The 71,995-nt window shown below is 38.6% G+C and overlaps 7 long non-coding RNA genes across 7 annotated transcripts; all 7 read left to right on the top strand.

Moving 5' to 3' along the window:
- The first annotated feature begins 37,955 nt into the window (after window positions 1-37,955).
- LOC132157749 (uncharacterized) lies at window positions 37,956-38,681 on the top strand. Its single transcript, XR_009437610.1, has 3 exons — window positions 37,956-38,160; window positions 38,261-38,342; window positions 38,541-38,681. It is a non-coding gene; the product is annotated as an uncharacterized LOC132157749 (long non-coding RNA).
- A 7,507-nt stretch (window positions 38,682-46,188) lies between these two features.
- LOC132157748 (uncharacterized) lies at window positions 46,189-46,786 on the top strand. The gene is made up of 3 exons (XR_009437609.1): window positions 46,189-46,218; window positions 46,379-46,497; window positions 46,600-46,786. It is a non-coding gene; the product is annotated as an uncharacterized LOC132157748 (long non-coding RNA).
- Window positions 46,787-46,963: 177 nt separating this feature from the next.
- On the top strand, window positions 46,964-47,573 carry LOC132157747 (uncharacterized). The gene is made up of 3 exons (XR_009437608.1): window positions 46,964-47,054; window positions 47,155-47,236; window positions 47,433-47,573. It is a non-coding gene; the product is annotated as an uncharacterized LOC132157747 (long non-coding RNA).
- A 7,254-nt stretch (window positions 47,574-54,827) lies between these two features.
- On the top strand, window positions 54,828-55,482 carry LOC132157746 (uncharacterized). The gene is made up of 3 exons (XR_009437607.1): window positions 54,828-54,914; window positions 55,075-55,193; window positions 55,296-55,482. It is a non-coding gene; the product is annotated as an uncharacterized LOC132157746 (long non-coding RNA).
- Window positions 55,483-55,659: 177 nt separating this feature from the next.
- LOC132157745 (uncharacterized) lies at window positions 55,660-56,269 on the top strand. Its single transcript, XR_009437606.1, has 3 exons — window positions 55,660-55,750; window positions 55,851-55,932; window positions 56,129-56,269. It is a non-coding gene; the product is annotated as an uncharacterized LOC132157745 (long non-coding RNA).
- Window positions 56,270-63,506: 7,237 nt separating this feature from the next.
- On the top strand, window positions 63,507-64,161 carry LOC132157744 (uncharacterized). The gene is made up of 3 exons (XR_009437605.1): window positions 63,507-63,593; window positions 63,754-63,872; window positions 63,975-64,161. It is a non-coding gene; the product is annotated as an uncharacterized LOC132157744 (long non-coding RNA).
- Window positions 64,162-64,338: 177 nt separating this feature from the next.
- On the top strand, window positions 64,339-64,950 carry LOC132157742 (uncharacterized). The gene is made up of 3 exons (XR_009437604.1): window positions 64,339-64,429; window positions 64,530-64,611; window positions 64,810-64,950. It is a non-coding gene; the product is annotated as an uncharacterized LOC132157742 (long non-coding RNA).
- Window positions 64,951-71,995: the final 7,045 nt, after the last annotated feature.

The following is a 71,995-nucleotide window of genomic DNA, read 5'->3' as shown; positions in this document are numbered from 1 at the left end:
AACAATAAACTTACTACATACAGTGTCTTGTTTCACTTATTTCCATTCAAAACATGTATTAGACATCATATACAATACAACCTTAGACAAAGTCAATCAGGTAAATATATTCTCAATATAATATAATATAATATTCAATATTAATATATTTATATATACATACAATTTCATACTTTGCAAAAAGAAAAAAAACATTTCAATCTAACATTACAATGACATGTGATCGTATAGTGGTTATTTTATAACAATTACATACCTGCAGTTTATTAAAAGACAGGACAGGGATTAACGGCACACAAAATCACTCTCTGTTCTTTGTTCTGTGAGAGTTGCGAGAAGAGAGAGAAAAGTGAACCTCTGTCCCCATTAATACTATAACTGCAGCTGATTGACGACTCAAAGATGATACATAGCTACAAATACACAACTGAAAACAAAATGATAATATACTTTATACAAGTTTAACTGCATGACATTAAGAACATAATCCCCTTTTATTATTCTATTTAAGAACCAAAATTATCAGAAAAATACCGCCAATAAAAATGGCGCGGGCGGTAACTTGAATCAACTCATTAACAGCTCATTAACACAAAACTCACAATATACTGAAAAATAATGCCAAACGAACAGATTATTTGACTCAATCCAGCATCTAAACATGTCATCCACTGATATCAACCACAATTTTAACTCAATCTGATATATTTTAACTCCATGTCACAGAGCACATTTGCAACGTACCTGTCTCGCTCAAGTCCAAAGCTGTTCTGACGAGAGCGGGACGCGATTGGGCAATTCAATTAAAGGAAATGACATCACACAACATAAAATACTATACATTATTTTTAAACCAAAATACACAGTTTCTGTATAGTCCTACAAGTTTGTTAATAATGACATGTACGGTGAAACATGAAAATAAAAATAAAAAATAATTTCTTGGAAAATGTTCAGTTTGCTGGAATGGTCAAACTCAAAACACTACACTCTCCCCTCCTAAATTTCAGCAAACTTTATGACTGTAGGCGAGGCATTTTCCTCCAACAGGGGGGTACCATGACTCAAGTCATTCAAACGAATAGCAAAGACACTCTGCCTGGTAGAAATATGCCCTTATACATATTACCATTCACCCCCATATTGAGTACTTCTCATATCCTATTAAAGATCATTGGGGTCTAAATTTTAGTCAGCTCTTGAAATTCAACTTGAAACATCAGTTTAACCCTCTATAAATTTGATAGAATTTGGAGTAAATCTGCCAGAGAATCTTTTTGCCCTGATTCAGTCAACATCATGCTCATGCACTCAAGCAGGCGTCTTACAGGTCTCACTAGCCTTCCTGCCCTGGTTCTCAGTGTTCCTTCATTCGGTTTCAAGGAAGTGTCTGCTACAGTCCCTGTTCTTTGGGTCTTTTTCTGTGAATGTACACTATTGCAACTTGAGCCTTGATGTTTAGAGCTTCCGACTGATCTGCTCATTGAACTGGCATCATTTGACATTACAATTGATTCAGCTTGAACACTCTCGTTGCTCACATTTTCCCGGGTCCTTTTCCCATTACTGATGCACAATTGATCTGGTTCCAAATCATGTATACTATTGTCATCATCAGACCGCTCGCTGTCAGAGTTCATTCCTCTTGCTTCATATTCATCACTAGAACTCCCAATCTGTTTGCACTTGTTTCTGGTAGAAAGACTATTCTCTCTTGTTTGACTCACACAGTCTGAATGTTCCAACTCTGTGACAGGTTCCTTGGTCTTCTCCTTTAAGATACACTCCCCAGTACTCTGAGATGCTTTGGGGTCTACACCCTGTAAAATCCACACAGCAGTTCTACTATTCTTTGATTCTCTTTCTGTACTGAGCAAAGTTCTTTGGCTTCGGCCTTCTGTTTGATTCTCTTCTGACAGTACAGATAGGACTGTCGATTCAGTGTCCAGCTCTTCCAATGGAAGGAAATTTACTGGGAGGAGAAAGTTACGATGGACCACTTTGCTGTTCTTTGTTGTGGGATTTTCAACTCTGTAGATGGGCAATGATGGATCTTTCCATGTCACTACATGAACTGCTGAGTTCCATACATCTGCCAACTTCCCCTTTCCTCTTTCCTTTTTATTTGCCAAGAGGACACGATCCCCAACCTCCAGAGGGGCACCCTTAGATCTTTTATTATACCCTTCTGTCTGTCTCCTCTGTGCATCCGTAGCATTGCCCTTCGCAATATTCATGGCTTCTTTGAGATCTTTCTGGAGAGATTTTACATACTCATCATAAGTTTGAACATCCTTGTTTCTGAGAGCACTCCCAAACATAACGTCTACAGGTAACCTTGGAATTCTTCCAAACATTAAATAGAACGGTGCAAACCCTGTTGTTTCATGGGTTGTACAATTATAGGAGAACGTTAGTGTCTGAATCATTTGTGGCCATCTCTCTTTCGCTCGAGGAGGCAAAGAGCGGATCATGCTGCCGAGGGTGCGATTAAATCTTTCAGTCTGCCCATTGCCCATAGGATGGTACGGTGTGGTATGGGACTTATCAACACCAGACACTAGCAATAGCTCCGCAATCAATTTGCTCTCGAAATTTGCACCTTTGTCAGAGTGTATTCTCTGTGGAAAGCCATACACACAGAAAAAGTTGTTCCACAATTTTTGAGCCACCACTTTGGCTGTTTGGTTTGGACAAGGAAACGCATGGGCTAGTTTTGTGAAATGGTCTGTTATGACTAAGACATCAACACTCTCTCCATGCGTTCCCTCTGCAGACCAGAAATCTATACACACAAGCTCAAGTGGTGCACTTGTTCTGATAGACTCAAGTGGAGCTCTGGCCTCAGGTTCCTGAGTCTTCCCAACCACACATCTTTTACAGTGTGAGACATACTTTTTGACATCTGTGTCCATACCAGACCAGAAAAACCTCTGGCGTACAAGGTGAAGGGTTCTGCTTTGGCCTTGATGGCCTGCATCATCATGAGTCCCTCTGAGAGCAACACTTCTTAATGAGTGTGGAAGAACAAGCTGGTGCCTGACTTTACCAACCCGATCTTTGGACCTGCGATAGAGCACTCCATCCTTTACTTCAAGTTTTGCCCAGTGCTTCAGAAGTCGCATTACTGGAGCAGTTTCTTTGTCCCTCTCTCTACGTGATGGTCTCCTTTTCCTGTCAACAAAGAACACAACACGGGATACGGTGGGATCTGCTTTCTGCATCATGCATATCTTCTCTATAGAGAAAACTGGAAGAGTGCTGACACCTCCATGGACAAAATGGCTGTTCTGGGCAAGATGGACACTATGAACTGGACTGCCGGCTTCCCAGTTTAGACAGGACTCAAAAACAGCTTTTACCCCTTCACTACTAACCCTATTCAGTTTTTCAACTCGGGAATCAATGCTGCTTTCTCCCATTCGATGGTGCACATTAACTGACAACCGGAAAGTATCTTGGACTGTCTCAGAGGTCACATGTTCAGCTTTAGTTTCTAGAGCATCACAGACCTCTAATGTTCTGGCAAAAGGTCTGCGGCTCAACAGGTCAGCAGGAACATTCTTGGTACCAGGTATGTATCTCAAGTCAAAATCAAAAGGGGCAAGTTTAGATACCCACCTTTGCTCACAGGCATCTAACTTTGGCTTTGAAAGTATATACGTCAGGGGATTGTTATCAGTTAGCACTGTGAATTTTGTCCCCTTCAGCCAATGGGCGAATTTATCACAAACTGCCCACTTTAGTGCGCAGAATTCTAACCTATGAGCGGGATAATGGGACTGGGCTTTTGACAGGGTCTTGCTTGCAAAAGCGACTGGTCTAGGTTTTGTTTCACCTTCTTGAATCTGACTCAAGACTGCACCAAAACCATCCATAGACGCATCTGTGGACAGCAAGAAAGGTTTTTTGAAGTCTGGATGGGCAAGGACAACAGTGTGAGAAAGCGCATGTTTTATCTTATCTACAGCTGTGTCACACTCTGCAGTCCAGTCTTCAGGACTTAGACGCCTAAAGTTTGGAATGTAACGGGTCTTTTGTCCATCTTTCCTCCTGACTTTCTGTCCAGCCGTCAGTTTAAACAATGGTCTCGCTAAAGTAGAGAGGCCTTCAATGAAATGGGAATAATAATTTGCCATCCCAAGAAAAGACTTAATTTTGGTTGGCGATGGAGTCTTTCCATCTGCTTCCATCAGATCTGTGGATTTTATGTTACTGATTGCAGACACTTTAGTTGGATCAGTTGCTATGCCACTCTCAGTTACAATATGTCCCAGAAACTTGACAGTTTTTCTTAAGAAATAGCACTTCTTTTGTGCCAGTTTTAGGTTATGCTCTCTAAGCCGAGAAAACACCATCTCAAGGCGATCTAGTGCTTCCTTCTCAGTTTTTCCAAAGACAAGCAAGTCGTCTAGGTAGCAGAGAAGTGACAGATAGTTCTGGTCTCCAAAAATCGATGTCATCATTCGTGAGAATGTTGCTGGGCTGTTACATAAACCCTGGGCCATACGGTTATATTCATAGAGCCCTACTGGGGTCGTGCATGCCGTATATTTACGGTCATCCTCATGAATGGGAATGTTATAGAAGCCCGATGTTAGATCCATGGTGCTAAAATAACAATTTCCTCCTAATGATGCAAGGGCGTCAGCCTGATGGGGTAAAGGATATGCATCCTTCTCTGTTCTTTGGTTGAGCCACCTAAAGTCTGTGCAAATCCTTAGCTCTCCAGAGGGTTTCCAGACTAAGACTAAAGGTGAGGCCCATTCACTGTTTGACTTTCGAATAATACCACGCTCCTCCATTTCATTCAATGTTTGTCTTAATTTATGGTAATGGTTGGGTGGAACCCTTCTGTAAGGCAAGCGGAAAGGCTTTTCATCCTTGAGTCTTATCCGATGAACGGTATTCTTTACTTCACCACAATCTAACTTGTCACGAGAAAAGGTGCTTTCATACCGTCCTATGAGGTCAGCTAGTTCTCTTTTCCAATACTCACTGACTTCACAAGACTCAATGTCAATTTCTGTCAGCCCCAAATCTCTGAGCTTCACCTTATAGTCAGTCTGCAGCTTACTTTTCTCATTCAGCTCATTAACTTGGACAATATTCTGCTGAGTCCCTTTGTGCTGGTATTCTGTGATTTCTTTCGTGAAATCCAACTCCTCTAGTGCAAGACATGGGTGTACATGTGCTATTTTTGTATTGCGTCGCAAGACAATGGGGCGGTCGATCATGTTAATCACTCTCATAGGAATCCATTTATCGCCCCAGAGTGGGCAAACACTGCGAGCTACCATGACATTTCTTGGTGCAGAACGGGAAGTGGAGGGTTCAAGCATTACAGTACTTCCAACAGACAAGGGAACTTCCTCCTTTAACCTTCCCCAAACCAAATGCTCATGTTGTGGCTCTAGTGTAACACACTGTCTCAATACTACTGTGCCAACTCTCTGTGGTATCTTATCTCCATGCCAGCGTTCAACATTAGAAAGCACATTCAGCAGGGGTTCCTGACTATTACTTTGAACTGGTTGAGATAGGCTTTTCCAGTACCACTCTTTTTTCATCATCTGACGAGTCACATGCCTGATGAAATTTGATCCAACTATCATGTCATCCTTTTGACCTGGAACAACTAGGAAGTTGATTGTCATTTTGCATTCAAGCATATCCACACTCAGTTCATATGTACACTTCGGTTTTGTTTCATTCCCTCCACAGCCAGTAAGTACTTTTTTTGTGGGTTTACTTGAATCTGTGCAGATCAAGTTACAGTCTTTAAGTGTGCGCTCAGCTGATTCACTCAATGTACAAGTAACAGATCCACTATCCACGAGAGCTAATAGTTGCACTTTCCCCTCAACCAATACTGGAGAATAGAATAGATCGTCTTCATCATTAATTCTCTGGTAGGCAGCTTTTGGAGTATCACAGGGAGAGTTTTGCTGAACTGCAATTACTTGACTTGCACTATTTTGACTTAAGTAATCACTGGTAGTTACATGAACAATCAATGGGTCTTCTGGGGACTTCACTTCTGTGAGACCCACACTGCTCCCCTCACAGTGCAGGTTTTCTAGCTTAAATGGCCCTCGGGTCCAGTGGCACTGGCTGTGACGGGTTTCGCTCTTTTTTTGTCAGGGCATTCAAAACCTCTGTGCCCAGTCTTGAAACACCTAAAACACAACCCTTCCTTGAAACAGTGAGTTTTTGTTGTATGATCTTGAGCTCTACATATTTTACAGGGGACTGCAGAGTCTACAGAAACAACCTTTCCCTGTTCAGTTTTCTGTTCTTGCCCCTTCTGCTGAACAAGGAACTCCTCTAGAAGTGAAACTACACGTCCAAGGAGAGCTGAGTCCAAACCGCTTGCTTGATTACTGGCAGCGGACTGCTGTTGTGTCATGCACCAGGCATTAGGGGAAGCTTCATCAACCCTTCTCTCTCGATCTACTCTTACAGACTGCTTGTCTCTGTGGTGGCTGTCAATTAATGCTTGGATTTCACGTGCATTCCAACTTTCCAGTGGTTTACTTCGAAGCGCTGTGTACAGACTGGGCTCTGGGCAATGCCTTACAAACATCATTGTCACTTCGTGACTGGGGTCTTCAACTCTTTTTCCTTGTCTTTTTAGGCATTCATCAGCTAGGTCAACAGCCTTATTTAGCCTGATCCAGTACTCTAATCCACTCTCTGACTGCTTTGGCAAGGTCTCATAGAAGTCTCTCATAGGTGTTGTGGAGGAGATTGCATCTCCAAAATGTTGCCTTAGAATTGAAAATATGACATGTGGGTCTCTAGCCACATCAATTAGAGGATTGTTGCGAATACATGTCCTCACAATGTCTTTGGCGTGGCCCATTAGTTTGTCAAGAATTTCTTGGCCCTGTTCGGATGCACTGAATCCCTTCTTATTCAAGTAACCTTGCATCAGTTCTTGCCATTCACCAATGGTGCATCGATCGGTTTTATCACCTCTAAAGGTGGGCGGTTCTTTAACGTCTTGATGCCTAACAATTAGGTTAAAATTTGACAGATCAGGGCTCTGGGGTGAGGGCCGTTGGGCATCCACATCATCTCTCTGAGCATTTTGCCCTGCAGATCTAAGATTTGCTGCAATCTGGTTCCCTATTTCGCTACCCAGCTGCTTCATTAAATCTGCCATTGTTTGCCACTGATTCACCTGTTCACCCCCTGGGGGGTTGTATAGTCTTTCTCTATGAGGCACCGTTGTGTCACTACTCAAACCTTGCATATTTGTACTATTGGTTGGTGGGTGAACTGGAGAAGCTGCCACATTTTGTTCTAGCATACTGTTTAATTGGGCCCCCCTCCCAATTCCAGTAGAAAGCTTCTGTGAACTTAAAACACCACTCCTTATACAAAAAGGTGTCACATTCGCAGAATCAACATCTGTTACTGACATATGTTCTTGCATTTTGTTATGTGTAAAACCGTAACTGTCCATGTTTAAGTCACACTGCGTATCTACCCCGAAGTTCTATTGGCTGGTGATGTCGATGAAGATTACTTTCCCCGGAGATCTGCGACAGCTGATCCCTTGAGATCCGGGTCACGGCACCAATTTTGTAGCGGACTTCGTCTCACACCACAAAGAACCACACGACACCACTGGCTTCGTTGGACCACGTCTGCAGTTTATCAAAAGACAGGACAGGGATTAACGGCACACAAAATCACTCTCTGTTCTTTGTTCTGTCTCGCTCAAGTCCAAAGCTGTTCTGACCATTTCTAACAATAAACTTACTACATACAGTGTCTTGTTTCACTTATTTCCATTCAAAACATGTATTAGACATCATATACAATACAACCTTAGACAAAGTCAATCAGGTAAATATATTCTCAATATAATATAATATAATATTCAATATTAATATATTTATATATACATACAATTTCATACTTTGCAAAAAGAAAAAAAATATTTCAATCTAACATTACAATGACATGTGATCGTATAGTGGTTATTTTATAACAATTACATACCTGCAGTTTATTAAAAGACAGGACAGGGATTAACGGCACACAAAATCACTCTCTGTTCTTTGTTCTGTGAGAGTTGCGAGAAGAGAGAGAAAAGTGAACCTCTGTCCCCATTAATACTATAACTGCAGCTGATTGACGACTCAAAGATGATACATAGCTACAAATACACAACTGAAAACATAAAATGATAATATACTTTATACAAGTTTAACTGCATGACATTAAGAACATAATCCCCTTTTATTATTCTATTTAAGAACCAAAATTATCAGAAAAATACCGCCAATAAAAATGGCGCGGGCGGTAACTTGAATCAACTCATTAACAGCTCATTAACACAAAACTCACAATATACTGAAAAATAATGCCAAACGAACAGATTATTTGACTCAATCCAGCATCTAAACATGTCATCCACTGATATCAACCACAATTTTAACTCAATCTGATATATTTTAACTCCATGTCACAGAGCACATTTGCAACGTACCTGTCTCGCTCAAGTCCAAAGCTGTTCTGACGAGAGCGGGACGCGATTGGGCAATTCAATTAAAGGAAATGACATCACACAACATAAAATACTATACATTATTTTTAAACCAAAATACACAGTTTCTGTATAGTCCTACAAGTTTGTTAATAATGACATGTACGGTGAAACATGAAAATAAAAATAAAAAATAATTTCTTGGAAAATGTTCAGTTTGCTGGAATGGTCAAACTCAAAACACTACATATATATGATATTTTGCAATCAATTACATTACAGTTGTTGTTTTTTTTACACAGCAGAAGTTCTATACTGTGTGTGTGTGTGTGTGTGTGTGTGTGTGTGTGTACGTGTGTGTGTGTGTGTGTGTGTGTGTGTGATTTCTACCTTATGGCATTTAAAGCCCTGCTGTCTAGGTCCAAAATCTTTTGGGGAATTTCTGTTAATAAAATGAATAACATTTTGATTTGTAGTTAACTGATTTCTATACAGCTCAAACATTTTAACAAAGTAATTCAGAAGCTGAGAAGACAAAAGCAGCTTTGTCAGGTGGTGTTGGCTGATGGCCCGTGATAGGGATAAGTGACTCAAGTGTATAATTCATTATGTTATCTGACAGATAGATTATGCTCACAAATACACCCATGGTGGGTCAAACTCAAAGAACCTGTCTGCACAGATGTTTTTGATTCAGATCATCCAGCCTGCCAGGAAACCGTCCTGTTTACATGTTACCAGTAGCAACAGAAGAATAAAAAATACTTTGCTGATGATTTTATGTGGTGTGCACCACACATGCATGTTTTAGATATCATGTGTGAAAGATATGTCACAGACCTTTAGTACTGAAACAAGTTTTCTTTTCTGACATGTCACAAGAAGCCCTTCTGACTAAGATTCTATGTTTTATGATGCATGGAAAATATTCTGTAAAACACCCCCCCCCCCCTCTCTCCATTTTGCTTTGTCATCTTCATGCACTCCACTTCCCTCTTCACAACAAATGGGCCTTACTTGTGTATTTGGGTAATTGTATTGTTTCTGAGAAGTGTTTATCACACACAGTGATAAATCTCAAGACTTCAGATCGCTGTGCTATGTGTGTGTGTGTGTGTGTGTGTGTGTGTGATGACTATTTATTTTAACCTTAGAGCTCAGTGCACCAATCTAGCTTCTTTAGTCAAATATTATGTTATGAAAGACCATTTAGGAAAAATAACTTTTATTAAATATTATTTTTTGCTTATTTTCATTAGATTGATCTCGTCAGATTGTTTAGGTTAAGCAGAGTCAATTAATTTGATGGCACGTGTCTGGATGTAGGTTGATCTCTCCTTTTCTCTTGCATTTGTTTTTTTGCTCGTGGCTCATTATCGCTCGGTTGTTTCTACTCAATTCTTAATTAATTTATTCTGTTACACTCACAGAAGCCTTTATGTTTTGTGTAGTTTCTTAATCGTGTCTAGTTAACCAGTAAAATATAGGCTTAGAACTTAAAGAACTTCCACTTTTTACAGTAGCTAGCATCATCACTGCTGAAGAGAAGGCTCAGTGATTTACTTACTGTAGAGTTAATGATAGTTGTCATGAGCCCTTATTGTTTAAAGCAGGTGTCATAACAAATGTCGGTAGAAAGGGAAGCTTTTAAAATGAGCGGTTCATTCATAAATTCAAACTACGTTGCCTTCACACTGTAGAGAAAACAATGAGCACAGATCTGAAAAGGGGTGGGGCTACATGAGATCTATTAAGAAATACAACAGTGAAAAATATTCTAGGTGTCATTTTTGTTGGTAAGTACTAAGAACTATTGCAAAAAAAAAGCAAACATTTACTCTTTTTTTGTAAGCCCAATATTTCGCTATTTTCGCTATTTTCACACAAAATGTTTCAAGTCATCTCACCGTCGGTTAGGCATTATACTTTGATTCGATTAGCCATCTCAGTCATTTTGACATTGACAAATGTAGTTAACATATTGACAAGCCTACAATTTAACCTTTAAGTTTTTTTGTCTAGTTGTTGTTTTGCTCATGCTCCTCTCCTCTGCCTAGTTAGTGCTGTGTTTACTCTGCTGTCCCGCTAGAACTCACCAGTCTATGGATTGGCCACTCAGTGCTGTTCTTGCTGGGACTGTTGGCTGTATTGGACTGTCTAGCTGTGTTTAATCTCCACTCACATCTGACCTTTGGTCCTAATCTGCCTTGTCTCGGCTGTTTGCTCCCTGGTTTGACCCTCTCATCTGTCTGACTCTCCTCTTTTCTCTAATTTGGATAATTTGCTGAATGGACTGTCTCTTCAGCCCTTCTTCAAGTTGGCCTAGAACCAAGATGGCTCATCCTAATCTTTTGTAATTCTTTCTTTATTAACATTTAACAAGTAGTGATTTGCATTGTAGGTCTATTATTTTTGGAAGACACAGAAGGAATCTGAGGTTGCATGCACCTCTACAATGCTCTGGAGTAATAACATGAAGCTTTGTAAGTGCCATTGTATACAGCATCAATGTATCAGTTTGTGACAGATTCACTTATTGGTCAAACTTTAAAAACAATTCTCTTATATTGTAAGTAATTTTGCTTATAGCTCGTGCTAATTTCTTCAGTCCTTCATTTAAACAAAAATTGCTAATTTTACTTGTACTTATTTTACATATATTAATGACATATGTTTTTTAATGTTTTTATTAAGTACGTAAAATTTTATTTTTGTCACTTTTCCGTGAATTGTATTAGTGAACATTAAGAAAATAAATCTTTTGTATATTTACTCAGTTCATTTATGTTCATTTATGCTGTGCACTATAACTGGAGAACACCATTCTCACACATCTTTTCCCTCATGCAATTTTTTATAGCTCCTTTCCAACAACATCCGTGTCTGATGTGTGTTAGGAAAGCAGGAAGAGTTAGTCTTACATTTGACCTTTTCTGCAACTTTACAACAATAAAAGCCAAAGATCATCCTGGCATAAACTGTACAATATAGTATTTCCTCTTTTATAGATGCCATTTAAAAACCTTATTCAGTTCCTTCCACATCAGTCAAAACATAGAGATACCAAGAAGCTCAAAGATTCTCTGGAAATGATTTATTGTCCTACAAAAATCAAATGTGTGAAGACTGAGATTATAATGTTTTCAGTCTTTTCTATCTGCAGACATTAGGCCTCATTTATGAAATAAATGAAATAAATCAAATCTAACATCTGGTCTCAGCTCAAGTAAGCAACTTGCTCGCAGCATAGTACGGTGGAGAATTGATTATTTATTTATTTTTCATACAGGCCTTTAGCTTTAGGGTAGGCTATATTCGTGAATCGCATCGTAAACAAGAACATGAGGATTCAGTCGTTGCATCATGCACATGCAGCACTTCTGTGAAAGAAGAAAAACAGAAATTAAGTCTATAAAAGGAATAAAATAAATAGGATCACAACATATGATAGGCTATAATATAATTAACAGATTAACAAAAGGAAAAAACACTGTGAAACAAACAAGTGGGGCTACGCTCGTTTGTGTGATACTCTTAATGCACAAGGGCCTCACACACACAATCAACATAGTTCTACCATTGTCTGACATTTCAGCCATTCATCATCAAACTAAAATGCAGTCGACCAATCAAAAGTTAGCTACACTGTTTATTTTAAAAGGTCCAATGTTAAATCAGCATGCTGTGCCCAAACAAACATTTTTTTTTTACATGTGAAGGATTTTACACAGATATTAGAGCATGAGTGAAGTATAAAGCTATGTTTAGGCAACATAATGAATAATAATTATGCAAACAAATGTAAAAAAATATGGCAAAATGGAAACATTTGGATTCTTGTGGAATAAGACCGGCTCAATGCTGTTTCAGTTTTGCTTGAGATTTGTATGCTATTTTTAATGAATGCCACTATAGCATTACTTGTGTTTTCTTTTATAATTTATTTTATAATATAATTTTTTAACTACTTATTTCTCATTCTTGTTCTGTTCTGAATACCATTCAGTTAAAATATTTGTTGTAGAGTGAGGGGAACTAAATAACCTGTTAATATTTACATATAAACATATAAATTACATAAATTAAATTTCAGGAGTCATGATATTACTGCGCCGAGGTTGAACTGCAAAGTTCTCTTCTGCCATACATTATAGTTATCATTTTTTATCCGCTTAGAAAATTGGCATGTTTTATTTTGTGCCACCATACTTACTCGTGTAACTCAATGTAACCGTCTTTAAATAAGGAAAACATGGAAGTGTTTGGTTGCTTCTAACTTCATCTCTGTATGGTTCCTAAGGAATAAATGGTGCTAAGCTAAACGCTAACATAGTGGGGTGTGCTACAGCGATTAAGTGCATGCACTGAGATGGGAGGGGTATGTATGAACTCGTCTAAGTTGAGGGAAGAACACAGTGAAATATGGAAAAACAGTGGCGTTTTCCTTTAAATGATGGTTGTTTTCTGCCGACACATTTATCAACGTGCTATCAGTACGATGAGATTTACGGCATACAAATGTTTCATGAATCACATGTGAACTTTGTCGTAAATTGATTTGTGCCAATCTGCACTCGTTTTTACATTAGATTGATAAATGAGGCCCACTATGTGCAAAAAATTGTTTCTCTATCATGTCATTGAAGGGGAAAAAAGGTTTTGCTTATTAGTTAACCAGTTACTTGTTTTGATACATTTCTGAAATGGATAAAGTATTATCAGATTTCATTTGACCAACAATATAGTACCTTGATACCACAAACCAGAATATTATGTAATGACATTTTACATTTTCCACACAGGTTATTAATGGACCTAATGGATATACCCTGACTAAATCTGAGCACAAAATAATGGCAGTGCAGCTCAGTGTTCATTATACAGACACAATGCAAGATCTTCACAGACATTGTAGAGGTTGTGGTTTACTGTTGTCAAATAATGTTTACATCTTCTACATAAAAGACTATGCATTTAGTTACTTTTGAATTGAGCTGCTTAGATATGTATGATATATCCAGTCACTGATGTGACACAGAGTAGACTAATAATCATCCATTCAAATGTTCAATAAAATGCACATTGTATTACCATGCTGGTGTCCATGTTCAGAGAAGTGCAATCCACAGACGTCTTCATCCGAAAAGTATAGTAATCCACAGTTCAGAAAATCAAAAATAAAGATGTTTTTCTTCCCTTTATGAGCATGTTAGTTTGCAGCTCTGTGATGTGTTGTTATGCTACATATACGTATTATATATATATATATCCTAAATGTCTTTGCCCTGTTGTCCTAAGGTGTGATACACAGAGCTTTCTTCAGCATTACAGAGAACAACAAAAGAAGTATGTTTTATAACAGCAGGTTTCTGCTTTGGTTATCTATCTGCATGCGTTAGCATTTGTTGAGTGAGTAAGTGGGTGCCATGCTAAAAAAAGGTTTTCCTTTTCCTATGAACAATGAACAATGTGCTTCTTGTTTTTATGAAATCATTGAGTTTGGTTGAAAGTAGAGTTTACGATGTATTTGCTCCAGCTCCAACGTGCCGCCTTTCATAAAAAACAGTGCGTACGCAAATATGGCAAAGTGGTTTCCCCAATCAGTACAATCAAAATTGGCTGTAAAACACCAACACTGAAACATGTAGTGTTGTTTAGACATGTGTACTTGGTGTTAAAGGATAACAAAGAGGAATTGTACTTAATTTTTAATTTTAAGCATGATGAATTCAACTACCGTATTTTCCGGACTATAAGTCGCACTTTTTTTCATAGTTTGGCTGGTCCTGCGACTTATAGTCAGGTGCGACTTATTTATCAAAATTATTTTGACATGAACCAAGAGAAATGAACTAAGAGACATGAACCAAGAAAAAACATTACCGTCTACAGTCGCAAGAGGGCGCTCAATGCTGCTCAGTGCTCCTGTAGTCTACCACTGAAAACATAGAGCGCCCTCTCGCGGCTGTAGACGGTAATGTTTTCTCTTGGTTCTTGGTTCTAAATAAATGCGACTTTTAGTCCAGTGCGACTTATATGTGTTTTTTTTCCTCATCATGACGTATTTTTGGACTGATGTGACTTATACTTAGGTGCGACTTAAAGTCCGAAAAATACGGTATGCAATTTCTGCCACAACTGATAACATGAAATGTCTTAGCTGTGATGAAACAGGACATCTTGTGAGGGCTTGTCCGAAAAAGCAAGAAAAATCCAGGAACAAATTTTCATCTGTCTTAGTTGAAAAAGTAGGTGAGGATGAGGGGTTAGTGCAAACTGTTAGGAATGAGGTGCCTACCACAGCTAATTCATTTGAGGAAAATATTGCTCAAAAATCTGTAGATCTAAACCTAACAGATTTATCAGGTGTCAAAAAAGTGGGGGGGGGGGGTGAGAAGCTGAGAGTTTAAACAAAAAAGATTGCGTCAAAGCAACTGAACAACATAAATTAGTGTCAATAATACAAAATGACAGTTCATCATTGAACTCAGTGATGTCATCATCTCAGTTCAAAATAGTATCTGTGAAATCATTTGCAATCAATTCAACGATATCACTGTAAATTAAGTGACCCCAACTAAGCAAGCCAGAGGCGACAGTCTTTCAGGGCTGTAGAGGTCCTGTCTAGGTGCTGATCCACCATCTGGTCTGGATATGTACTGGATCCGGTTGACTGCAGTGAGCTTCTGATCTGGATACAGATCTGGTGGCTACGGTGACCTCGGAATAAGAGAGGCACAGACTAAAAATAGCGTAGATGCCATTCATCTAATGATGTAGCAAGTACATCGGTTGTTATGGGAAGTGTTTCCGGTTCCGGTTAACCTAATTAATGCAGCCTAAAAATCCTTTAATGGATTTGGATATTAGAAGTATATTAGTGTGTTATGTGTAAGCCAGGGTAAAGAGATGGGTCTTTAATCTAGATTTAAACTGCAAGAGTTTGTCTGCAAGAGGTTGTTCCAGAGTTTAGGCGCCAAATAGGAAAAGGAACTGCTGCCTGCAATTGATTTTGATATTCTAGGAATCATCAAATTGCCTGAGTTTTGAGAACGCAGCGGACATGGAGGATTATTCAGGGCTTTGTAAGTAATAAGCAAGATTTTAAAATCCATACAATGTTTAATTGGGAGCCAGTGCAGTGTAGACAGAACAAGGCTAATATGGTCATACTACCTGGTTCTAGTAAGAACTCTTGCTGCTGCATTTTGGACTAACTGTAGTTTGTTTACTAAGCATGCAGAACAACCACCCAGTAAAACATTACAATAATATAACCTTGAGGTCATAAATGCATGGATTAACATTTCTGCATTTGACATTGAGAGCATAGGCCGTAATTTAGTTATATTTTTTAGATGGAAAAATGCAGTTTTACAAATGCTAGAAACGTGGCTTGTGTATCCTTTTCTTCTCTTTGATGACATAATTTTATATGGCTTCTCTCAAATTGAATGGAGCATGAGAAGGGAATCAAAGGTTTGAACATGGCTGGGGAGTAACGAAATACATGTAATGGCGTTACGTATTTAAAATACAAAATATGAGTAACTGTATTTCGTTATAATTACATTTTAAATAAGGGGTAATCAGATTACAGTTACATCTGAAAAGTATTTTAGATTACCAGTGATTACTTTTATTTTGATATCATTTATTCATTTCATATTTAAGTAAACAGTTTGGGGATTTCAACCAATACAACTGATTCTCCGTTGAAACAAAAAACGTACTCGGTTACTAAACGTAACCTCGGTTCTCTCTAGAAGAGCGAACGAGTACTGCGTCTTAGCTAAGACGCTACGGGAAAAGTCTCTTTTCACGAAATACTGAAGCAAAAAATTATCCTTAATTTTGTATTTTTGTAAAGCGCATTTGCAGCAGTACACAGCCATAGGCGAGACGGCTCGTTCGCTCATTGGCTTGTTCTGCGGCAACTGCACAGCCTATCGAGCGCGGGCTGATGCAACATCAGACCAATAAGGGCGCTTTGCGCCCTTCTTGCCACTTCCCGCCGAAACGGGTGTGGCCCAACCTATAAAAGGAGCTCGAAAGGCTGACTCACCTGATTTATTTCATCGCCGAAGCGAACCAGAGTGAATCGTGCGCACGGCAGAGAACGCAGTACTCGTTCGCTCTTCTAGAGAGAACCGAGGTTACGTTTAGTAACCGAGTACGTTCTCTTACGAGAGCTCTCTCGTACTGCGTCTTAGCTAAGACGCTACGGGAACCCAGTGTAAAACGCCGTGCGCGCAGGGATCACACACCAATAAACCTGAAGCAACGCCCAGGATTTACAGTGCACAGTCACCTGAGGGACTCACAGAGAGTCCAGGACAGAAAAGGGAAAAAGCCCTCCGTCCCATATCTAGCAGCATCCGTAGATGCGGCAATATGACGTCACACAGCCGAGGCAAGGCCTGACCAATGTGGCAATGCGGGTCTTACGCAATACTGCCCATATAACAGTCGGCAGCGCATAGCGCTCGTGAACTCAGAATTCCCCTCAGGGCCCTGATTCGCCTATACCGACAGCAGCCTTGCTTGCAAGGCGGGAACCTCCAGGTTATAGAACCTGATAAATGTAGACGGCGAGGCCCAACCTGCCGCCATACATATATCCTGCAAGGAGATCCCAGTAGACCACGCCCACGACGAGGCGATGCCTCTTGTGGAGTGTGCTCTGACGCCCAACGGGCACTGAAGGCCCCTGGAAGCGTAAGCTAACGCTATGGCGTCAACTATCCATCTGGATAGAGTCTGTCTCGAAACAGCCATTCCCTTGGAACGCCCACCGAACGAGACAAATAGCTGCTCCGTCTGCCGAAAGGCAGCAGAGCGAGACACATAAGCTCTTATAACCCTGACAGGGCAAAGAAGACTCGAGTCTCCATCCTCCCCTGACACCGGCAGGGCAGACAGGGCAATAACCTGAGCCCGAAACGGTGTGTTGAGGGATTTCGGCACATAACTGTGCCTAGGTTTGAGTATGACTCTTGAGTCATTGGGCCCAAACTCCAAGCACGACTGGCTCACCGAGAGCGCGTGCAAATCACCCACACACTTCACAGAAGCGAGAGCCAACAAGAATACTGTCTTGAACGACAGATGCTGAAGGCTAATCGATTGGATAGGCTTGAAAGGGGGACCTTTCAAGGCCTCCAAAACCGCCGCGAGGTCCCACATAGGGACTGACAGAGGTCTGGGAGGATTCAGCCTCCTAGCTCCTCTGAGGAACCGGATGACTAAATCATTCCTTCCTATTGACTGACCGGACGCCGTTTCAGAAAACGCCGCGATGGCAGCCACATAAACTTTGAGCGTGGATGGGGCTCTGCCCTTATCCAACAGCTCCTGAAGGAAGGAGAGGACCTCCGTCACCTCACAACTAAGGGGTGAATAACCTCGAGCTGTGCACCAGCTGGAGAACACCGACCACTTCGAGGCATACAGACGTCGTGTCGACGGAGCTCTAGCCTGAGTGATGGTATTTAGCACTCTCACTGCGAGATCAGCGGGTAACCATTGAGTGCCCATACATAGAGGGACCACAACTCCGGTTGAGGGTGCCAAATCGAGCCCCTGGCCTGCGAGAGGAGGTCTCTCCTCAATGGTACCGGCCACGGGGCGACATCTGCTAACTGCATCAAATCTGGGAACCATGGTTGGTTCTTCCAAAGAGGTGCTACAAGCAGTATTGAACATCTCGTTTCTCTCACCCGTTCTATCACCTGCGGAAGGAGGGAGACGGGAGGGAACGCATAAAGCGGGCAGCACGGCCATCTCCGTGACAGCGCGCTTTCGTTCTTGGAAAAGAACGCGGGGCAGTGAGCGTCTTCGTGGGACGCAAAGAGGTCCACCTCCGCCATGCCAAATCTCTGCCACAACAGCCGGACTGTTTGCGGGTGTAGAGACCATTCGCCCGTAGGAACATTGCCTCTGGACAGCCTGTCTGGACCCAGATTCTGCAGTCCAGGCACATGCACTGCTCTCAGCGAGCACACGTTGCGCTGAGCCCAAATCAGGAGGCGTTCCGTCAGCCTGCACAGGTTTCGGGACCCGAGACCGACCTGGCGATTTATGTAGGACACCACGGACATGTTGTCCGAACGGACTATGACGTGGTGATCCTTGATATGGGGACAAAAGCGCGTCAGCGCATTCTCCACTGCCAGCATTTCCAGGCAGTTGATATGATGGAGCTTTTCCCATTCTGACCATAGGCCAAAGGACGGTCTGCCTTCGAGCAGCGCTCCCCATCCCGAAGTGGAGGCGTCCGTCGACACCATTTTCACACTCGGGGAAGTCCCCAGGCTTACACCTGATCGGTACCAGCCGTTCGCTGTCCAAGGTGCTAGAGCCGCAACACAGCTCTGATCGACCTTGAAATGCAGCCGGCCAGACGCCCACGCTCTGCGCGGCACCCGAGCCTTCAGCCAGAACTGCAGGGGGCGCATGCGGAGCAGGCCCAGCCGCAGAACCGGAGATGCTGAGGCCATGAAACCCAGCATCTTTTGACAGTGTTTGAGCGACACAGTCGCGCCACAGCGGAAAGAACTCGCTGCACGCTGAATGCCCATCGCGCGCTGTGGTGACAGCCGCGCCGTCATGGAACACGAGTTCAGAACTATACCCAGAAACAGGATCGTCTGACTGGGGTTCAGCGAACTCTTCACCCAATTGACACTGAGGCCGAGCTTCTCGAGGTGATCGAGTAAAACGGCTCTGTGGTCCATGAGCTCCGCTCATGATCGGGCCAGAACCAGCCAGTCGTCCAAATAATTCAGCACTCGTGTGCCTCTGAGTCTAAGAGGAGCGAGCGCTGCAGCCATGCACCTCGTAAACGTACGAGGAGCTACGGACAAGCCGAATGGCAGGACTGCAAACTGGTATGCCTGGCCCTCGAAGGCGAATCTCAAATATCGCCTGTGGTTTGACGCTATCTGTATTTGAAAATACGCGTCCTTCAGATCTATTGACATGAACCAGTCCCCTCTGCGAATCTGCGCGAGGAGCTTCCTGGTCGTGAGCATTTTGAAACTGCGTTTCATCAATGCCTGTTCAGCTGTCTTAGATCCAGTATGGGCCGGAGACCCCCGTCTCTCTTGGGCACCAGAAAGTATCTGCTGTACAGCCCCCCCTCGCTTTGAGACACAGGCTCTACAGCCCCTTTGCTCAACAGTTTTGATATTTCGGCCCGAAGTATGTGTGCTCCTTCTGTTTTGACCGTAGTTTCGACGCGCGCTGAAAAGCACGGTGGGCGTCGAGAAAACTGTAGCGTGTAGCCTCTCTTTATAATGCCTAGCACCCAATCCGAAACCCCTGGAAGCACTGACCATGCATTTGCATGAATGGCTAAGGGCTGGATGCGAAACGCGCTCTGTTGACTGGGCAACGGCGGCGCTCGAGTGTGCTGCGCATCTGAGGCGGGGAGCGCGTTGATCACAGCGGGCAGATCGCTCTTCCTCGACCCCGTTCCGGCGCTTAACCGACTGGAGGGAGGCTGAGCGGGTCCCGTGGGACTCGATATATCTGCGAGTAACCGTGGGCTGCATGTGTGCACTTTTACCACTTTAAACTCGCTGTCTGCCTGTGCAGAATGTACGTGCACGGGCCTCGTTTTTACAGAAGCCCCGCGCCGTATGTGACATAGTGTATGTGGGCACTGGGAAGTGGGCACGTTTACTATGCGGCGCGCTCGATCGATCTGTGTCGATCTTATGTGCGCTAGCCCTGTGTGCAGGGCTGTGCTTATATGTGGAGATGGGCACTGGGTAGTGGGCATCGTCACTGCATTTATAGCACCATCGGCCGTGGCCGGACGAGCACGCACGGGTTTCGTTTTTACAGAAACCACATGACGCGTGTGACATAGTAATAGTGGGCACTGAGGGGTGGGCACGTTTACTATGCAGTGTGCGCGACCGACTTGAGTCGACATTATGGGCGCAGGCCCTGTGTGCAGGGCTGTGCTTACATGTGGAGATGGGCACTGAGGAGTGGGCATCGTCACTACATTTATAGCACCATCGGCCGTGGCCGGACGAACGTGCACGGGTTTCGTTTTTACAGAAACCACATGACGCGTGTGACATAGTGATTGTGGGCACTGAGGAGTGGGCACGTCTACTATGTATTGCGCGTGATCGACTTGAGTCGCTTTTATAGGCGCGAGCCCTGTGTGAAGGGCTGTGCTTATATGCGGAGATGGGCACTGAGCAGTGGGCATCGTCACTACATTTATAGCACCATCGGCCGTGGCCGGGACACCAGAAATTACACCTTTTTCGGGAAATATCTGGGTAGCCGTGATAACGGTTTTCGTGTGCAGGCAAGCGGGCAACCGTACAGGCTTGCGCATTGCAAACAACGCTGAAACAGTCACAATCTCTGGAAACTGAAACAGCGGCGCGCTTAGGTGAGAGCCCGGCCGCAGCGGAACTCGTACACCGGCGCTTCGATGAAGCAGCCATCGTGTGTAGTGCCGACGCAGCGTCATGCAGCATGCGTAGATGGCTTTCCCCGGATGGCTTCGGGGCTCCCGGCCTCACCGTAATCCTCTGCCGCGGTCCCCGCGGCTCGGGGCGACGGCCAGTAGAGCGAGAACGGGGGTCTCGAGCTGCGTTGCTGAAGCTGTTGTGATAACGGCTTTTGTGTGCAGGCAAGCGGGCAACTGTGCAGGCTTGCGCATTGCAGAAAACGCTGAGACAGTCACAATTCCTGGAACTGAAACAGCGGCGCGCTTGGGTGAGAGCTCGGCCACAGCGGAACTCGTACACCTGCGCTTCGATGAAGCAGCCATCGTTAGTAGCGCCGACGCAGCGTCACACAGGAGGCTTTAGATGGCAACACCGCTTTTGCCGCCGTCCAGCAGAGGGTGGACAAAGGTGCGTCGCTATCGCCTGTTCCACCGGCGGAAGTGAGTGGTAGTTCCTGTTTTTAGCATCATCAGTGTGGAGAATGCTAGTGAGACAGACGAACGAGTTCGTGCTGAATATGGAGCGTTCCAAGCCTTCGCCACCTCTTCGTGAAGCTCAGGAAGAAATGAGGCGGGCTTTGAGAAGTACGCTCATCCGAAAGGGAAATACCATCCAGCCGGGAACGAGAGGGGGGGGCGCTGGTGCAAACCACTCGCGGCCGAGACTCATCGCGGCCAACACGATCATTCGCCCCGGCTCCTTCTCGATGTCAGCTCGTCTGCTGGGCTTCTGAGCAGAAGGCGCGAGATCCTCGGAGCTCGCCCAGCCCTCACTGCCCGAAGCTAGCAGAGAGCGCGTGTCCTCTTCCCCCGACGCGGCCCTGAGATCGACTTCCTCGGACGACGCGCCGGCAAACAGCGGGCGCTGCCCACCGGGAAGCGATGCAGGGGGGGCCGGTGAAGCAGGGCGAACCGGCGAGCTCGGTTGAGCTGAAGACGGTTCCGGAATCCGCTGGAAGCGATGCTTTTACGGCGCCTCAGCGCAGCGGAGAATGCAGGCTCAGAGAAAAAGGCCAGGCGAGTCCTCAGAGTCACCATGGCAACAGCTCGCAGTGGGGGCATCCGCCGTCAGCGAGCGAGCGCTGCATGATCTTCACCCAGGCAGGAGACACAGATGACGTACCGGTCTCCCTCGCTGAGTGGGGCTCTGACGAGCCGCAGGAAGGCATCTTAAAAAAGACGCGAGCTCTTTTACGAGTGTGTGTCGCAGGGCGAACACACACACACACATAAAGAACAGCTTGTATATAACAGGATTGAAAGGATATAGGCGCCGGATAGCGCAGCAGGAACGGCAATGGAAGGCGGCGATGCCAGCAGCTTCAGAATGGCTCGTCCTGCTGATGTGCTTTCTCAGACGGCGCTTGCTTCCTCCGTGATCCAGCGATGCGTGAGCTTCGCTGAAGAGATGAAAAATCAGGTGAGTCAGCCTTTCGAGCTCCTTTTATAGGTTGGGCCACACCCGTTTCGGCGGGAAGTGGCAAGAAGGGCGCAAAGCGCCCTTATTGGTCTGATGTTGCATCAGCCCGCGCTCGATAGGCTGTGCAGTTGCCGCAGAACAAGCCAATGAGCGAACGAGCCGTCTCGCCTATGGCTGTGTACTGCTGCAAATGCGCTTTACAAAAATACAAAATTAAGGATAATTTTTTGCTTCAGTATTTCGTGAAAAGAGACTTTTCCCGTAGCGTCTTAGCTAAGACGCAGTACGAGAGAGCTCTCGTAAGAGAACTGCATGCAGCGATACATGCTCATCATCATGACACAAACATTCTCCTAGAATTCTCTCTTTGCATTGAGTCAACAGATCCATACGAATCATGCATGAAATAAAAGTCAGATAGCTTTATGTGCTTTACAGATGATCTTTAAGTCTTTATTCCTTGGAAATGCTCAATAATCATCTTCGACTCGGTAATGCAAGTTCATGATTCGATTCGTGAACAGATGAATCTTTTGAGTCAATCTTTTAAACGAATCATTTCTTTTGTTTAACAAAACCAGTGTGGGAACCAATGGTCACAAACTGGATAGATCTGAGGTACAGGGCTCGCAAAATCGCCAGCCCGACGTCCCGGTGCTATTGTGTTTTCCAAACAGGCTCCAAAGTGTATCAACACCTGCCTGACGGGCTATTGTGAATATTGATGTAACATCTGCGTTGTTCACTCGCTGAAGGGGTGAAACGGATCGTAGTTGATCGTTTGCACTCGTTTCTAACTCTTGCTGATTCAAGCATTTTAAACCATTCGCGCACACTCAATCAAAGCACATGGCGAGAGCAGCGTTTCAGACAATGCGCTTACACAGAACTGATTCGTCTTTAGCGTATCCTTGCTTCTGAATGAACACTTACACACAAAATAATCTCAAAATGATTGTCTCTCCAAGTATTCTCGTAAACACGTAAGTGAACGTATACAGTGGATAACAAAATCTTCTGTGCATTATTATACTGGGTCCGTGCACTCAGTCTTAAAGGGGCAGCAGCCTTTAAATACCTTCTGTTCCAGTAGTGGCACGTACTGTCAGAGAGTGACATTTGCGTCTCATTCTGACAAAGGTAATATCGGACCATTCTGTTTATACTTCGAAATTTTTAATTATACAATCTAAATAACAAGTATTTAGCATTCCTTTTTGGGTAGTAATTCAAATGGTTTCCTCAGATTGAAAATAAAGCACAATTTCTTGTTTTAGATATTTCTTTTAGTTTAATTATTTCTTTATTTGATTTAGGATTTTCTTTAAAATTTCAAGTTAGTTTTTATTATTTAACATTTAAATTTCACAAAGAAATATGCAGCATTTTGTCTGAGAAATAATAAAAGGACACATTTTAATTTATAATTTGTCTTTAATCTCATTTTGTAAAAAAAAATAATAAATTGTAAGAAAACTGTATGGTGTATTCTGTATTGCAATTTTATCGCATTGTAAGTTTATTGAATCATTATATCCCGATATGCTACTAGTTTTTGCTGATCATGCTGATTTGTCCACCGTAAAGTTCAGCCAATGTCTTTTTTTATTTCGGTCTAGTTAAATTAATTTTGGGCGACCAATACCTGACGAATGCCTGCTCGAAGGGCTACCAGGGATTTTGAAATTTTGTGACCCCTAAGGTGTGTTTCCCAAAAGCATTGTTAATAAAGACATTGCTTGCTATCGTGGGAAACGAGCCATGTCAATTTTGACCAATTTGACCAAGTTATTTGACCAAGTTCGGTCCATTCATTAAAAAAATCTATTGTATAACTTGAACAACTGTGCCAGTTGTTTTGACTACTTTTTATTATGTGTTTGATGTGTCTGGATTTGTTTTGAAGCTTGGGATGCAGCATGAAACATCAAGGAATCCCATTCATTGTATTCAAATTGAATTCATATTGATTGGAAGATTTAAATGAAATAAAAATGTCTGTTGTTCATAGAAATTCTATGGAAAATTGATGTGTTAAAAATAAAATGCAAAGAAAACACATTTTATGACTGGTAGATGTCGGAAAGCATAAAAACAAGAAATCAAGTTGTTCCTTTGTGTTACAAAGCTTAACCCTCTACTGCATAGCATTGCTCTCAGGCTACGGAAAGTGTTTTTAAGTTTAATTTCCAGTACATGTTTCTTTAAATAATTGCAACCAATCAAAATGGTCAAATGATTGCTATAGAATGGTCCAATAAGGTGTGGGAGTCACTATCAAGCATAATTTGAAGGTGAGACTTCCTTTTCTGACATGTGGTCACAGGAGCACATGGTGTGAGAAGAAGGTAAGATTATTTGCTTCAGTAATCTTATTTACAATGACATGGACTGTAAATAAAAAATATATGTATGTGCATGAAGGTGTAGAGAAGCCGTTTGTCAAGTTTTATTAACTTTTTTTTAATTTAGCATGTTTAGAAATTCAGTTTTTCTTCTTGTTGCCTCAGGGCAACGTTATGCGATAAGGGGTACTTTTTATGGAGGTCTTTGCTGACAATGTGTTTGGATGTTATCACACATCATTACATGTTATTTGTGCACAATATGGTAAAATAATAATAATAATAATTAAATTGTACTTTTACAGGCTAGTGTTCAGTGCAATAGCAATGCTACTGGTAGATATGTGTCTTTCTTGAAGGCCAAAATCAGTGTTTTTGCTTTTTCTGCACTGATGTTTACAGGAAAATGGACGCAGAGTGAGAAAGTGAACTGTTCAAACAGGTTCTACAGTGTTTGAAAAAAGAAAACTACCTCTGTTTGATGGATTGACAAATAAGTTTTAGTCAGATTAAATACTTTTTACTTGCTAAGACATATTTGAAGTGTTTTTAAAAGGAAAATTACCACTGTTTGATGTGTGTAAATGGACCAAATGCTACAATTAAATATTTGAAATCCATTATTAATTGAAAAGAGTGCCAGTTCCCTCTTGATTTTCCTAATAAACGTTGAGACAATATTACATTTTTCTCTGTGATTTACTACCTATACTGCATAGCGTTGCCCTGAGGCAACAAAATAAAATCTGCTAAGGGGGTGGGTTTTTTAATTTTTTTAGTTTTTTTGTTAATCTGTTATCTTAAATCTTCAAGAAAATAAGATTAAAAAAAAAATTTTTATGCAAAAACATAATTCATGCATTAGAGGGTTAAGTATTTCAAAGTATTCTAAAGTATTTAGATTAAGTTAGAGTAATCTAACGAAATGCGTTACTGATTACGTCACGTTACTGATTACTTTTTAAAGGTTTACTTTTTAAAGGTTGTATTTTGTAATCTGTAGTGAAATAAATTTTAAAAGTAACCTTCCCAGCCCTGGGTTTGAATTATATGAATATAATTATATGAATTATATGAATTTATCAAGATGAAAAAAAAAAGATATTATTTTTGCACAAGAATCTCATAGTGATGTTTCCAATAAAGCAAATTGGGCAAGAAAATTTGTTTGGTTGCCCATTCGTAGTCACAAATTATTTCTAAGTGGTGGTGGTGCTATTCTATTCTCTATTCTAAATGTAAAAGGAATTTTTTTAAAGATAAGGGCTCATTTTGAAAATCATGTTAAGCCCCCTAAGACTCCTAGAAAAAGATTAATTCAGTCAATAAAAAAGCATGATTAGTAGACATTTGGAGAAATTTTCACCAGACACAGAGGGTTGGTTCATTCATATAATAATCTTGTCTTTTCTTTAACAAGATTAGACAGATTTTATAGTTCCAGTCTTCAATTTAATTATTTCAGAGATTGCAACTTTTTTTATTTTTAGACATTTTAATAGCTAATTTGATTTGCATTGTATTAACAGTCTTTTAGAGATATTTTTTAATATTATCTGGAATGATTTTAGAACTAAGAAGTCAGACTTCCAATCCTTACATATTGTAAAATACTTTTTTTTTTACTCTTTAAATGTTTTGATGAAGTGTTCTCTATTTACGTTTTTATTTGTGGTTTTAAGTATTGAAGAAAATGTTCTGATGAAAGCCAGTTGTTTAATTTTTAAGTCAAGTAAAGTAGAATTGAAATTAATTCTGATTACAATGGTTTTTCAATGTTGGTGAATCAAGAATTTTAATTGACTTCTGTTATTATAAAGCAAGAAAAAAAAGTAATGTTCTTTGAACAAAGAGGATGTATAAAAATGTACTTTGTTGTACTCTCTTTCTAGAGATCCTTCCCCTTCTCTCCTTCTCTCTCTCTCTCGCTCTCTCTCTCTCTCTCTCTCTCTCTCTCACACACACACACAGACACAAACACAAGATCAACATAAAGAAACATTTTCAGTGGAAGAAATGTGTTGTAATTTTACATTCATTTTGTATAGTGCCAGAATAACCTTTTGTTTACCAACTCAAAGTAAATAGTTGATCATCCTCCATTCCAAAATAAATTCTACCTCATGATCAACACCTCAGTGAATACTTTGACATTTATCTAGTTAATGACAAATTATACCTGTGACAATTTATACCTATGATATTTTAACAATTAACAGGACAATTAAAGGTTATGGCATACAATAGACAAGGTAATATAAGAGTGCTTTATTGGGTGTGTCTGAATGAACACTTATGAGTGAGTACTGTAACATGAAACCAATTCACACTCACATGATTCATATAGCTGAGCAGCTGCAGGAATTTGAATATTTAATGTTAATGTTTCGTATCTGTGGCTGAATATCAGTGACAGGATCTTACACATGAATTGCTATTTTTATAAAAGGTATGCACGTGATGTCACGTCAGCTGGAGTGACTGCGGTTATGTATTTTACTTGTGTTTCCGCAGCTTCCCTATTAAATTCAGTCATGCAGCAGGCTCTTTTGCCCCTCAGTCCGATAGATACTTCTCACAAAACGTATCTATGATGAAAATTTCTAGCCTGCTACAGCATTCAGACAAAGTCTGAGCATTTAAACATACACATATAATATTACTGAATAAACCCTGCTCATTGTTTTAATGATCATCACTGTGGCCTCATCTGTCAGCCACTCAGGCTGATTGAAGATTTTAGTTAACACAATTGTGGGTACAAGACAAAACCGTATTTTGTTCTCTCATTAGTTCTCTCATTAGTCTAGACACCACAGCTTACCACCACACGTTGTGCTGTAAATTGCATTTCTTCCATTAGCTGTGAGGAACCAGATTATTCCCATAGTAAAAATGTAAAAATTTTTGCCTGGGTGGAGTGGTTTGCGAGAGACAAAGATGGGCCTCAGATTCATTTGCAAAACTATTTAACATAGTAAATGTGACTGTCAAGCTTTGAAAAGCACAAAAACAGTCTCACACTCATCTAGTTCCTTGTAAAAAGGAAACCTAAACTGAGCTGGGGACATCTACAAATGGAAGAAATAACACCATGTCTACAAACCACAATATTATGAAAACATTATACTGTAAGAATGACATGATCAAGAAAATCATGCAGTTCTTAATACCTCTGAAATCACTTTTTATTGTAACTAGCCAAAAAGTCACATTTCCCAACCATCTGGCAAATGTGGGAGTGTGGGAGTGTGGTGCTGGTGAATATAATGTACTGCTGGGTCACATAGCAAAGGGTGAGTATATTCTTGAAAATGTGAAAACAAATAATATTAAGAAAAGGCTTGTGGTCAGTTGACATTTGCCAAAAAAGTTGGAAGATAAGTTTCAGCTTCGCTTGCAGTCCTCTCTCAGCTTCATTAGCTTACAATATAGAGTACAATAGAGTATAATACACACATAATCATAATTGTAATTTTAAAACATATAAAATCTTTTGTTGCACCTGTGACTAGTTCAAGTGTGTCATTAATACTTATACAAATGATCAAGCTGTAATCTGTGATTGGATACTTTCTCACTTCCTAAACACACAATAGGAGAATGAAATAAATGGTATTTATGGAGACCTAGACACTTTCCCACTATAGCGTCAGCAGCCAACATGAGTCACACATATTCAAGGTCAGGAGTTAAAAAATGTGACCCAGGTCCACAAAACCATTCATAAGAAACAAGATTTTAATTCGAAATCTGAATAAATAAGGTTTCCATTGATGTATGGTATATTAGGATAGGACATATTTGGTCGAGATACAACTATTTAAAAATCTGGAATCTAAGGGTGCATTAAAATCAAAATACTGAGAAATGTGCTTTTAAAGTTGTCCAAATGAAGTTCTTAGCAATGCATATTACGAATCAAAAATCTATATTTTTGACCCAAACAAATGTTTTTTTTATTTTTTGCTATAGCTAAAAATATACCCCAGCAACGTACAGTAAGACTGGTTTTTAAGGTCCAGGGTTTAGTTTATATCCTAGTTTATATCCTTCTACAGCCCCTATAATGCTCACCCCTTTAATCTCTCAAAGTTTACATAACTTACCAGGGCTAAAAAAACCACAAGCATTTTGTCATCGTACAGCAAATTAACTCTTAATTGTTGTGGTGAAATGCTTACAAACATCCACTGATCCATTCTCCAAACCACATCTAGTGTGATGGAAGTATTTTATGTAATTGCCACAGAGGGAGTCAAAGGGTATGTTCAACATAGAATGTTCAGAGAACTGCAGACTAAGGATTTTGCAGATCAAAGACTGTATAATCTAAATGTACCCAAAAAAGTGCTAAAAACAGTAGAACTAACAGGCATAACAAAGTGCAAAGTTGATTCTGTGCTTACTTGATCTAATATTTGATGGTTTTTTTTATGTTGTTGATTTAAGTAGCAAACGAGAATTGCTAAAACTGCATATATTTTGAGACAAAGGTCTTCTTTATGATTTTCAACAGCTTTTAAATAAAGAAAGAATGTGTAAAAGTATGGTATTGGGGTAAAAAGCACCCCTGCTGCTGGGGCTAAAGGCGCACAGTAATTAACATGATGATTGATAGATTACTGACTTTCCATTTCTTGACATGACAGATTCAGATGGTAAATATACGGTGGCCGAGACAGCTCAACACGCTGCAACTTAAGAAAACACATGCAAATTGAAAAAACATCAGCAAATGAAGAAAACATCTTCATCAGTTTGACAACACATGCAAGTGTTGCAAATCATCACAACACATGCATACAATGAAACGCGCTGCAAATCATCACAACACATGCATACAATGAAACGCGATGCAAATCATCACAACACATGTATATAAAGAAACGCTGCAAATCCTCACAACACATGCAATTAACAAACGCGCTGCAAATAGCACTGACCACAATGGAATGTTTCAAGGAGACCTCAAAAAGTGTCGGACCCGACTTGGATTTGTTTATCGTGCAGTGGCTACTGGTCAGTGGAGTTGTTGGTGAACTGAAAGGTGAGTTTTTTTTTTTTTTTTTTTAAATGTTGTTTTTTAAACACCATGATTCCTTTATCTTTTGGATATTATTAGACTAAATAAGCTGAATAATTACATGATTAAATGTTAAACGTTACTTAAGATGGCTAACTTTAATATTCTCAACTAAATATAATTTCAAGGTTAATGATAATAAATTTGCAATGCTTCATTAATTGTTTCTTAATGTGTATGTGCTGTGAGGATTTGCAGCGTTTCTTAATTTATATGTGTTGTGAAGTATTTGCATCATATATCATATATTATGTTATATGACGAAAATGTGTTATATTATATGTTATGTCCATATTAGAGATAATCACCATGTTTACAATGAAACCATCATATTTAAAAACATGATCTTAATCATATAATAAAATATAATTTGTTGTTACTATATATTCAATTATTATTGGATCTCCTTAAATTTTATATTAAAAGGGTTAAATATAATTATTTTGTGTATTTGGTGTAACAGAAACTGTTGACGTGCTTTAAGTTAAAAAAATATTTTTTTTCAAATACTGTACATTATTGTAGGTCCTCTATGCTCTGGCTCTCTCAAACATGGTTTTCTACAAAGTCCCTCCTTCCGACAAGCACAGTCTGCTCTGGCAAACTGACCCAGTGCATTCTGATTGGCCTAACACCGCAAACACTTGTAGTAAATGTAACATTACTTTCCATAATCGCGAGCTCTTCAGCTTTCAAAATAAGTGTAAAGGCAGTTAATAATGTCCTTAGTTCTCTTACGAGAGTTCTCTCGTACTGCATCTTAGCTAAGACGCTACGGGAAAAGTCTCTTTTCACGAAATACTGAAGCAAAAAATTATCCTTAATTTTGAATTTTTGTAAAGCGCATTTGCAGCAGTACACAGCCATAGGCGAGATGGCTCGCTCGCTCATTGGCTGCTCTGCGGCAAGTGCACAGCCTATCGAGCGCAGGCTGATGCAACATCAGACCAATAAGGGCGCTTCGCACCCTTCATGCCACTTCCCGCCGAAACGGGTGTGGCCCAACCCTATAAAAGGAGCTAGAAAAGGCTGACTCACCTGATTTTTTATCTCTTCAGCGAAGCTCACGCATCACTGGATCACGAAGGAAGCAAGCGCCGTCTGATAGGCATCTCAGCGGGACGAGCCACTTCTGCTGGCCTTCGCCGCCTTCCACCGCCGTTCCTGCTGCGCTCTCCGGCGCCTATATCCTTTTTATATATCCTTTTGTGTGTTCGCTCTGCGATTTTCAAATACCGATAGCGTCAAATCACAGCCGATATTTGAGATTCGCCTTCGAGGGCCAGGCATACCAGTTTACAGTCCTGCCGTTCGGCTTGTCCGTAGCTCCTCTTTCGTTTACGAGGTGCATGGACGCAGCGCTCTCTCCTCTCAGACTCATAGGCATGCGAGTGCTGAACTATTTGGACGACTGGCTGATTCTGGCTCAATCACGAGCGGAGAAACTCGGTCTCAGTGTCAACTGGACGAAGAGTTCGCTGAACCCCAGTCAGACGATACAGTTTTTGGGTTTAGCTCTGGACTTACGTTCCATGACGGCGTGGCTGTCACCACAGCGCGCGTTGGGCGTTCAGCGCACAGCGAGTTCTCTCCGCTGCGGCAAGACCATTTCGCTCAGAGAATGTCAGAAGATGCTGGGTCTCATGGCCTCAGCATCTCCAGTTCTGCAGTTGGGCCTGCTCCGCATGCGCCCCCTGCAGTTCTGGCTGAAAGTGTGGGTATCTGATCGACTGCGTCTCAAGGTCGCTCAAGGCTGCGTTACAGCCCTGAAACCCTGGACAGCAAACGACTGGTACCAATCAGGTGTAAGCCTGGGGACTTCCTCGAAAGTGTAGATGGTGTCGACGGACGCCTCCACTTCGGGATGGGGAGCGCTGCTCGAGGGCAGACCCTCCTTTGGCCTGTGGTCAGAACGGGAAAAGCTCCAACATATCAACTGTCTGGAAATGCTGGCAGTGGAGAACGCGCTGACGCGCTTTTGTCCCCGAATCAAGGGCCGCCATGTCTTAGTCCTTTCGAACAACATGTCTGTGGTGTCCTACATAAATCGCCAGGGCGGTCTCGGGTCCCAAAACCTGTACAGGCTGATGGAACGCCTCCTGGTTTGGGCTCAGCGCAACTTGCGCACGCTGAGGGCAGTTCATGTGCCTGGGCTACAGAATCTGGGTCCAGACAGGCTGTCTAGAAACAACATTCCCACGGGCGAATGGTCTCTACACCCGCAAACAGTCCGGCTGTTGTGGGAGAGATTTGGCAGGGCGGAGGTGGACCTCTTCGCGTCCCACAAAAACGCTCATTGCCCCACGTTCTTTTCCAAGAACGAAAGCGCGCTGTCACGGAGATGGCCGTACTGCCCGCTTTATGCTTTCCCTCCCGTCTCCCTCCTTCCGCAGGTGATAGAACGGGTGAGAGAAATGAGATGTTCAATACTGCTTGTAGCACCTTTTTGGAAGAACCAACCATGGTTCCCAGATTTGATGCAGTTAGCAGACATCGCCCCGTGGCCAGTGCCGTTGAGGAGGGACCTCCTCTCGCAGACCAGGGGCTCAATTTGGCACCCTCAACCAGAGTTGTGGTCCCTCCATGTGTGGGCGCTCAACGGTTACCCGCTGATCTCTCAGTGGGAGTGCTAAATACCATCACTCAGACTAGAGCTCCGTCGACACGACGGCTGTATGCCTCGAAGTGGTCGGTGTTCTCCAGCTGGTGCACAGCTCGGGGATGTTCACCCCTTAGATGTGAGGTCACGGAGGTTCTCTCCTTCCTACAGGAGCTGTTGGATAAGGGCAGAGCCCCATCCACGCTTAAGGTTTATGTGGCGGCCATCGCAGCGTTTTCTGAAACAGCGCTCGGTCAGTCAATAGGAAGGAACGATTTGGTCATCCGCTTCCTTAGAGGAGCTAGGAGGCTGAATCCTCCCAGACCCCCGTCAGTCCCTGTATGGGACCTCGCGGCGGTTTTGGAGGCCATGAAGGGTCCCCCTTTTGAGCCTATCCAATCGATTAGCCTCCAGCATCTGTTGTTCAAGACAGTATTCTTGTTGGCTCTCGCTTCAGTGAAGCTTCCAGGGGCCTTCAGTGCCCACTGGGCATCAGAGCACACTCCACAAGGGGCGTCGCCTCGTCGTGGGCATGGTCTACTGGGATCTCCTTGCAGGATATATGTATGGCGGCAGGTTGGGCCTCGCCGTCTACATTTATCAGGTTCTATAACCTGGAGGTTCCCGCCTTGCAAGCAAGGCTGCTGTCGGTATAGTCGAATCAGGGCCCTGATGGGAATTCTGAGTTTGTGAGTGTTATGCGCTGCCGACTGTTATATGGGCAGTATTGCGTAAGACCCGCATTGCCACATTGGTCAGGCCTTGCCTCGACTGTGTGATGTTGTATTGCCGCATCTACGGTGCTGCTAGATATGGGATGGAGGGCTCCCCCCCTCTCCTGTCCTGGACTCTCTGTGAGTCCCTCAGGTGACTGTGCACTGTAAATCCTGGGCGTTGCTTCAGGTTTATTGGTGTGTGATCCCTGCGTGCACGGCGTTTTACATGGGGTTCCCGTAGCGTCTTAGCTAAGACGCAGTACGAGAGAACTCTCGTAAGAGAACGTACTCGGTTACTAACGTAACCTCGGTTCTCTCTAGAAGAGGGAACGAGTACTCTGCCGTGCGTACGATTCACTCTGGTTCGCTTCGGCGATGAAATAAATCAGTTGAGTCAGCCTTTTCGAGCTCCTTTTATAGGGTTGGGCCACACCCGTTTCGGCGGGAAGTGGCATGAAGGGCGCTCGATAGGCTGTGCACTTGCCGCAGAGCAACCAATGAGCGAGCGAGCCGTCTCGCCTATGGCGGTGTACTGCTGCAAATGCGCTTTACAAAAATTCAAAATTAAGGAATTTTTGCTTCAGTATTTCGTGAAAAGAGACTTTTCCCGTAGCGTCTTAGCTAAGACGCAGTACTCGTTCCCTCTTCTAGAGAGAACCGAGGTTACGTTAGTAACCGAGTACGTTTTACCATCAGTTCAAGCTCGAAAGGGAAACAGAGTTGCGTGACAGACACAGTGATGAAGATCGTATGTGTTTGTAGTACACAAGCCACAGATGTTTAAGACAGCTGACTCCACTGTTTGACCATCTCTCTCTCTCTTTCTCTCTCTCTTTCTCTCTCTCTCTCTCTCTCTCTCTCTCTCTCACACACACACACACACACAATGCGCAAAACTCTGCATTTGAATACTGAATAGCAAATACATAAACTAATGACAAAACGTACTTAAGAGTAACTGATTCAGAAGCGCCAGATTGTGTAGCAAAGTCAGAATTACCTCCTCTCCTAGGTTCACGAAACGGACGTCCATAAAATGCATTGCTGTTCTGTTGTAAGTAATCTTAAAGATTACTAAATGCATCTACTTTTGGAAGACCAAATAAAGTTATTTTGCTTTCGCCTAGAAGCACGCAGCATCTCCCTGACACGGCTGCTTTAACACTAACTGAAAACACATCTTCTGTCTTTGCGTGAACATTTGGGTGGCATTATGCAAATATTCCCACATACTGACGTAGACGTGGGAGCGTGTTTGAACGAGTCGTTTAAGGGGGGTGTGGCAGAGTATTAACATTGATAAATAATATCTCTTTGGATTTGAGACTTTAGTCTTTGCAACTTCTTCAGATCTTCTTCATGCACCAAGAGCTTCTAACACTCCAAAGAGAAAAGAAAAACTGAAATCGGATTATATGACCTCTTTAACATATTTTAATTAAATTCTTTTATCTTTCAAAATAAACAGAAAATAATACAAACTTTTCTAAAGTGATTGTTTTAAACAAGTATTCACTAAGACATTACTTGAAAAACATTATTTTAGCTGTAGTACTTGTATCAATACCGTGGGCCTTTTACCACATGTTGGTAGGCCCCCCTTGTTACCTCATACATTTGTGCGATTTTAAACAAAATAAACCACTTGAATGAATTATTTTCACACAAAATCTGTTTCGCCATTAATGTTACGTATATATTTGTTCTGCAATTATAAATTTTATGTGCAGGTGGGCCTTTAGCCCCATTGTACCCTGCTGCGCAGCTGAGGAATAGAAGTACTAAAGATTCTATGCTCAAAAGACCACTGCAAAGATCGTGATGGTGTTAGAAAACTTAAGAGCCGTCCTCGAGCTGAGGCTGTATATATAGTCTATTAATTCCACAACAATATAAATATTATACAGTTATGTCCACCTGACAGTTTTGACCACAAACAACATAAGTGTGACTCCCAGATGAGAATTAGTGGAGTTTATAAAATGTGACGTCATATAATTGATCAACTCTGTCAAGACAGAATAAAGCTCATAATTCGCTCAGTACACATGCAAAATTAAGCAAATTGAATTCATAAATTATGAAACAAAAACAATAATAATATTGCCTTAAATTTATTAGGCATAAATTATGTATTTATCTTTTAATGTGTTCAAGGCAATTTTATTGATATGAAATATAGCATTGGCTAGCTGAGATGCCAATGCATGTCATTCGAATTATATTACAAACCCGATTCCAAAAAAGTTGTGAATTGTGAATAAAAACAGAATGCAATGATATGGAACTTTCAGATTTCAATATTTTATTCGGAATACAACATAGATGTCATATCAAATGTTTAAACTGAGAAAATTTATAATTTTAAGGGAAAAATACACTGATTTTAAATTTCATGGAATCAACACATCTCAAAAAAGTTGGGACAAAGCCATGTTTACCACTGTGTGGCATCCCCTCTTCTTTTTATCAGTCTGCAAACGTCTGGGGACTGAGGAGACAAGTTTCTCAAGTTTAAGAATATGAATGTTGTCCCATTATTGTATTATACAGGCTTCTAGTTGCTCTACTGTCTCAGGTCTTATGGGTGAAAGATCTGAACTGCAGGCTGGCCATTTCAGTACCCGAATCCTTCTTCTACACAGCCATGATATTGTAATTGATGCAGTACAGGTGCTGGTCATATATTTAGAATATCATCAGAAAGTTGATTTATTTCACTAATTCCATTCAAAAAGTGAAACTTGTATATTATATTCATTCATTACACACAGACTGATATATTTCAAATGTTTATTTATTTTATTTTATTTTGATGATTATAACTGACAACTAAGGAAAATTCCAAATTCAGTATATCAGAAAATTAGAGTAGTACTTAATTAAGACCAATACAAAGAAAGGATTTTTTGAAATCTTGGCCAACTGAAAAGTATGAACATGAAAAGTATGAGCATGTACAGCACTCAATACTTAGCTGGGGCTCCTTTTGCCTGAATTACTTCAGCAATGTGGTGTGGCATGGAGTTGATCAGTCTGTGGCACTGCTCAGGTGTTATGAGAGCCCAGGTTGCTCTGATAGTGGCCTTCAGATCTTCTGCATTGTCTGGGTCTGTACAAGGTGTCAATGGTCATCTTTTGGACAACTGTCAAGTCAGCAGTCTTCCCCATGATTGTGTAGCCTAAAGAACTAGACTGAGAGACCATTTAAAGGCTTTTGCAGGTGTTTTGAGTTAATTAGCTGATTAGAATGTTGCACCAGGTGTCTTCAATATTGAACCTTTTCACAATATTTTATTTTCTGAAATACTGAATTTGGGATTTTCCTTAGTTTTCAGTTATAATCATCAAAATTAAAAGAAATAAACATTTGAAATATATCAGTCTGTGTGTAATGAATGAATATAACATACAAGTTTCACTTTTTGAATAGAATTAGTGAAATAAATCAACTTTTTGATGATATTCTAATTATATGACCAGCACCTGAATGTGACATCACCGAACGTTCTAAATCCCATACGTGGGACCATACTCCCAGGGGCACGGAAACAAGAATCACATATGTGGGACCGTACCACTAAAAAAGGTTAATAAGTATCAAATAATAAGTACTAGTATCTAATAAATAAATACAAGTATTTAATCAATAAGTAGTATCTAATTAATAAATACTAGTACCTAATAAATAAGCACTAGTATCTAATGAATAAGTACTAGTATCTAATGAATAAGTACTAGTATCTAATAATTAAGTACTAGGATCTAATGAATAAGTAACTATACAAAAGACACTAGTAGCTAAAGAATAAGCACTGGTATCTAAAAAATAACCACTAGTAGTTAATGAATAAGTAGTACTTAATGGAAAAGATAGGCCTACTTAAAAAAATAAGTACTAGTAACGTCAAATTAGATACTAGTGCAGTTCATAGATTAAATGTTACTATGGCTTGCCATATACTAGTACGGTTTATAGATTAAATGTTACAACGGCTTTCCATACACGCCCAACATTAGAAAGCTTTGCTCGCTTCGCTTGCATCAGTGTGAGTTCTGCGGTGGTAGGAGCAGCACACGTTAGTGACAGCAGCGATGCATCCGAAGGACAGGTTTACGCCAATACTGTTAGCATGTTGTTTTACTCTTGCGAGTTGTTCGTCTGTGACATGTAAAGGTAAATGTTTTTCCGACTGTAACAAACATGTATTTGTTCATAAAATCTACGCATGGTGAATTCCTTACATTAATTTTTATTTAGTTTGAAACTCGCTAATTAATCTTAAAGGATTATAAAAATGTCGTGTAATTAAACGGGGTTATGTATTACTCAACAGGATGCCCTGAATACCAAGAAATACAGTGTGAGAGCGTGCGCTCGTCCCATCATGGATACACATACACGTTGCCACCGGGAATCTTATCCTATGTATACTGCGAACAAGGATGGTACTATCAGGTGGGAATGTTTGATGTTCTGGAGTTAGTTGTTATAGGCTCTAATTATCATCTTAAACAGTCAAATGTTTAGTAACTCATCGGTTTGCTGTTGTTTGTATAGAATGGGACGTTTATTGTCGACTCAACTCCGAATGCCGATGGAAACAGGTTACCGGTTGTAGTGGCTGTTACGCCTCACAATCTGACAGTCCGTGTCTGCGAGAACCTCCAGTGGGAACTTGACTGTGCCAAGGTAGTAGCAATGAGTGTCTGTTTCATTTACACACAATAGATAAGACTGTCTGTGTGGCTCTAAAAGCAGTGCTACTGCCGTACTATTAGGACAGACCTAAAATATAATTTTTCTTCTCTTACAGTGTCGCTGTTTTATCAATTATAAAAGTAAGCATTATAAAGCCTTACACCACACGTGCTCTATAAACTAGTACTTTTCTGTGTGTTAAGTTGGCCTGTTCTTTTTCTTTTATTTGTCTAAAGTTACAGATTTGAAACATTCAGCAGCACGTGACCCCCTGCCAAGAAATAATACAACATGGAATGAAAAAGATGGCAACAGTAAGGGTAATAGTTTTAAACCTTTAAAAGTCTGATATTTCACCTTAAAATTGAAATCTTCTATAATCTTCTTTTATCTTTGTACATGTGTATGCAACAGATTTACCTGCCTGGGGGATTGCTTTAATCGTAATCCTGGTTGCTGGAGCTGTTTCTGCCTTTATTTTTTTCATTGGAAAAAGGTGAGTGCCTTTTAGAAAGTTGGGTTTCATATGTAAAGATGATGCTGTCCTTCTATCCTATTAGAAAAAATAAAGAACATTACATTTCATTCATGTTACTGATGCAATTACATTATTTGTATGTGTGTGTGTGTCTGGGTCATGTAAAAAATGATGACTAAAATACTTATTTTATTTATTTATTTATTTTTACCACAGGGCAAAATGCTTTGGTAAACCAATACCTGTACTTTAGTGGCGATGATTTGTGCCTTCAAGCAAATCACCTCAGGTTGCTCCAGAGGGACTGTGCCTGGAAAACAGTACATGTTATACTGTATAAGCCACTTTGGTAAAAAACTTTAAATTACCAAAATAATCACTATTGTACTTACTTTATTTCCACAAACATTGTTGTTTTAGTAGTTTTTAACATCTAGCTTTTATGGATTGTATTGTAGCTTTGTGTGTGCTTTTTAATTCAGTGTTAACTTAAATCTGTCTGGTGCTTACATGACATACAGGACTATAGAGGACACGGACAATGAAATTAAGAAAAATTGATAATCTAAAACAAATATTAATGAAAATGATGAATTAGATCTTTTTATATATTGTTGTATTATAAATATCATACATAAATTTATACATAAAAAAGTTATTTTTATATATATATATATATATATATATATATATATATATATATATATATATGTATATATATACACACACACTAACATGTACCCCCGACATGCACAGATTTTCCTTAAATGTAAATGAATGATGATACTAAATTTAATAGAGATCTCTCTGAGTAGTATAAGTTAAGTCTTCCAGAAGGGGGCATGTATGTATTTTTAATATTCTTGTATTACCATATTTTTTTACTTTTTATAAAACTCATTAACTATATATATAAATCTAGAATGGCACACAGATCTATAATTAATTTGGATAATGTTTAGACTGTCAACACCACTGCACTGCCTAAAGCCACGTTCACACTGACATATTTTAAATTGCTGGAGATTGTCTCTTTTCTTGTAGGTGATCATAATGTTCTGTTGTATCCTGTATCATGACATTGGTAATCACTGCATCACTTGTTCATTTGCATGAAGTTTTCATCAGAAATTACAATCGTGATGAAAATGAATAATGTCTGTTTTGTCAGTGTGAACCCTCTCTAAAGTCTAAGGCTTTGCTGAGCAAAGTATTTGTACAACCAGGGCAAGTATTTAAGTTGCCGCTGTGGAAGCAAAATGCAATGAAATGCTGTGCCAGTGAGTACACACATCTAATCCATTACTAGTTTAATCAAAATTTTACAGTAAAATAATGTTAAAATTACAGTTTTGGAAGTGAAAAAGAAAACGTCATTGTTGAATTTCCACAGATTTTTACAGTGCAGTAAACTGGCAAAGTACAATCATTTTTACATTGCCTGCTCCTAAGCTGTGCATTCTTACCTTAAGGGATAGATAAAGCACAAAATAACTTTTGAGGATTCTGCCATGTAACTTTTTTACTGACAGCAAACTGTCTTATATAAAAAAAAATGTGTTGTATGTATACCCAGAATTAATCAAATTGGTTTTGTTTCTGTGTGCCAAGCTATATATGATAAAGTACTCTTTATTTTGCATACTATTGATTTGTTTATACTGACTATCATTCCTTAAAAAGACAAGATGCTGTTACACTTTCCATCAGTTTAACAGACAAGGCTTAAAGGGTTAGTTCATCGAAAAACCAAAATTATGTAATTAATAACTCATCCTCATGTCGTTCCAAACCAGTGAGACCTCCGTTTATCTTTGGAACACAGTTTAATATATTTTAGATTTAGTCCAAGAGCTCTCAGTCCCTCCATTGAAACTGTGTGCACGATATACTGTCCATGTCCAGAAAGGTAAGAAAAACATCATCAAAGTAGTCCATGTGACGTCAGAGGGTCAATTAGAATTTTTTGAAGCATTGAAAATACATTTTGGTTCAAAAATAGCAAAAACTACGACTTTATTCAGCATTGTCTTCTCTTCCGTGTCTGTTGTGAGAGAGTTCAAAACAAAGCAGTTTGTGATATCTGGTTCGCGAACGAATCATTCGATGTAACCGGATCTTTTTGAACCAGTTCACCAAATCGAACTGAATTGTTTAAAATGGTTCGCATCTCCAATATGCATTAATCCACAAATGACTAAAGCTGTTAACTTTTTAATGTGTTTGACACTCCCTCTGAGTTCAAACAAACTAATATCCTGGAGTAATTCATTTACTCAAACAGTACACTGACTGAACTGCTGTGAAGAGAGAACTGAAGATGAACACAGAGCCGAGCCAGATAACGAACAAAAGATTGACTCATCGGTTTTTGGATCACCAGTAGTTTCGGACAGTTCGATTCAATAAACCAGTTGAAGAAAGCGGTTCACCGGTTCTTTTGCGCGCAACATAATGGCGTCATTGGCAATGATTGCCCTTCATTCAAGCCTTCGGTTTACCTGCGCTCATAACATTAGCACAGAATCAGTTCAGAATCAATCACCAAAAGAATCAGTTCGGTTCAGATGCTCTGTGTGTCAGTCTGCTTCACACTGAATCACACATGTGCAGTATCATCAGCTCCTCGGTTCTCGAATAGGACGCATCTGACAGAAACGGTTCTTCACTCGAGAACGAGTCAATCTTTTGTTCATTATCTGGCTCTGCTCGGTGTTCATCTTCATCTCTCTCTTCACAGCAGTTCAGTCAGTGTACTGTTTGAGTACATGAATTACTCCGTTATATTGGTTTGTTTGAACTCAGAGGAAGTGTCAGCCACATTAAAAAAGTTAACAGCTTAAGTCATTTGTGGATTAATTGGAGACGCGAACCGTTTACATTTACAATACATTTACATTTAATCATTTAGCAGACGCTTTTATCCAAAGCGACTTACAAATGAGAACAATAGAAGCAGTCAGGTGAACAAGAAAACAACAACAGTATACAAGTGCCATGACAAGTCTCAGTTAGTCTTTTTTTTTTTTTTATTAAAAAGAAAGGGAAAATTGCTAGTGTTAGTTGGTTAAGTGCAGGCAAAAAAGATGAGTCTTTAGCTGTTTCTTGAAAATGAGTAAAGACTCAGCTGAAAGAATTAAGATTGGGAGGTCATTCCACCAGCTGGGCACAGTCCAGGAAAAGGTCCGTGAGAGTGATTTTGAACTTCTTTGGGATGGTACCACAAGGCGTCGATCACTTGCAGAGCGCAAACTTCTGGAGGGCACATAAGATTTAACCAGTGAGTTTAGGTAAGTTGGTGCCGTGCCAGTGGTCGTCTTGTAGGCTAGCATCAGTACCTTGAATTTGATGCGAGCAGCTACTGGTAGCCAGTGTAACCTGATGAGGAGAGGAGTAACGTGAGCTTTTTTTGGCTCATTGAAGATAACCCTCGGTCGTTTAAAATGATTCAGTTCGATTTGGTGAACTGGTTAAATAAGATCCGGTTACATCGAATGATTCGTTCATGAACCGGATATAACAAACCACTTTGTTTTGAACTCTCTCATAACAGACACGGAAGAGAAGACCATGATGAATAAAGTCGTAGTTTTTGCTATTTTTGGACCAAAATGTATTTTCAATGCTTCAAAAAATTCTAACTGACCCTCTGATGTCACATGGACTACTTTGATGATGTTTTTCTTACCTTTCTGGACATGAACAGACAGTATACCATACACACAGTTTCAATGGAGGGACTGAGAGCTCTCGGACTAAATCTAAAATATATTAAACTGTGTTTCAAAGATGAACGGAGGTCTCACGGGTTTGGAACAACATGAGGGTAAGTTACTGACTGATCTTATCAGTGCCTTTTTGTCTTGAGATGCACACCAGTGATGTTTTTTTTTTGTTTGTTTTTTTGCACATTTAGAAAAAAAATGCTTATGTCCTAATTGAACTATGGTCTAATCCTGGCTTAGTTCAACGTCATATTGTGTGTAATAATATGATATTGATAAATAAGTTTAGTGTCAACTGTCATTGTATTGTCAGATGAAAAATCCACTTTCACAGAGAATTATGCAAAATGTATTATATTTCTGTCGTTAGCTGTGTAAGCATTAATGCGTCAATGTATTTTTTATACATTTTTTTCAAAAGTATTTTGTTATAAAACCTTTTCAATTGTTTTTTTTTTTTTTTTTGCTATTTCCCTTGCTATCTACCTATCTTGTTGGATGGCTGTCTGATAATAAAATTTGATAAGACCTTCAATGTCTTGTGAAGTTGCTTCCTTGGTTTTACACTTTTTAAACTATTTAGATGTTTTCCTTTCTTTTGATGTTGAGAAATGCAGAACTTGACCATCTACCTCTATATATTCTAGCTGATTGTTTAAACCAAATTTATTATTTATATCTCTACTCTTTAAAAATAATCGCTAGTGGCAGAAATCAAAATGTCCTTATCTTGTTTGTTATCTTCTGTAGAAATAGAGAGTTCTTCTTTTGAAAGAAAGCTGTTTAAAATAATGGGTAAGCTTTTTGAACAATACTGAATTTTCTAAATTTCTATCCACTAGTTTCCCCTAAAAACGTAATTATGAAATAAGAATGTGGAATTATGGAACAAGGTGTGGTCCTTGGTCTCCTTTGAGAGGATGTTGTTTGTCAGTAATCCTCAAATACAGTTAAACTTAGAAGACAACAGTACTCTCTCGAGTGATTCAGGCTAATGTATTTTGGTTTAAGCTGCAGTGGAATTGTCAGAAGTCCACCACACACACATTTGTTCGTACATCCTCATGGGGACTTTCTATTGCCTTCTGTTTATTTGACTGAGCTAATTATATATCCTCTCCGTTTATTTAGATTTTTTAAATAAATTGACTGTATTCAAGGCTCAATAATAGGTTTTAAGTCTCATTTGTTTGACTTTGATATACTTAAAATTATATTGGAAGGAAATTTTAATGCAGGTGAGGATCTTACTATGATATCTTCACTGTTTTCTGCCTTTGCAAACAGATGTAACAGCCATCCATACAGCTGACTTGCATCATATCTTGGAAGTCATGTGAGGTTTTGATTAAAAACAAATAGAGAGAGAGAGCCTGTCTCTCTCTAAAGTGGCTGTGGAAGTCCTAATATGGACATCCTTTTCCCCAGGGCTGCACCACACCAGAAAAGGTGGTTTAGCTTTGTATTGTCACGAGTTATGAGTGGGTGAAGATGGGGTTTGGTGAAAAAGCGACATTTATTTGCTTCAGTCAGTGAAAGAGGACACATAAAGGTATGCATTATGGGTAAAGTCATTTGGAATATACTTCCAAATGCTTTTGATTTAAAGTGGTTGGTCAGGTAAGGTCTGTTTAAACTTATAGTTTTGTCACAGTTTACTTTTTATGTTGATCCAACCCAGTGACTTTTTCCATGAAACATAAAAATCAGAGGCATGTAGCATTTGCATAATTCATGATCAGGATGTGTCTAATTTATAAACCTAGCGTATGCAAAAAACGGGCATAGAAATATGCATACACAATTTTCCATATAATTTTTTAAATAATAATAAACTTGACATATATATGTAGGCACCATACGGACATTCTTGACCACATGTACAAACTTTTAGTAAATTCTAAAATAAAACATTTTCTGCCTGGAAAATCTCTTGACATAGATGTTTACGTGTATATTACCTCTCTATTGGACTACTCTCTGTATCGTGGCATCTATAAGTCATAAGTCGCTCGCTTACAATTGGCCTAAAATGCTGCAGCCAAATTTCTTAAGAAAGGTTGCAAGTATGATTCCACCACCCCTTTTTTGTGAGCTCTTCATTGGCTTCCAGATCATTTTAGGATAAACTTTACAATTCTCCTATTTGTAAATAAATGTTTACACAACCTTGCCGCACTTTACTCATCGGAATTGCTGCATTCTTATAGCCCTACCAGAGATTTAATATCTGGTTATCAAATCCTACTTATGGTTCCTTGCACAAGGTTGAAACGCAGAGGAGAAACAGCTTTTTCAGTGATGGGCCTAAACAGCCTGCCAGCACACCTCTGCGCTGCTCTTGGTTCTTTAATCTCTACTGAAAACCCACTTATTTTCTTTAGCATTTATTGTAAGGTGAGCCGATGTGCCCAGAACATCTAAATTGCCTAAAATAACCAAGGTTGGGCTGTTTTAGCTGTTCAGATCAATTGTTTTATAAAAATCAAAGTACTGCAACTGCCGGCTTCCTATAGCTCTCATGGTACTTAGATGTCACGGTACAAACACATTTTAATGTGTTCATTCACTGATTCTGGTTACTATTATGATTTGGTCTTATGACTAGCTATAGATGAGAAAGAGAGGAAGTCTGACAGGAAGTGCCATTCCACTTATGCACATCTTTCCACTGCTTCTCTTATATATATATATATATATATATAAATTTCACCATGTCTGGTGTACGTACAGTAGAGCCATACTGTAACAAGGTTCGTAGTAAGGAAGGAAGAAAGGAAGTGACCTACAGTAGGTTGGCCTTTGGAGACTAGTAGAAGTTTATTAAATAACTCAAAACTAACAAAACAAAAGTAGCACTTCCAGCACATTCACACAATGACAGAGCAGTGTGCACGAGTCTCCTGCCTTGTCCAAATACCCACACTTGCGGTTTTTGCACTCGATCACTTGACGACGACTATGACGCATTTCCTGTATTTGGCCCAAGTGTTTGAGTGAGAATGTAGACCACAAGTCCATTACCTGATGGGACACATTTATATATTTTTTAATATAACTCATATTGTGTTATGAGAGCCCAGGTTGCTCTGATAGTGGCCTTCAGATCTTCTGCATTGTCTGGGTCTGTACAAGGTGTCAATGGTCATCTTTTGGACAACTGTCAAGTCAGCAGTCTTCCCCATGATTGTGTAGCCTAAAGAACTAGACTGAGAGACCATTTAAAGGCTTTTGCAGGTGTTTTGAGTTAATTAGCTGATTAGAATGTTGCACCAGGTGTCTTCAATATTGAACCTTTTCACAATATTTTATTTTCTGAAATACTGAATTTGGGATTTTCCTTAGTTTTCAGTTATAATCATCAAAATTAAAAGAAATAAACATTTGAAATATATCAGTCTGTGTGTAATGAATGAATATAACATACAAGTTTCACTTTTTGAATAGAATTAGTGAAATAAATCAACTTTTTGATGATATTCTAATTATATGACCAGCACCTGAATGTGACATCACCGAACGTTCTAAATCCCATACGTGGGACCATACGCCCAGGGGCACTGAAATAAGAATCACATATGTGGGACCGTACCACTCAAAAGGTTAATAAGTATCTAATAATAAGTACTAGTATCTAATAAATAAATACAAGTATTTAATCAATAAGTAGTATCTAATTAATAAATACTAGTACCTAATAAATAAGCACTAGTATCTAATGAATAAGTACTAGTATCTAATAATTAAGTACTAGGATCTAATGAATAAGTAACTATACAAAAGACACTAGTAGCTAAAGAATAAGCACTGGTATCTAAAAAATAACCACTAGTAGTTAATGAATAAGTAGTACTTAATGGAAAAGATAGGCCTACTTAAAAAAATAAGTACTAGTAACGTCAAATTAGATACTAGTGCAGTTCATAGATTAAATGTTACTATGGCTTGCCATATACTAGTACGGTTTATAGATTAAATGTTACAACGGCTTTCCATACACGCCCAACATTAGAAAGCTTTGCTCGCTTCGCTTGCATCAGTGTGAGTTCTGCGGTGGTAGGAGCAGCACACGTTAGTGACAGCAGCGATGCATCCAAAGGACAGGTTTACGCCAATACTGTTAGCATGTTGTTTTACTCTTGCGAGTTGTTCGTCTGTGACATGTAAAGGTAAATGTTTTTCCGACTGTAACAAACATGTATTTGTTCATAAAATCTACGCATGGTGAATTCCTTACATTAATTTTTATTTAGTTTGAAACTCGCTAATTAATCTTAAAGGATTATAAAAATGTCGTGTAATTAAACGGGGTTATGTATTACTCAACAGGATGCCCTGAATACCAAGAAATACAGTGTGAGAGCGTGCGCTCGTCCCATGGATACACATACACGTTGCCACCGGGAATCTTATCCTATGTATACTGCGAACAAGGATGGTACTATCAGGTGGGAATGTTTGATGTTCTGGAGTTAGTTGTTATAGGCTCTAATTATCATCTAAAACAGTCAAATGTTTACTAACTCATCGGTTTGCTGTTGTTTGTATAGAATGGGACGTTTATTGTCGACTCAACTCCGAATGCCGATGGAAACAGGTTACCGGTTGTAGTGGCTGTTACGCCTCACAATCTGACAGTCCGTGTCTGCGAGAACCTCCAGTGGGAACTTGACTGTGCCAAGGTAGTAGCAATGAGTGTCTGTTTCATTTACACACAATAGATAAGACTGTCTGTGTGGCTCTAAAAGCAGTGCTACTGCCGTACTATTAGGACAGACCTAAAATATAATTTTTCTTCTCTTACAGTGTCGCTGTTTTATCAATTATAAAAGTAAGCATTATAAATCCTTACACCACACGTGCTCTATAAACTAGTACTTTTCTGTGTGTTAAGTTGGCCTGTTCTTATTCTTTTATTTGTCTAAAGTTACAGATTTGAAACATTCAGCAGCACGTGACCCCCTGCCAAGAAATAATACAACATGGAATGAAAAAGATGGCAACAGTAAGGGTAATAGTTTTAAACCTTTAAAAGTCTGATATTTCACCTTAAAATTGAAATCTTCTATAATCTTCTTTTATCTTTGTACATGTGTATGCAACAGATTTACCTGCCTGGGGGATTGCTTTAATCGTAATCCTGGTTGCTGGAGCTGTTTCTGCCTTTATTTTTTTCATTGGAAAAAGGTGAGTGCCTTTTAGAAAGTTGGGTTTCATATGTAAAGATGATGCTGTCCTTCTATCCTATTAGAAAAAATAAAGAACATTACATTTCATTCATGTTACTGATGCAATTACATTATTTGTATGTGTGTGTGTCTGGGTCATGTAAAAAATGATGACTAAAATACTTATTTTATTTATTTATTTATTTTTACCACAGGGCAAAATGCTTTGGTAAACCAATATCTGTACTTTAGTGGCGATGATTTGTGCCTTCAAGCAAATCACCTCAGGTTGCTCCAGAGGGACTGTGCCTGGAAAACAGTACATGTTATACTGTATAAGCCACTTTGGTAAAAAACTTTAAATTACCAAAATAATCACTATTGTACTTACTTTATTTCCACAAACATTGTTGTTTTAGTAGTTTTTAACATCTAGCTTTTATGGATTGTATTGTAGCTTTGTGTGTGCTTTTTAATTCAGTGTTAACTTAAATCTGTCTGGTGCTTACATGACATACAGGACTATAGAGGACACGGACAATGAAATTAAGAAAAATTGATAATCTAAAACAAATATTAATGAAAATGATGAATTAGATCTTTTTATATATTGTTGTATTATAAATATCATACATAAATTTATACATAAAAAAGTTATTTTTATATATATATATATATATATATATATATATATATATATATATATATATATATATATATATATATATATACACACACACACACACTAACATGTACCCCCGACATGCACAGATTTTCCTTAAATGTAAATGAATGATGATACTAAATTTATTAGAGATCTCTATGAGTAGTATAAGTTAAGTCTTCCAGAAGGGGGCATGTATGTATTTTTAATATTCTTGTATTACCATATTTTTTTACTTTTTATAAAACTCATTAACTATATATATAAATCTAGAATGGCACACAGATCTATAATTAATTTGGATAATGTTTAGACTGTCAACACCACTGCACTGCCTAAAGCCACGTTCACACTGACATATTTTAAATTGCTGGAGATTGTCTCTTTTCTTGTAGGTGATCATAATGTTCTGTTGTATCCTGTATCATGACATTGGTAATCACTGCATCACTTGTTCATTTGCATGAAGTTTTCATCAGAAATTACAATCGTGATGAAAATGAATAATGTCTGTTTTGTCAGTGTGAACCCTCTCTAAAGTCTAAGGCTTTGCTGAGCAAAGTATTTGTACAACCAGGGCAAGTATTTAAGTTGCCGCTGTGGAAGCAAAATGCAATGAAATGCTGTGCCAGTGAGAACACACATCTAATCCATTACTAGTTTAATCAAAATTTTACTGTAAAATAATGTTAAAATTACAGTTTTGGAAGTGAAAAAGAAAAAGTCATTGTTGAATTTACACAGATTTTTACAGTGCAGTAAACTGGCAAAGTACAATCATTTTTACATTGCCTGCTCCTAAGCTGTGCATTCTTACCTTAAGGGATAGATAAAGCACAAAATAACTTTTGAGGATTCTGCCATGTAACTTTTTTACTGACAGCAAACTGTCTTATATAAAAAAAATACCCAGAATTAATCAAATTGGTTTTGTTTCTGTGTGCCAAGCTATATATGATAAAGTACTCTTTATTTTGCATACTATTGATTTGTTTATACTGACTATCATTCCTTAAAAAGACAAGATGCTGTTACACTTTCCATCAGTTTAACAGACAAGGCTTAAAGGGTTAGTTCATCGAAAAACCAAAATTATGTAATTAATAACTCATCCTCATGTCGTTCCAAACCAGTGAGACCTCCGTTTATCTTTGGAACACAGTTTAATATATTTTAGATTTAGTCCAAGAGCTCTCAGTCCCTCCATTGAAACTGTGTGCACGATATACTGTCCATGTCCAGAAAGGTAAGAAAAACATCATCAAAGTAGTCCATGTGACGTCAGAGGGTCAATTAGAATTTTTTGAAGCATTGAAAATACATTTTGGTTCAAAAATAGCAAAAACTACGACTTTATTCAGCATTGTCTTCTCTTCCGTGTCTGTTGTGAGAGAGTTCAAAACAAAGCAGTTTGTGATATCTGGTTCGCGAACGAATCATTCGATGTAACCGGATCTTTTTGAACCAGTTCACCAAATCGACAAAAGATTGACTCATCGGTTTTTGGATCACCAGTAGTTTCGGACAGTTCGATTCAATAAACCAGTTGAAGAAAGCGGTTCACCGGTTCTTTTGCGCGCAACATAATGGCGTCATTGGCAATGATTGCCCTTCATTCAAGCCTTCGGTTTACCTGCGCTCATAACATTAGCACAGAATCAGTTCAGAATCAATCACCAAAAGAATCAGTTCGGTTCAGATGCTCTGTGTGTCAGTCTGCTTCACACTGAATCGCACATGTGCAGTATCATCAGCTCCTCGGTTCTCGAATAGGACGCATCTGACAGAAACGGTTCTTCACTCGAGAACGAGTCAATCTTTTGTTCATTATCTGGCTCGGCTCGGTGTTCATCTTCATCTCTCTCTTCACAGCAGTTCAGTCAGTGTACTGTTTGAGTACATGAATTACTCCGTTATATTGGTTTGTTTGAACTCAGAGGAAGTGTCAGCCACATTAAAAAAGTTAACAGCTTAAGTCATTTGTGGATTAATGCGTATTGGAGACGCGAACCGTTTACATTTACAATACATTTACATTTAATCATTTAGCAGACGCTTTTATCCAAAGCGACTTACAAATGAGAACAATAGAAGCAGTCAGGTGAACAAGAGAACAACAACAGTATACAAGTGCCATGACAAGTCTCAGTTAGTCTTTTTTTTTTTTTTAATTAAAAAGAAAGGGAAAATTGCTAGTGTTAGTTGGTTAAGTGCAGGCGAAAAAGATGAGTTTTTAGCTGTTTCTTGAAAATGAGTAAAGACTCAGCTGAAAGAATTAAGATTGGGAGGTCATTCCACCAGCTGGGCACAGTCCAGGAAAAGGTCCGTGAGAGTGATTTTGAACTTCTTTGGGATGGTACCACAAGGCGTCGATCACTTGCAGAGCGCAAACTTCTGGAGGGCACATAAGATTTAACCAGTGAGTTTAGGTAAGTTGGTGCCGTGCCAGTGGTCGTCTTGTAGGCTAGCATCAGTACCTTGAATTTGATGCGAGCAGCTACTGGTAGCCAGTGTAACCTGATGAGGAGAGGAGTAACGTGAGCTTTTTTTGGCTCATTGAAGATAACCCTCGGTCGTTTAAAATGATTCAGTTCGATTTGGTGAACTGGTTAAATAAGATCCGGTTACATCGAATGATTCGTTCATGAACCGGATATAACAAACCACTTTGTTTTGAACTCTCTCATAACAGACACGGAAGAGAAGACCATGATGAATAAAGTCGTAGTTTTTGCTATTTTTGGACCAAAATGTATTTTCAATGCTTCAAAAAATTCTAACTGACCCTCTGATGTCACATGGACTACTTTGATGATGTTTTTCTTACCTTTCTGGACATGAACAGACAGTATACCATACACACAGTTTCAATGGAGGGACTGAGAGCTCTCGGACTAAATCTAAAATATATTAAACTGTGTTTCAAAGATGAACGGAGGTCTCACGGGTTTGGAACAACATGAGGGTAAGTTACTGACTGATCTTATCAGTGCCTTTTTGTCTTGAGATGCACACCAGTAATGTTTTTTTTTTGTTTGTTTTTTTGCACATTTAGAAAAAAAATGCTTATGTCCTAATTGAACTATGGTCTAATCCTGGCTTAGTTCAACGTCATATTGTGTGTAATAATATGATATTGATAAATAAGTTTAGTGTCAGCTGTCATTGTATTGTCAGATGAAAAATCCACTTTCACAGAGAATTATGCAAAATGTATTATATTTCTGTCGTTAGCTGTGTAAGCATTAATGCGTCAATGTATTTTTTATACATTTTTTTCAAAAGTATTTTGTTATAAAACCTTTTCAATTGTTTTTTTTTTTTTTTTTGCTATTTCCCTTGCTATCTACCTATCTTGTTGGATGGCTGTCTGATAATAAAATTTGATAAGACCTTCAATGTCTTGTGAAGTTGCTTCCTTGGTTTTACACTTTTTAAACTATTTAGATGTTTTCCTTTCTTTTGATGTTGAGAAATGCAGAACTTGACCATCTACCTCTATATATTCTAGCTGATTGTTTAAACCAAATTTATTATTTATATCTCTACTCTTTAAAAATAATCGCTAGTGGCAGAAATCAAAATGTCCTTATCTTGTTTGTTATCTTCTGTAGAAATAGAGAGTTCTTCTTTTGAAAGCAAGCTGTTTAAAATAATGGGTAAGCTTTTTGAACAATACTGAATTTTCTAAATTTCTATCCACTAGTTTCCCCTAAAAACGTAATTATGAAATAAGAATGTGGAATTATGGAACAAGGTGTGGTCCTTGGTCTCCTTTGAGAGGATGTTGTTTGTCAGTAATCCTCAAATACAGTTAAACTTAGAAGACAACAGTACTCTCTCGAGTGATTCAGGCTAATGTATTTTGGTTTAAGCTGCAGTGGAATTGTCAGAAGTCCACCACACACACATTTGTTCGTACATCCTCATGGGGACTTTCTATTGCCTTCTGTTTATTTGACTGAGCTAATTATATATCCTCTCCGTTTATTTAGATTTTTTAAATAAATTGACTGTATTCAAGGCTCAATAATAGGTTTTAAGTCTCATTTGTTTGACTTTGATATACTTAAAATTATATTGGAAGGAAATTTTAATGCAGGTGAGGATCTTACTATGATATCTTCACTGTTTTCTGCCTTTGCAAACAGATGTAACAGCCATCCATACAGCTGACTTGCATCATATCTTGGAAGTCATGTGAGGTTTTGATTAAAAACAAATAGAGAGAGAGAGCCTGTCTCTCTCTAAAGTGGCTGTGGAAGTCCTAATATGGACATCCTTTTCCCCAGGGCTGCACCACACCAGAAAAGGTGGTTTAGCTTTGTATTGTCACGAGTTATGAGTGGGTGAAGATGGGGTTTGGTGAAAAAGCGACATTTATTTGCTTCAGTCAGTGAAAGAGGACACATAAAGGTATGCATTATGGGTAAAGTCATTTGGAATATACTTCCAAATGCTTTTGATTTAAAGTGGTTGGTCAGGTAAGGTCTGTTTAAACTTATAGTTTTGTCACAGTTTACTTTTTATGTTGATCCAACCCAGTGACTTTTTCCATGAAACATAAAAATCAGAGGCATGTAGCATTTGCATAATTCATGATCAGGATGTGTCTAATTTATAAACCTAGCGTATGCAAAAAACGGGCATAGAAATATGCATACACAATTTTCCATATAATTTTTTAAATAATAATAAACTTGACATATATATGTAGGCACCATACGGACATTCTTGACCACATGTACAAACTTTTAGTAAATTCTAAAATAAAACATTTTCTGCCTGGAAAATCTCTTGAAATAGATGTTTACGTGTATATTACCTCTCTATTGGACTACTCTCTGTATCGTGGCATCTATAAGTCATAAGTCGCTCGCTTACAATTGGCCTAAAATGCTGCAGCCAAATTTCTTAAGAAAGGTTGCAAGTATGATTCCACCACCCCTTTTTTGTGAGCTCTTCATTGGCTTCCAGATCATTTTAGGATAAACTTTACAATTCTCCTATTTGTAAATAAATGTTTACACAACCTTGCCGCACTTTACTCATCGGAATTGCTGCATTCTTATAGCCCTACCAGAGATTTAATATCTGGTTATCAAATCCTACTTATGGTTCCTTGCACAAGGTTGAAACGCAGAGGAGAAACAGCTTTTTCAGTGATGGGCCTAAACAGCCTGCCAGCACACCTCTGCGCTGCTCTTGGTTCTTTAATCTCTACTGAAAACCCACTTATTTTCTTTAGCATTTATTGTAAGGTGAGCCGATGTGCCCAGAACATCTAAATTGCCTAAAATAACCAAGGTTGGGCTGTTTTAGCTGTTCAGATCAATTGTTTTATAAAAATCAAAGTACTGCAACTGCCGGCTTCCTATAGCTCTCATGGTACTTAGATGTCACGGTACAAACACATTTTAATGTGTTCATTCACTGATTCTGGTTACTATTATGATTTGGTCTTATGACTAGCTATAGATGAGAAAGAGAGGAAGTCTGACAGGAAGTGCCATTCCACTTATGCACATCTTTCCACTGCTTCTCTTATATATATATATATATATATATAAATTTCACCATGTCTGGTGTACGTACAGTAGAGCCATACTGTAACAAGGTTCGTAGTAAGGAAGGAAGAAAGGAAGTGACCTACAGTAGGTTGGCCTTTGGAGACTAGTAGAAGTTTATTAAATAACTCAAAACTAACAAAACAAAAGTAGCACTTCCAGCACATTCACACAATGACAGAGCAGTGTGCACGAGTCTCCTGCCTTGTCCAAATACCCACACTTGCGGTTTTTGCACTCGATCACTTGACGACGACTATGACGCATTTCCTGTATTTGGCCCAAGTGTTTGAGTGAGAATGTAGACCACAAGTCCATTACCTGATGGGACACATTTATATATTTTTTAATATAACTCATATTGTGTTATGAGAGCCCAGGTTGCTCTGATAGTGGCCTTCAGATCTTCTGCATTGTCTGGGTCTGTACAAGGTGTCAATGGTCATCTTTTGGACAACTGTCAAGTCAGCAGTCTTCCCCATGATTGTGTAGCCTAAAGAACTAGACTGAGAGACCATTTAAAGGCTTTTGCAGGTGTTTTGAGTTAATTAGCTGATTAGAATGTTGCACCAGGTGTCTTCAATATTGAACCTTTTCACAATATTTTATTTTCTGAAATACTGAATTTGGGATTTTCCTTAGTTTTCAGTTATAATCATCAAAATTAAAAGAAATAAACATTTGAAATATATCAGTCTGTGTGTAATGAATGAATATAACATACAAGTTTCACTTTTTGAATAGAATTAGTGAAATAAATCAACTTTTTGATGATATTCTAATTATATGACCAGCACCTGAATGTGACATCACCGAACGTTCTAAATCCCATACGTGGGACCATACGCCCAGGGGCACTGAAATAAGAATCACATATGTGGGACCGTACCACTCAAAAGGTTAATAAGTATCTAATAATAAGTACTAGTATCTAATAAATAAATACAAGTATTTAATCAATAAGTAGTATCTAATTAATAAATACTAGTACCTAATAAATAAGCACTAGTATCTAATGAATAAGTACTAGTATCTAATAATTAAGTACTAGGATCTAATGAATAAGTAACTATACAAAAGACACTAGTAGCTAAAGAATAAGCACTGGTATCTAAAAAATAACCACTAGTAGTTAATGAATAAGTAGTACTTAATGGAAAAGATAGGCCTACTTAAAAAAATAAGTACTAGTAACGTCAAATTAGATACTAGTGCAGTTCATAGATTAAATGTTACTATGGCTTGCCATATACTAGTACGGTTTATAGATTAAATGTTACAACGGCTTTCCATACACGCCCAACATTAGAAAGCTTTGCTCGCTTCGCTTGCATCAGTGTGAGTTCTGCGGTGGTAGGAGCAGCACACGTTAGTGACAGCAGCGATGCATCCGAAGGACAGGTTTACGCCAATACTGTTAGCATGTTGTTTTACTCTTGCGAGTTGTTCGTCTGTGACATGTAAAGGTAAATGTTTTTCCGACTGTAACAAACATGTATTTGTTCATAAAATCTACGCATGGTGAATTCCTTACATTAATTTTTATTTAGTTTGAAACTCGCTAATTAATCTTAAAGGATTATAAAAATGTCGTGTAATTAAACGGGGTTATGTATTACTCAACAGGATGCCCTGAATACCAAGAAATACAGTGTGAGAGCGTGCGCTCGTCCCATGGATACACATACACGTTGCCACCGGGAATCTTATCCTATGTATACTGCGAACAAGGATGGTACTATCAGGTGGGAATGTTTGATGTTCTGGAGTTAGTTGTTATAGGCTCTAATTATCATCTAAAACAGTCAAATGTTTACTAACTCATCGGTTTGCTGTTGTTTGTATAGAATGGGACGTTTATTGTCGACTCAACTCCGAATGCCGATGGAAACAGGTTACCGGTTGTAGTGGCTGTTACGCCTCACAATCTGACAGTCCGTGTCTGCGAGAACCTCCAGTGGGAACTTGACTGTGCCAAGGTAGTAGCAATGAGTGTCTGTTTCATTTACACACAATAGATAAGACTGTCTGTGTGGCTCTAAAAGCAGTGCTACTGCCGTACTATTAGGACAGACCTAAAATATAATTTTTCTTCTCTTACAGTGTCGCTGTTTTATCAATTATAAAAGTAAGCATTATAAATCCTTACACCACACGTGCTCTATAAACTAGTACTTTTCTGTGTGTTAAGTTGGCCTGTTCTTATTCTTTTATTTGTCTAAAGTTACAGATTTGAAACATTCAGCAGCACGTGACCCCCTGCCAAGAAATAATACAACATGGAATGAAAAAGATGGCAACAGTAAGGGTAATAGTTTTAAACCTTTAAAAGTCTGATATTTCACCTTAAAATTGAAATCTTCTATAATCTTCTTTTATCTTTGTACATGTGTATGCAACAGATTTACCTGCCTGGGGGATTGCTTTAATCGTAATCCTGGTTGCTGGAGCTGTTTCTGCCTTTATTTTTTTCATTGGAAAAAGGTGAGTGCCTTTTAGAAAGTTGGGTTTCATATGTAAAGATGATGCTGTCCTTCTATCCTATTAGAAAAAATAAAGAACATTACATTTCATTCATGTTACTGATGCAATTACATTATTTGTATGTGTGTGTGTCTGGGTCATGTAAAAAATGATGACTAAAATACTTATTTTATTTATTTATTTATTTTTACCACAGGGCAAAATGCTTTGGTAAACCAATATCTGTACTTTAGTGGCGATGATTTGTGCCTTCAAGCAAATCACCTCAGGTTGCTCCAGAGGGACTGTGCCTGGAAAACAGTACATGTTATACTGTATAAGCCACTTTGGTAAAAAACTTTAAATTACCAAAATAATCACTATTGTACTTACTTTATTTCCACAAACATTGTTGTTTTAGTAGTTTTTAACATCTAGCTTTTATGGATTGTATTGTAGCTTTGTGTGTGCTTTTTAATTCAGTGTTAACTTAAATCTGTCTGGTGCTTACATGACATACAGGACTATAGAGGACACGGACAATGAAATTAAGAAAAATTGATAATCTAAAACAAATATTAATGAAAATGATGAATTAGATCTTTTTATATATTGTTGTATTATAAATATCATACATAAATTTATACATAAAAAAGTTATTTTTATATATATATATATATATATATATATATATATATATATATATACACACACACACACACTAACATGTACCCCCGACATGCACAGATTTTCCTTAAATGTAAATGAATGATGATACTAAATTTATTAGAGATCTCTATGAGTAGTATAAGTTAAGTCTTCCAGAAGGGGGCATGTATGTATTTTTAATATTCTTGTATTACCATATTTTTTTACTTTTTATAAAACTCATTAACTATATATATAAATCTAGAATGGCACACAGATCTATAATTAATTTGGATAATGTTTAGACTGTCAACACCACTGCACTGCCTAAAGCCACGTTCACACTGACATATTTTAAATTGCTGGAGATTGTCTCTTTTCTTGTAGGTGATCATAATGTTCTGTTGTATCCTGTATCATGACATTGGTAATCACTGCATCACTTGTTCATTTGCATGAAGTTTTCATCAGAAATTACAATCGTGATGAAAATGAATAATGTCTGTTTTGTCAGTGTGAACCCTCTCTAAAGTCTAAGGCTTTGCTGAGCAAAGTATTTGTACAACCAGGGCAAGTATTTAAGTTGCCGCTGTGGAAGCAAAATGCAATGAAATGCTGTGCCAGTGAGAACACACATCTAATCCATTACTAGTTTAATCAAAATTTTACTGTAAAATAATGTTAAAATTACAGTTTTGGAAGTGAAAAAGAAAAAGTCATTGTTGAATTTACACAGATTTTTACAGTGCAGTAAACTGGCAAAGTACAATCATTTTTACATTGCCTGCTCCTAAGCTGTGCATTCTTACCTTAAGGGATAGATAAAGCACAAAATAACTTTTGAGGATTCTGCCATGTAACTTTTTAACTGACAGCAAACTGTCTTATATAAAAAAAATACCCAGAATTAATCAAATTGGTTTTGTTTCTGTGTGCCAAGCTATATATGATAAAGTACTCTTTATTTTGCATACTATTGATTTGTTTATACTGACTATCATTCCTTAAAAAGACAAGATGCTGTTACACTTTCCATCAGTTTAACAGACAAGGCTTAAAGGGTTAGTTCATCGAAAAACCAAAATTATGTAATTAATAACTCATCCTCATGTCGTTCCAAACCAGTGAGATCTCCGTTTATCTTTGGAACACAGTTTAATATATTTTAGATTTAGTCCGAGAGCTCTCAGTCCCTCCATTGAAACTGTGTGCACGGTATACTGTCCATGTCCAGAAAGGTAAGAAAAACATCATCAAAGTAGTCCATGTGACGTCAGAGGGTCAGTTAGAATTTTTTGAAGCATTGAAAATACATTTTGGTTCAAAAATAGCAAAAACTACGACTTTATTCAGCATTGTCTTCTCTTCCGTGTCTGTTGTGAGAGAGTTCAAAACAAAGCAGTTTGTGATATCTGGTTCGCGAACGAATCATTCGATGTAACCGGATCTTTTTGAACCAGTTCACCAAATCGACAAAAGATTGACTCATCGGTTTTTGGATCACCAGTAGTTTCGGACAGTTCGATTCAATAAACCAGTTGAAGAAAGCGGTTCACCGGTTCTTTTGCGCGCAACATAATGGCGTCATTGGCAATGATTGCCCTTCATTCAAGCCTTCGGTTTACCTGCGCTCATAACATTAGCACAGAATCAGTTCAGAATCAATCACCAAAAGAATCAGTTCGGTTCAGATGCTCTGTGTGTCAGTCTGCTTCACACTGAATCGCACATGTGCAGTATCATCAGCTCCTCGGTTCTCGAATAGGACGCATCTGACAGAAACGGTTCTTCACTCGAGAACGAGTCAATCTTTTGTTCATTATCTGGCTCGGCTCGGTGTTCATCTTCATCTCTCTCTTCACAGCAGTTCAGTCAGTGTACTGTTTGAGTACATGAATTACTCCGTTATATTGGTTTGTTTGAACTCAGAGGAAGTGTCAGCCACATTAAAAAAGTTAACAGCTTAAGTCATTTGTGGATTAATGCGTATTGGAGACGCGAACCGTTTACATTTACAATACATTTACATTTAATCATTTAGCAGACGCTTTTATCCAAAGCGACTTACAAATGAGAACAATAGAAGCAGTCAGGTGAACAAGAGAACAACAACAGTATACAAGTGCCATGACAAGTCTCAGTTAGTCTTTTTTTTTTTTTTAATTAAAAAGAAAGGGAAAATTGCTAGTGTTAGTTGGTTAAGTGCAGGCGAAAAAGATGAGTTTTTAGCTGTTTCTTGAAAATGAGTAAAGACTCAGCTGAAAGAATTAAGATTGGGAGGTCATTCCACCAGCTGGGCACAGTCCAGGAAAAGGTCCGTGAGAGTGATTTTGAACTTCTTTGGGATGGTACCACAAGGCGTCGATCACTTGCAGAGCGCAAACTTCTGGAGGGCACATAAGATTTAACCAGTGAGTTTAGGTAAGTTGGTGCCGTGCCAGTGGTCGTCTTGTAGGCTAGCATCAGTACCTTGAATTTGATGCGAGCAGCTACTGGTAGCCAGTGTAACCTGATGAGGAGAGGAGTAACGTGAGCTTTTTTTGGCTCATTGAAGATAACCCTCGGTCGTTTAAAATGATTCAGTTCGATTTGGTGAACTGGTTAAATAAGATCCGGTTACATCGAATGATTCGTTCATGAACCGGATATAACAAACCACTTTGTTTTGAACTCTCTCATAACAGACACGGAAGAGAAGACCATGATGAATAAAGTCGTAGTTTTTGCTATTTTTGGACCAAAATGTATTTTCAATGCTTCAAAAAATTCTAACTGACCCTCTGATGTCACATGGACTACTTTGATGATGTTTTTCTTACCTTTCTGGACATGAACAGACAGTATACCATACACACAGTTTCAATGGAGGGACTGAGAGCTCTCGGACTAAATCTAAAATATATTAAACTGTGTTTCAAAGATGAACGGAGGTCTCACGGGTTTGGAACAACATGAGGGTAAGTTACTGACTGATCTTATCAGTGCCTTTTTGTCTTGAGATGCACACCAGTAATGTTTTTTTTTTGTTTGTTTTTTTGCACATTTAGAAAAAAAATGCTTATGTCCTAATTGAACTATGGTCTAATCCTGGCTTAGTTCAACGTCATATTGTGTGTAATAATATGATATTGATAAATAAGTTTAGTGTCAGCTGTCATTGTATTGTCAGATGAAAAATCCACTTTCACAGAGAATTATGCAAAATGTATTATATTTCTGTCGTTAGCTGTGTAAGCATTAATGCGTCAATGTATTTTTTATACATTTTTTTCAAAAGTATTTTGTTATAAAACCTTTTCAATTGTTTTTTTTTTTTTTTTTTGCTATTTCCCTTGCTATCTACCTATCTTGTTGGATGGCTGTCTGATAATAAAATTTGATAAGACCTTCAATGTCTTGTGAAGTTGCTTCCTTGGTTTTACACTTTTTAAACTATTTAGATGTTTTCCTTTCTTTTGATGTTGAGAAATGCAGAACTTGACCATCTACCTCTATATATTCTAGCTGATTGTTTAAACCAAATTTATTATTTATATCTCTACTCTTTAAAAATAATCGCTAGTGGCAGAAATCAAAATGTCCTTATCTTGTTTGTTATCTTCTGTAGAAATAGAGAGTTCTTCTTTTGAAAGCAAGCTGTTTAAAATAATGGGTAAGCTTTTTGAACAATACTGAATTTTCTAAATTTCTATCCACTAGTTTCCCCTAAAAACGTAATTATGAAATAAGAATGTGGAATTATGGAACAAGGTGTGGTCCTTGGTCTCCTTTGAGAGGATGTTGTTTGTCAGTAATCCTCAAATACAGTTAAACTTAGAAGACAACAGTACTCTCTCGAGTGATTCAGGCTAATGTATTTTGGTTTAAGCTGCAGTGGAATTGTCAGAAGTCCACCACACACACATTTGTTCGTACATCCTCATGGGGACTTTCTATTGCCTTCTGTTTATTTGACTGAGCTAATTATATATCCTCTCCGTTTATTTAGATTTTTTAAATAAATTGACTGTATTCAAGGCTCAATAATAGGTTTTAAGTCTCATTTGTTTGACTTTGATATACTTAAAATTATATTGGAAGGAAATTTTAATGCAGGTGAGGATCTTACTATGATATCTTCACTGTTTTCTGCCTTTGCAAACAGATGTAACAGCCATCCATACAGCTGACTTGCATCATATCTTGGAAGTCATGTGAGGTTTTGATTAAAAACAAATAGAGAGAGAGAGCCTGTCTCTCTCTAAAGTGGCTGTGGAAGTCCTAATATGGACATCCTTTTCCCCAGGGCTGCACCACACCAGAAAAGGTGGTTTAGCTTTGTATTGTCACGAGTTATGAGTGGGTGAAGATGGGGTTTGGTGAAAAAGCGACATTTATTTGCTTCAGTCAGTGAAAGAGGACACATAAAGGTATGCATTATGGGTAAAGTCATTTGGAATATACTTCCAAATGCTTTTGATTTAAAGTGGTTGGTCAGGTAAGGTCTGTTTAAACTTATAGTTTTGTCACAGTTTACTTTTTATGTTGATCCAACCCAGTGACTTTTTCCATGAAACATAAAAATCAGAGGCATGTAGCATTTGCATAATTCATGATCAGGATGTGTCTAATTTATAAACCTAGCGTATGCAAAAAACGGGCATAGAAATATGCATACACAATTTTCCATATAATTTTTTAAATAATAATAAACTTGACATATATATGTAGGCACCATACGGACATTCTTGACCACATGTACAAACTTTTAGTAAATTCTAAAATAAAACATTTTCTGCCTGGAAAATCTCTTGAAATAGATGTTTACGTGTATATTACCTCTCTATTGGACTACTCTCTGTATCGTGGCATCTATAAGTCATAAGTCGCTCGCTTACAATTGGCCTAAAATGCTGCAGCCAAATTTCTTAAGAAAGGTTGCAAGTATGATTCCACCACCCCTTTTTTGTGAGCTCTTCATTGGCTTCCAGATCATTTTAGGATAAACTTTACAATTCTCCTATTTGTAAATAAATGTTTACACAACCTTGCCGCACTTTACTCATCGGAATTGCTGCATTCTTATAGCCCTACCAGAGATTTAATATCTGGTTATCAAATCCTACTTATGGTTCCTTGCACAAGGTTGAAACGCAGAGGAGAAACAGCTTTTTCAGTGATGGGCCTAAACAGCCTGCCAGCACACCTCTGCGCTGCTCTTGGTTCTTTAATCTCTACTGAAAACCCACTTATTTTCTTTAGCATTTATTGTAAGGTGAGCCGATGTGCCCAGAACATCTAAATTGCCTAAAATAACCAAGGTTGGGCTGTTTTAGCTGTTCAGATCAATTGTTTTATAAAAATCAAAGTACTGCAACTGCCGGCTTCCTATAGCTCTCATGGTACTTAGATGTCACGGTACAAACACATTTTAATGTGTTCATTCACTGATTCTGGTTACTATTATGATTTGGTCTTATGACTAGCTATAGATGAGAAAGAGAGGAAGTCTGACAGGAAGTGCCATTTCACTTATGCACATCTTTCCACTGCTTCTCTTATATATATATATATATATATATATATATATAAATTTCACCATGTCTGGTGTACGTACAGTAGAGCCATACTGTAACAAGGTTCGTAGTAAGGAAGGAAGAAAGGAAGTGACCTACAGTAGGTTGGCCTTTGGAGACTAGTAGAAGTTTATTAAATAACTCAAAACTAACAAAACAAAAGTAGCACTTCCAGCACATTCACACAATGACAGAGCAGTGTGCACGAGTCTCCTGCCTTGTCCAAATACCCACACTTGCGGTTTTTGCACTCGATCACTTGACGACGACTATGACGCATTTCCTGTATTTGGCCCAAGTGTTTGAGTGAGAATGTAGACCACAAGTCCATTACCTGATGGGACACATTTATATATTTTTTAATATAACTCATATTGTGTTATGAGAGCCCAGGTTGCTCTGATAGTGGCCTTCAGATCTTCTGCATTGTCTGGGTCTGTACAAGGTGTCAATGGTCATCTTTTGGACAACTGTCAAGTCAGCAGTCTTCCCCATGATTGTGTAGCCTAAAGAACTAGACTGAGAGACCATTTAAAGGCTTTTGCAGGTGTTTTGAGTTAATTAGCTGATTAGAATGTTGCACCAGGTGTCTTCAATATTGAACCTTTTCACAATATTTTATTTTCTGAAATACTGAATTTGGGATTTTCCTTAGTTTTCAGTTATAATCATCAAAATTAAAAGAAATAAACATTTGAAATATATCAGTCTGTGTGTAATGAATGAATATAACATACAAGTTTCACTTTTTGAATAGAATTAGTGAAATAAATCAACTTTTTGATGATATTCTAATTATATGACCAGCACCTGAATGTGACATCACCGAACGTTCTAAATCCCATACGTGGGACCATACGCCCAGGGGCACTGAAATAAGAATCACATATGTGGGACCGTACCACTCAAAAGGTTAATAAGTATCTAATAATAAGTACTAGTATCTAATAAATAAATACAAGTATTTAATCAATAAGTAGTATCTAATTAATAAATACTAGTACCTAATAAATAAGCACTAGTATCTAATGAATAAGTACTAGTATCTAATAATTAAGTACTAGGATCTAATGAATAAGTAACTATACAAAAGACACTAGTAGCTAAAGAATAAGCACTGGTATCTAAAAAATAACCACTAGTAGTTAATGAATAAGTAGTACTTAATGGAAAAGATAGGCCTACTTAAAAAAATAAGTACTAGTAACGTCAAATTAGATACTAGTGCAGTTCATAGATTAAATGTTACTATGGCTTGCCATATACTAGTACGGTTTATAGATTAAATGTTACAACGGCTTTCCATACACGCCCAACATTAGAAAGCTTTGCTCGCTTCGCTTGCATCAGTGTGAGTTCTGCGGTGGTAGGAGCAGCACACGTTAGTGACAGCAGCGATGCATCCGAAGGACAGGTTTACGCCAATACTGTTAGCATGTTGTTTTACTCTTGCGAGTTGTTCGTCTGTGACATGTAAAGGTAAATGTTTTTCCGACTGTAACAAACATGTATTTGTTCATAAAATCTACGCATGGTGAATTCCTTACATTAATTTTTATTTAGTTTGAAACTCGCTAATTAATCTTAAAGGATTATAAAAATGTCGTGTAATTAAACGGGGTTATGTATTACTCAACAGGATGCCCTGAATACCAAGAAATACAGTGTGAGAGCGTGCGCTCGTCCCATGGATACACATACACGTTGCCACCGGGAATCTTATCCTATGTATACTGCGAACAAGGATGGTACTATCAGGTGGGAATGTTTGATGTTCTGGAGTTAGTTGTTATAGGCTCTAATTATCATCTAAAACAGTCAAATGTTTACTAACTCATCGGTTTGCTGTTGTTTGTATAGAATGGGACGTTTATTGTCGACTCAACTCCGAATGCCGATGGAAACAGGTTACCGGTTGTAGTGGCTGTTACGCCTCACAATCTGACAGTCCGTGTCTGCGAGAACCTCCAGTGGGAACTTGACTGTGCCAAGGTAGTAGCAATGAGTGTCTGTTTCATTTACACACAATAGATAAGACTGTCTGTGTGGCTCTAAAAGCAGTGCTACTGCCGTACTATTAGGATAGACCTAAAATATAATTTTTCTTCTCTTACAGTGTCGCTGTTTTATCAATTATAAAAGTAAGCATTATAAATCCTTACACCACACGTGCTCTATAAACTAGTACTTTTCTGTGTGTTAAGTTGGCCTGTTCTTATTCTTTTATTTGTCTAAAGTTACAGATTTGAAACATTCAGCAGCACGTGACCCCCTGCCAAGAAATAATACAACATGGAATGAAAAAGATGGCAACAGTAAGGGTAATAGTTTTAAACCTTTAAAAGTCTGATATTTCACCTTAAAATTGAAATCTTCTATAATCTTCTTTTATCTTTGTACATGTGTATGCAACAGATTTACCTGCCTGGGGGATTGCTTTAATCGTAATCCTGGTTGCTGGAGCTGTTTCTGCCTTTATTTTTTTCATTGGAAAAAGGTGAGTGCCTTTTAGAAAGTTGGGTTTCATATGTAAAGATGATGCTGTCCTTCTATCCTATTAGAAAAAATAAAGAACATTACATTTCATTCATGTTACTGATGCAATTACATTATTTGTATGTGTGTGTGTGTCTGGGTCATGTAAAAAATGATGACTAAAATACTTATTTTATTTATTTATTTATTTTTACCACAGGGCAAAATGCTTTGGTAAACCAATATCTGTACTTTAGTGGCGATGATTTGTGCCTTCAAGCAAATCACCTCAGGTTGCTCCAGAGGGACTGTGCCTGGAAAACAGTACATGTTATACTGTATAAGCCACTTTGGTAAAAAACTTTAAATTACCAAAATAATCACTATTGTACTTACTTTATTTCCACAAACATTGTTGTTTTAGTAGTTTTTAACATCTAGCTTTTATGGATTGTATTGTAGCTTTGTGTGTGCTTTTTAATTCAGTGTTAACTTAAATCTGTCTGGTGCTTACATGACATACAGGACTATAGAGGACACGGACAATGAAATTAAGAAAAATTGATAATCTAAAACAAATATTAATGAAAATGATGAATTAGATCTTTTTATATATTGTTGTATTATAAATATCATACATAAATTTATACATAAAAAAGTTATTTTTATATATATATATATATATATATATATATATACACACACACACACACTAACATGTACCCCCGACATGCACAGATTTTCCTTAAATGTAAATGAATGATGATACTAAATTTATTAGAGATCTCTATGAGTAGTATAAGTTAAGTCTTCCAGAAGGGGGCATGTATGTATTTTTAATATTCTTGTATTACCATATTTTTTTACTTTTTATAAAACTCATTAACTATATATATAAATCTAGAATGGCACACAGATCTATAATTAATTTGGATAATGTTTAGACTGTCAACACCACTGCACTGCCTAAAGCCACGTTCACACTGACATATTTTAAATTGCTGGAGATTGTCTCTTTTCTTGTAGGTGATCATAATGTTCTGTTGTATCCTGTATCATGACATTGGTAATCACTGCATCACTTGTTCATTTGCATGAAGTTTTCATCAGAAATTACAATCGTGATGAAAATGAATAATGTCTGTTTTGTCAGTGTGAACCCTCTCTAAAGTCTAAGGCTTTGCTGAGCAAAGTATTTGTACAACCAGGGCAAGTATTTAAGTTGCCGCTGTGGAAGCAAAATGCAATGAAATGCTGTGCCAGTGAGAACACACATCTAATCCATTACTAGTTTAATCAAAATTTTACTGTAAAATAATGTTAAAATTACAGTTTTGGAAGTGAAAAAGAAAAAGTCATTGTTGAATTTACACAGATTTTTACAGTGCAGTAAACTGGCAAAGTACAATCATTTTTACATTGCCTGCTCCTAAGCTGTGCATTCTTACCTTAAGGGATAGATAAAGCACAAAATAACTTTTGAGGATTCTGCCATGTAACTTTTTTACTGACAGCAAACTGTCTTATATAAAAAAAAATACCCAGAATTAATCAAATTGGTTTTGTTTCTGTGTGCCAAGCTATATATGATAAAGTACTCTTTATTTTGCATACTATTGATTTGTTTATACTGACTATCATTCCTTAAAAAGACAAGATGCTGTTACACTTTCCATCAGTTTAACAGACAAGGCTTAAAGGGTTAGTTCATCGAAAAACCAAAATTATGTAATTAATAACTCATCCTCATGTCGTTCCAAACCAGTGAGATCTCCGTTTATCTTTGGAACACAGTTTAATATATTTTAGATTTAGTCCGAGAGCTCTCAGTCCCTCCATTGAAACTGTGCACGGTATACTGTCCATGTCCAGAAAGGTAAGAAAAACATCATCAAAGTAGTCCATGTGACGTCAGAGGGTCAGTTAGAATTTTTTGAAGCATTGAAAATACATTTTGGTTCAAAAATAGCAAAAACTACGACTTTATTCAGCATTGTCTTCTCTTCCGTGTCTGTTGTGAGAGAGTTCAAAACAAAGCAGTTTGTGATATCTGGTTCGCGAACGAATCATTCGATGTAACCGGATCTTTTTGAACCAGTTCACCAAATCGACAAAAGATTGACTCATCGGTTTTTGGATCACCAGTAGTTTCGGACAGTTCGATTCAATAAACCAGTTGAAGAAAGCGGTTCACCGGTTCTTTTGCGCGCAACATAATGGCGTCATTGGCAATGATTGCCCTTCATTCAAGCCTTCGGTTTACCTGCGCTCATAACATTAGCACAGAATCAGTTCAGAATCAATCACCAAAAGAATCAGTTCGGTTCAGATGCTCTGTGTGTCAGTCTGCTTCACACTGAATCGCACATGTGCAGTATCATCAGCTCCTCGGTTCTCGAATAGGACGCATCTGACAGAAACGGTTCTTCACTCGAGAACGAGTCAATCTTTTGTTCATTATCTGGCTCGGCTCGGTGTTCATCTTCATCTCTCTCTTCACAGCAGTTCAGTCAGTGTACTGTTTGAGTACATGAATTACTCCGTTATATTGGTTTGTTTGAACTCAGAGGAAGTGTCAGCCACATTAAAAAAGTTAACAGCTTAAGTCATTTGTGGATTAATGCGTATTGGAGACGCGAACCGTTTACATTTACAATACATTTACATTTAATCATTTAGCAGACACTTTTATCCAAAGCGACTTACAAATGAGAACAATAGAAGCAGTCAGGTGAACAAGAGAACAACAACAGTATACAAGTGCCATGACAAGTCTCAGTTAGTCTTTTTTTTTTTTTTAATTAAAAAGAAAGGGAAAATTGCTAGTGTTAGTTGGTTAAGTGCAGGCGAAAAAGATGAGTTTTTAGCTGTTTCTTGAAAATGAGTAAAGACTCAGCTGAAAGAATTAAGATTGGGAGGTCATTCCACCAGCTGGGCACAGTCCAGGAAAAGGTCCGTGAGAGTGATTTTGAACTTCTTTGGGATGGTACCACAAGGCGTCGATCACTTGCAGAGCGCAAACTTCTGGAGGGCACATAAGATTTAACCAGTGAGTTTAGGTAAGTTGGTGCCGTGCCAGTGGTCGTCTTGTAGGCTAGCATCAGTACCTTGAATTTGATGCGAGCAGCTACTGGTAGCCAGTGTAACCTGATGAGGAGAGGAGTAACGTGAGCTTTTTTTGGCTCATTGAAGATAACCCTCGGTCGTTTAAAATGATTCAGTTCGATTTGGTGAACTGGTTAAATAAGATCCGGTTACATCGAATGATTCGTTCATGAACCGGATATAACAAACCACTTTGTTTTGAACTCTCTCATAACAGACACGGAAGAGAAGACCATGATGAATAAAGTCGTAGTTTTTGCTATTTTTGGACCAAAATGTATTTTCAATGCTTCAAAAAATTCTAACTGACCCTCTGATGTCACATGGACTACTTTGATGATGTTTTTCTTACCTTTCTGGACATGAACAGACAGTATACCATACACACAGTTTCAATGGAGGGACTGTGAGCTCTCGGACTAAATCTAAAATATATTAAACTGTGTTTCAAAGATGAACGGAGGTCTCACGGGTTTGGAACAACATGAGGGTAAGTTACTGACTGATCTTATCAGTGCCTTTTTGTCTTGAGATGCACACCAGTAATGTTTTTTTTTTGTTTGTTTTTTTGCACATTTAGAAAAAAAATGCTTATGTCCTAATTGAACTATGGTCTAATCCTGGCTTAGTTCAACGTCATATTGTGTGTAATAATATGATATTGATAAATAAGTTTAGTGTCAGCTGTCATTGTATTGTCAGATGAAAAATCCACTTTCACAGAGAATTATGCAAAATGTATTATATTTCTGTCGTTAGCTGTGTAAGCATTAATGCGTCAATGTATTTTTTATACATTTTTTTCAAAAGTATTTTGTTATAAAACCTTTTCAATTGTTTTTTTTTTTTTTTTTGCTATTTCCCTTGCTATCTACCTATCTTGTTGGATGGCTGTCTGATAATAAAATTTGATAAGACCTTCAATGTCTTGTGAAGTTGCTTCCTTGGTTTTACACTTTTTAAACTATTTAGATGTTTTCCTTTCTTTTGATGTTGAGAAATGCAGAACTTGACCATCTACCTCTATATATTCTAGCTGATTGTTTAAACCAAATTTATTATTTATATCTCTACTCTTTAAAAATAATCGCTAGTGGCAGAAATCAAAATGTCCTTATCTTGTTTGTTATCTTCTGTAGAAATAGAGAGTTCTTCTTTTGAAAGAAAGCTGTTTAAAATAATGGGTAAGCTTTTTGAACAATACTGAATTTTCTAAATTTCTATCCACTAGTTTCCCCTAAAAACGTAATTATGAAATAAGAATGTGGAATTATGGAACAAGGTGTGGTCCTTGGTCTCCTTTGAGAGGATGTTGTTTGTCAGTAATCCTCAAATACAGTTAAACTTAGAAGACAACAGTACTCTCTCGAGTGATTCAGGCTAATGTATTTTGGTTTAAGCTGCAGTGGAATTGTCAGAAGTCCACCACACACACATTTGTTCGTACATCCTCATGGGGACTTTCTATTGCCTTCTGTTTATTTGACTGAGCTAATTATATATCCTCTCCGTTTATTTAGATTTTTTAAATAAATTGACTGTATTCAAGGCTCAATAATAGGTTTTAAGTCTCATTTGTTTGACTTTGATATACTTAAAATTATATTGGAAGGAAATTTTAATGCAGGTGAGGATCTTACTATGATATCTTCACTGTTTTCTGCCTTTGCAAACAGATGTAACAGCCATCCATACAGCTGACTTGCATCATATCTTGGAAGTCATGTGAGGTTTTGATTAAAAACAAATAGAGAGAGAGAGCCTGTCTCTCTCTAAAGTGGCTGTGGAAGTCCTAATATGGACATCCTTTTCCCCAGGGCTGCACCACACCAGAAAAGGTGGTTTAGCTTTGTATTGTCACGAGTTATGAGTGGGTGAAGATGGGGTTTGGTGAAAAAGCGACATTTATTTGCTTCAGTCAGTGAAAGAGGACACATAAAGGTATGCATTATGGGTAAAGTCATTTGGAATATACTTCCAAATGCTTTTGATTTAAAGTGGTTGGTCAGGTAAGGTCTGTTTAAACTTATAGTTTTGTCACAGTTTACTTTTTATGTTGATCCAACCCAGTGACTTTTTCCATGAAACATAAAAATCAGAGGCATGTAGCATTTGCATAATTCATGATCAGGATGTGTCTAATTTATAAACCTAGCGTATGCAAAAAACGGGCATAGAAATATGCATACACAATTTTCCATATAATTTTTTAAATAATAATAAACTTGACATATATATGTAGGCACCATACGGACATTCTTGACCACATGTACAAACTTTTAGTAAATTCTAAAATAAAACATTTTCTGCCTGGAAAATCTCTTGACATAGATGTTTACGTGTATATTACCTCTCTATTGGACTACTCTCTGTATCGTGGCATCTATAAGTCATAAGTCGCTCGCTTACAATTGGCCTAAAATGCTGCAGCCAAATTTCTTAAGAAAGGTTGCAAGTATGATTCCACCACCCCTTTTTTGTGAGCTCTTCATTGGCTTCCAGATCATTTTAGGATAAACTTTACAATTCTCCTATTTGTAAATAAATGTTTACACAACCTTGCCGCACTTTACTCATCGGAATTGCTGCATTCTTATAGCCCTACCAGAGATTTAATATCTGGTTATCAAATCCTACTTATGGTTCCTTGCACAAGGTTGAAACGCAGAGGAGAAACAGCTTTTTCAGTGATGGGCCTAAACAGCCTGCCAGCACACCTCTGCGCTGCTCTTGGTTCTTTAATCTCTACTGAAAACCCACTTATTTTCTTTAGCATTTATTGTAAGGTGAGCCGATGTGCCCAGAACATCTAAATTGCCTAAAATAACCAAGGTTGGGCTGTTTTAGCTGTTCAGATCAATTGTTTTATAAAAATCAAAGTACTGCAACTGCTGGCTTCCTATAGCTCTCATGGTACTTAGATGTCACGGTACAAACACATTTTAATGTGTTCATTCACTGATTCTGGTTACTATTATGATTTGGTCTTATGACTAGCTATAGATGAGAAAGAGAGGAAGTCTGACAGGAAGTGCCATTTCACTTATGCACATCTTTCCACTGCTTCTCTTATATATATATATATATATATATATATATATATATAAATTTCACCATGTCTGGTGTACGTACAGTAGAGCCATACTGTAACAAGGTTCGTAGTAAGGAAGGAAGAAAGGAAGTGACCTACAGTAGGTTGGCCTTTGGAGACTAGTAGAAGTTTATTAAATAACTCAAAACTAACAAAACAAAAGTAGCACTTCCAGCACATTCACACAATGACAGAGCAGTGTGCACGAGTCTCCTGCCTTGTCCAAATACCCACACTTGCGGTTTTTGCACTCGATCACTTGACGACGACTATGACGCATTTCCTGTATTTGGCCCAAGTGTTTGAGTGAGAATGTAGACCACAAGTCCATTACCTGATGGGACACATTTATATATTTTTTAATATAACTCATATTGTGTTCGTCTGAAAGAAGAAAAACTTAAACACCTAGGATGGTTGAGGGTGATTAAACTGGAACAGAATGAATAATTGACAATTGTCAATAATGTCTGTAACTGCACTTGCTTCTCTGGACACTGTCCCAGTAACAGCAACTGCCAAAGTGTGTGAAAAAACAATGCTTTGCAAATTTGTTAAAGGGTTAGTTCACCCAAAAAGGAAAATTATGTCATTAATGACACATTAATGACGACCCTCGTGTCGTTCCAAACCCGTAAGACCTCCATTCATCTTCGGAACACAGTTTAATATATTTTAGATTTAGTCCGAGAGCTTTCTGTCCCTCCATTGAAAATGTGTGTACGGTATACTTATGGAATTACATTTGCTTCAATAAAAATGAACAAAACTTTATAAAACTGAACGTAACTTTTTCAGGAACTATCAAAAATAAAACAATTACAAAAGAAGAAAAACACAATGAAAATGACAAAAATGAGTCGCACAAATTTAACAGGCTCTTCAAATATGCTTCATTCTTTGTTAATGTTTTTCAAAGATTCGTTTTTGCTAATCGTGGATTCTGAATGCATTGCAAAAGATTTCGCTTTTGCTTCGCAGTTTTTCGTTTGGTGTTGTTTTGACACAAACTTCTTGTGGGGGCGGGGTTAACAGTGATCTACTCTGATAGGATAGTGAGCTTTTGATGGACAGGTGCTCTCTGATCAGGAAGTACAGCACCCGCTGCAGCCAACAAAAAGACTGCAGATTGTCCACCAGAGTAGCTGCCCTTCCCCATCTAAACAAAACACAGAGTCCGCATACATCACGTGATGCTCCAGACTATTTT

Source organism: Carassius carassius, chromosome 15 (assembly GCF_963082965.1).
Source record: "Carassius carassius chromosome 15, fCarCar2.1, whole genome shotgun sequence".
Taxonomy (NCBI): domain Eukaryota; kingdom Metazoa; phylum Chordata; class Actinopteri; order Cypriniformes; family Cyprinidae; genus Carassius; species Carassius carassius.
This window is presented reverse-complemented; position numbering and strand designations above follow the sequence as displayed.